Genomic DNA, 72,089 nt, shown 5'->3' with positions numbered 1-72,089 from the left:
CCAGGCATGCCACCCGACAGGGACATTAATTTATGTATTGATCTGGTGTCGGGCACTCAGCCTATATCTATTCCGCCAATCGCATGGAACCAACACAAATTGAAAGAGTTAAAAAGAACAACTTCATGAGTTGCTTGATAAGGGCTTCAACAGGCCCAGTGTGTCGCCTTGGGGTGCACAGTGCTATTTGTGAAGAAGGAGGATGGTACTATGATGATGTGTATTGACTACTAGCAGTTGAACAAAGTTAGAATTAAGAACAAGTACCCACTACCGTGCATTGATGACTTATTTGACTAACTTCAGGATGCTAAAATGTTTTCGAAGATTGATTTGAGGTCAGGTATCATCAGTTGAAGATTTGGGATTCTGATATTCTGAAGACAGCATTCAGGACCCGCTATGGTCACTACGAGTTTCTTGTGATGTCTTTTGGACTGGCCAATGCCCTAGCAGCTTTATGCACCTGACGAACAGTGTATTATAGTCGTATCTTGATTCTTTCGTCATAGTATTCATTGATGATATATTGGTGTAAACATGCATCCAGGAGGATCATGAGCAGCATGTGAGGATCATACTCCACACTTTGAGGGAGAATAAGCTATATGCTAAATTCTTCAAGTGTGAGTTTTGGCTTGATTCGGTGGTGTTCTTGGGCCACGTGGTGTCTAGTAAGGGGATCAAGGTCGATTCGAAGAAGATTGAGGCAGTTCAGAGTTGGCCCAGATCATCTTCAACTACTAAGATTCGAAATTTTCTTGGTTTGGCAAGTTATTATCGACGTTTCGTGGAGGTTTTTTCATCCATTATTGCACCTTTGACTAGATTGACCCAGAAGGGCACTCCTTTCAAATGGTCTGAGGAGTATGAGGAGAGCTTTCAGAAGCTCAAGACTGCATAGACTACATCCCCAGTGTTGGTGTTACCTACATGTTTGGGATCTTACACCGTGTATTGTGATGCATCGCAAATTAGGCTTCGCACGGTGTTGATGCAGGATAGTAGGGTGATAGCTTACGCATCTCGACAGTTGAAGGTTCATGAGAAGAATTACCATGTGCATGACTTAGAGTTGGCAACTATTGTTCACGAATTGAATATTTGGAGGCATATATGTTCGGACATTTTGGGTTGAACAGTGCGTTGGGAAGTTGAAGAATAACATTTTGGAAATATAGGGCATTTTTTGCGGTCCATTCTGCGGTCACATAACTGATCTGCGGACCGCATATCTCCCACAGATCGAGGCAGAAATCTGGGCAAAATTTTTGAACCATTATGCGGCCGCATAACCCCTCGCAGATCCAATACAAAACACTTTTGGAGGAACATTATGCGGCGCATTATGCGACCGTAGAACAGGCCTGCGGACCGCAGACTAGTCACAGATTGAGGCAGGGGTGCCAGTTCCGGAGGGCCATTATGCGGTCTATTGTTGTGGACCGCAGAAGCATTATGCGATAATATATGTGACCGTAGACCTGCGTCGAAGCTTCATTTTTTCTAATTTTTGAACCTGACCCCATTCATATAAAACAGCCTTGGGGATCATTTTAAAAGGGAAAACATATATTCTAGAGAGAGGGTGTGCCAAGGAGTGAGAGGGGAAGTTCCTAGGCTCATCATCCATCAATTCTTGCTCAAAGTTGAAGAAATTGCAAGATGAATTCTCTAGGTCTTCATCCTAGAGGTAAGGTTCTACTCCATAGCCCTCAATTTCGTGATTCTAATTGAAAATAGATAATAAGACAAGCAATTCTTGGGTGTGGGAGTTGTTTATTTTTACATGCATGTACCATCAAGGGTAGTGGGAAGATTGTTGAGCTCTTTTGGGTGAACTTTGGGTAGTGGGGTGAAAGAATCCACCATAGGAGGACCTTGAAACCTTAATGCACACCTAGTGTTTGATAAAATGCTCAAGTGAGCTGGAACTATGAACCCCTTCCTAATTTGTGTTCAATTTTGCTATATCTCTAAATAGATCAAAGTGGCTAAGATTTTCGGAACATTGTAGTAATTTAAAAAGCTCGAGGCAAGGTATGTTGGCTAAACTTCTCTCTTAGAATTGAATTCCCACGTTGTACTTGTAAGTCCCGAGTTGTCCATTATGAATTGACTTTTATGAATAAGTTTGGTGCCGAAAGATGTATTTATATGAATATGTTCAAAATGTGTTCCGGAATATTCTTATCATGTTATGTCGCTCTTTGGGAGCGTGTTCAAAGTATGAGTATGTATTAAAATATTGTGACTTCAAGTCAAGCCCAAATGAAAGTGATCATATCAAATTTTGTAAGAAATCACATGTGCCTAAGACCCTAAATTGCTCAAATGTGTGCCTAAAGTCTTGAATAGAAACGTTTGTTGTTCACAATCCGTGTTAATGTATGAAAGTGGAATAGTGAGCATGAATTATGAAGTACGGCCAATGTGCCAAGAGTGATAAATACTTTTAATAATAAATGCCTTGGGAGTATCGTTTAACCACCGAGGAAGGGTAGGTCAGAACAACCTAACCCCAAAACCACATGTGCCGGTGTAGGAGTGATTGAGGGGTAAATCCCCGTGTTAATGTGATGAAACCGTTTCCTATTATATGGGATGAGATAGGTGTGTTATGATGTTTCCCCTTAAATGGGATGAGATTATTGCTAGCGAGATGTGATGTGATGTCGACCCACACGGCATTGTGGTAAGACGGATTAGTCGATCGGGCTGAGATCGGACGTCATGTCGCGTACATGGTGGTATTGTGAGTGTATGTCTCGGGGTGAGATAGCTTAGCCAGTCAGGCTGAGATCGGACTCCGTGCTAAAACACGGTGGTGTATCGATGCTAAAGATCTCCCAACTTAAATTACCGAAACCTATTTGAAATTTACCTTTCCCCTAACTTGACACCTTGATACTGTTTGAGTCTCTTATTGATTTCATGTTTTATTCTCCGTTTACTGTTTCTCGTTCTATTGAGAGGGTGTTTAGTTTTACATACTAGTACTACTTCATAGTACTAACATCCCTTTTTCCAGGGGCAATGCATCTTTAATGGATGCAGGTGGTTCCATACAAGGTGGTATTGATCAGTGATAGCAGCACACCCTCTCCTCAGCTGATTTGGTGAGCCCCACTTCATTTTGGGGTCCTGTATCTTTTATCCTTTGTACATAGCATTTTGAGGTATAGTTGGGGCCTTCTTGCCGGCACTGTCATAGCACTCTTTTGTTCCTGTTAGAGGCTCTGTAGACACAGTGTGGGTTGTATCTGTTTTGGGGAAGGTTAAACTAAAAATGTTGTAATCGTATCATCTGTTCCACTTTAACTATGATTGTATAATATACTATTTTAGAGACTTGTTAATCTCGTAACTAATGGAAATAAACTAGTATTTTCTCATGACCTCTGACTATCTAATTAATGAAATGTATTCTTCTCTTTATTCATGGGTTAGTTGGGTAGAAGGTATTGTAAAAGCTTGCTTGACCGGGGTATCTCGGTTGAGCGTCGGTCGCGCTCCCTAAGGTCGGGGCGTGACACAGTTGCTTCCGATGCTGTGATCACATGTATTGTTTCAGTATGCCACAGGGATGCTTCAGCATTATTTGATCCTAGTTCCACTTATTCATATGTGCCATCATACTTTGCTCGTTATTTGGATAAACCCCCTGATTCTTTAGTTACGCATGTTCATGTATCTACGCCGGTGGATAATTCTATTGTTGTGGACTGTGTATATCGGTCGTGTGTGGTGACTATTGGGGGTTATGAGATGAGGGTTGATCTTTTACTACTCAGCATGGTTGATTTTGACGTGATATTGGACGTGGATTGGTTGTTGCCATGTCACGATATTTTGGATTGTCACGCTAAGACAGTGACGTTGGCGATGCCGGGGTTACCGAGGTTGAAGTAGAGAGGCTCCCTAGATTATGTTCCTAGTAGAGTGATTTTGTATTTGAAGGCTCAACGGATGGTTGAGAAGGGATGTTTGGCATACTTGGCCTTAGTGAGGGATGTTAGTGTTGATGCTCCTACCGCTGAGTCAATTCCGATAGTGAGAGACTTCCCATATATATTTCATGCAGAACTGCCAGGCATGCCACCCAACAGGGACATTAATTTTCGTATTGATGTGGTGTCGGGCACTCTGCCTATATCTATTCCACCATATCGCATGGCACCAACATAAATTGAAAGAGTTAAAAAGAACAACTTCATGAGTTGGTTGATAAGGGCTTCAACAGGCCCAGTGTGTCGCCTTGGGGTGCACAGTGCTATTTGTGAAGAAGGAGGATGGTACTATGATGATGTGTATTGACTACTAGCAGTTGAACAAAGTTAGAATTAAGAACAAGTACCCACTACCGCGCATTGATAACTTATTTGACTAGCTTCAGGATGCTAAAGTGTTTTTGAAGATTAATTTGAGGTCAGGGTATCATCAGTTGAAGATTTGGGATTCTGATATTCTGAAGACAGCATTCAGGACCCGCTTTGGTCACTACGAGTTTCTTGTGATGTCTTTTGGACTAACCAATGCCCTAGCAGCTTTATGCACCTGATGAACAGTGTGTTATAGTCGTATCTTGATTCTTTCATCATAGTCTTCATTGATGATATATTGGTGTAATCATGCAGCCAGGAGGATCATGAGCAGCATGTGAGGATCATACTCCAAACTTCGAGGGAGAAGAATCTATATGCTAAATTCTTCAAGTGTGAGTTCTCGCTTGATTCGATGGTGTTCTCTGGCCACGTGGTGTCTAGTAAGGGGATCAAGTTAGATTCGAAGAAGATTGAGGCAGTTCAGAGATGGCCCAGATCATCTTCAACTACTAAGATTCGAAGTTTTCTTGGTTTGGAAGGTTATTATCGCCGTTTCATGGAGGTTTTTGCATCCATTGTTGCACCTTAAACTAGATTGACCTAGAAGGGCGCTCCTTTCAAATAATCTGAGGAGTGTGAGGAGAGCTTTTAGAAGCTCATGACTGCATTAACTACAACCCCAGTGTTGGTGTTACCTACATGTTACACCGTGTTATGTGATGCGTCGCGTATTAGGCTTCGCACGGTGTTGATGCAGGATGGTAGGGTGATTTCCTACGTGTCTCGGCAATTGAAGGTTCATGAGAAGAATTACCATGTGCATGACTTAGAGTTGGCAACTAGTATTCACGAATTGAAGATTTGAAGGCAATATCTGTACAGTGTTCATTGTGAGGTCTATACCGACCATCGGAGTCTCCAGCATCTGTTCAAGAGGAAGGATCTTAATTTGCGGCAGCAGAGATGGTTAGAGTTGCTAAAAGACTATGATATCATCATATTATATCACCCGGGGATGTCCAACGTGGTGGTTGATGCATTGAGTAAGAAGGCTGAGAGTATGGGCAGTTTGGCATATTTACTGGTAAAAAAGAGGCCACAAGCCATGGAAGTATAGGCCTTGGCCAATCAGTTTGTGAGATTAGATGTCTCGGAGCCTAGTTAGGTTCTTGCTTGGATTCAGCCATTGTTGTTGGAGTGTATCAAGGCTCACCAGTTTGATGATCCTCACTTGTTAGTGTTAAAGGACACGATGCAGCGGGGTGGTGCTAAGGAGGTTGTGATTAGTGATGATGGTGTTATGCGGCTTAAAGACCGGATTTGTGTTTCAAATGTTGATGGGTTGAGATATTTGATCCTTGAAGAGGCTCACATCTTGCGATATTCCATTCACCTGTAAGGCCCCATAATATTTCGCCCAAACACCCGGGGTTTCGTGGTGTCGAGGTGGGCTAATGCAATTGAGGTTGTAGAAAAACATTGTCGCAGAATGGACTTTTTGGGTTAAACAGAGCGTTGGGGATTTAAAGAAAAAAATTGTTGCAGAACAGGGCATTTCTGCGGTCCATTATGTGACCGCATATCTGATTCACGGACCGCAGATCAGCCGTAGAGTGGAGCAGAGAAGTGGGCAAATTTTGGAGGTTGTTTTGCGGTCAATTATGAGACCGCATAACTGTTTTGTGGGCCGCACATCCGTCGCAGAAGCCAGCATGAGAAATTTCGGGAGGAGGTTCTGCGCTCCTTTATGCGACCATAGAATTGGTCTATGGACCGCGGACCTATTGCATACCTGCACAGAAATGCCCAGTTCCGGAGGGCCATTATGCGGTCCATTTTGCTCAATGCAGAAGTGTTATACGGTCGCATATGCGACCGCAGATGTACATTGGGTCTTCATTTTTCTAATTTCATAACCCGACCCTATTTCGATATATAGTCGTTAGGGACCATTTGTAAAGAGAAAGTCTGATATTTCTATAGAGAGGAAGTGACATAGAGTGAGAGGGGAAGTCCCTAAGCTAATTGCTCATCAATCCTTGCACAAAGGTTGGATAATTCTCAAGGAAAACTCACAAGGTCTTCGTCCAAGAGGTAAGATTCTAACCCTAGCCTTCAATTTCGAAATTTGGGTTGGGAATAGGTAATGAGGGAAGAAGGTTTTGAGGATAAGAGTTGTTATCTATGCATGCATGTGTTAATAAAGGTGGTAGGGAGGTTGTGGAGTAATTGTGGGTGGCCTATTGAAGTGGGTATTGATTGTGGGGTAAAGGAACCCACCATAGGAGGACCTTGAAACCTTAATGCACACCTAGTGCTTGATAAAATGCTCAAATGAGCTGAAATCCCGAGTATCTTCCTAATTATAGTTGAATTTGTTGTGTCTTTAATTAGATTGAAGTCGCTAGGAGTTTTAGAACCTTGTAGTAATTCAAGGAACCTCAAACAAGGTATATTGGCTAAACGCCTCTTGAAAAAATCGATTTCCATGACGTCCTCGTAAGTTGCGATTATGGTTGGCTCAATTTGTTATGTCTCATGTCCCGAGTCCTTCCCAAGAGATTTGATAATTCTAAAATAAGTGTTGTGTTGAAATATGTATGTACCCAAAATGTATCCCAAATATGCCTATCAGATCATGATTCCCTCCGAGGATGTAATCTAGTATGATCAATGTAACAAAGGTGGTGTGCTTTAAAAAATAATGTTTCAATTGCAAGCTAGTATGCCTAATTGTGGAAGAGAAACTCAATGTGCCTAAGACTCTTGTTTGCTCTATATGTGCTTAAAGTCTTGATTTGAAATTCTCTTATTGATGATAATCCATGGTAACGCTTGAAAGTTATAGGGTGCGTATGGAATGCGAAATACGACCGACGTGCTGAGAATGACGTTAAAATTGTGGCCACTAGTGCCAATGAAAATGGAAATATGTGTGAAAGATTATGAAATGAGTTGTAAACCCTTTATATAATAAATGCTTTGGGAGTATTGTTTAGTCACCGAGGAAGGGTAGGTTGAAATAACCTAACTCCAAAACTACACATACCGGTGTAGGAGTGAGTGAGGGGTAAAATCCCCGTATGAGGTGGTGAGAGTTTTTTCCCGAATACGAGATAAGATTGATGTGTTGAGATAATTCCCTTAAATGGGATGAGATGGTTGCTAGCAAAAATGTGAGGTGACGTCGACCCACATGGCATTGTGGTGAGACGGTTTAGCCGATCGGGCTGAGATCGGACGACATGCCACGCATATGGTGGTATTGTGAGTGGACGTCTCGGGGTGAGACGGCTTAGCCGATCGAGCTGAGATCGGACTCCGTGCTAAAAGCACGGTGGCGTATCGGTACTAAAGATCTCCCAACTTAAAATGTTAAAACTTTCTTAAAATTTTCCCTTTCTCCTAATTTGATACTTTAATATTGTTTGAGGCCCTCATTGATTCCATGTTTCTTTCTTATCATACGGTTACTCGTTCTATTGAGGGGGTGTTTAGTATTTCATACTAGTATTATTCCATATGTACTAACGTCCCTTTTATCGGGGGCGCTGCATCTTTAATGGATGCAGGTGGTTCCACAGTAGGCGGCATTGAGCAGTGATAGCAATACACCCTCTCCTCAGCTGACTTGGTGAGACCCACTTCATTCTGGGGTCTTGTATCTCTTGTCCCTTGCGTATAGCATTTTAAGGTATAGCCGGGGCCTTGTTGTCAGTGATGTCATAGCACTCTTTTGTTTTTGTTAGATGCTCTGTAGACATAGTGTGGGTTGTACCTTGTTTGGGGAAAGTTAGACAAAAAGTGTTGTAATTTTATTATATGTTCCACTTCAACTATGATTGTATAGTGTACTATTTTGGAGACTTGCTAATGAATCAACTTATGGAAATGAACTGGTGTTGTTCATATGAACTCTTACTGTCTAATTAATGAAATGTATCTCATCTTTATTCATGGGTGAGTTGGGTAGACACCATTGTGCAGGCTTGCTCGATCGGGGTATCTCGGTTGAGCATTGTTTACGCTCCCCAAGGTTGGGGCGTGACATCACCCAGGTGTCACGAATATGTATCGTGACTTGAAACAAACCTATTGATGGCATAGAGTGAAGAAAGATATTGTTGCTTATGTCTCTCGATGTTTGAATTGTCAACAGGTTAAGTATGAGCATCAGAAACTGGAAGGTTTGACTCAGAGATTGCAGATACCGGAGTGGAAGTAGGAGCGCATCACTATGGATTTTGTGGTAGGCTTGCCACGGACCTTGAAGAAATAAGTCCACACACTTCATTCCGGTGGTGACTTTCTAATCTTTAGAGCGGTTGGCTCAAATTTACAACCAAGAGATTATCCGCTTGCATGGTTTGCCCATTTCCATTATTTCTGACTGAGGCAGGCAGTTCACATTGCAGTTTTGGAGAGTGGTGCAGCGAGAGTTGGGCACACGGGTTGCGTTGAGTACAGCATTCCATCCTCAAACGGACGGACAGTCTGAGCACACTATTTAGATCTTTGAGGATATGTTACATACATGTGTTATGGATTTTGGAAGTTCATGGGATCAGTTTCTTCCGTTAGCAGAATTCGCCTACAACAACAGCTTTCAGTCGAGTATCCAGATGGCTCCTTATAAGGCCTTATATGGGAGGATATGTCGTTCTCCAGTTGGTTGGTTTGAGCCTGGGGAGGCTAGGTTATTGGGCACTGATTTGGTCTGTGATGCTATGGAGAAGGTTAAGGTGATTCAGGAGCGGCTCCGCACAGCACAGTCTAGATAGAAGAGTTATGCTGATAGGAAGATTTGTGATATTGCATATATGGTGGATGAGAAGGTTTTGCTCATAGTTTTGCCCATGAAGGGTGTGATGAGGTTCGGGAAGAAGGGCAAGTTGAGTCCTTGGTATATTGGCCCTTCTGAGGTGCTTGAGAGGATTTGAGGCTCTGAGTAAGTTTGTAACGTGTTTTAGGACTAGTTGGTATATTTGGATGGGGTCCTCGGGGGTGTTTCGGATGGTTGTTAGATCATATTTGGACTTGGGGAAAATGTTGATGGTTTTAGGTATGGTGCAATCTCACCTGCATGGATTTGGCCGCAAGTGTGAGATCGCAAAAGCGGCCCAGTAGTTGTAGAAGCGAGATTGGATGGATCCGGGGAGGAGTGCAAGTTCAGAGATTTTTCTGCATCTAAGAGCGCGTAGGTACTGGCGGGTGAGTGCAGAAGCGAAGAGGAGTGGAGGCATGGGTTTCTGCAGATGCGTACATGAGGGCACAGGTGCGCATACGCAGAAGCGCATATTTGACCGTAGAAGCGGGGGTTGCTGGAAGGCCAAAGACGACAGATGTGGCTGGAGTCCAGAGAAGCGGACTCAAAGATACGGTTCTAGTTCTGCCAATGCGGAAGGTCGGCTTTTGGAGGAAGCCGCATATGTGGACACCTTTTCACAAAAGCGGGATTGCATATGTGGTTAAGTGACCGCAGGTGCGAGAATCATTGGGCGGTCTTTTAAAATGAGGGTTTGAGTCATTTATCTCATTTTGGACTTGAGAAGCTCGGCAAAGGGCGATTTTTGAGAGGGTTTTTGCTATAATTGAAGAAGCAAGTGAAGTTTAATCGCTTTTGTTGTTAGGTATTGATTACACCTAGTTTATGTAAATTTGAAGTGAAATTTGGGGATTTTAGACCATGTGGTTGGAGAGCAAGATTTGGTGATTTGGGGGTCGATTTTTGGATGGAATTGGATGAATTTAGTATGGTTGGACTCGTAATTGGATGGGCGTTCAGAATTTTTGAATTTTGTCGGTTCTAGGGTGACGGGTCGGGGTTGACTTTTTGGGTTGACTTTCTGATTTTGATTAAAGACTTTAGCTTTATCATTTGATATTGTTTCCTATGGCTATTATTGATGGTATTAAATTGTTGTGACTAGATTCGAGTCATTCGGAGGCCGGTTGCGAGGCAAGGGCTTGTTGGAGTATTGAGTTGCGCACTTTGGGGTAAGTAACATTTTTAAACTTGGAATTGAGGGTAATTATCCCAGGAAAACATATTATTTGTGATGTGTTGGGGTGACGCACATGCTAGATGACGGGCGTGTGGGCGTGCACGGGGGTAATCATGATCCAAATTGACTTTTGTACTGTGTTGCTTTCATGTATTGTTTAATCCGTATTTTTCTACTTCTTAGATTAATTGAGCCATAATTCATGTTAGAAATCATATTTAGGCTATGTGGTTATTTGATTAAGACCTGATGAGGCTATCTCTATTGTTTTGGGTTATCTGATTTAACTATAATTATACACTCAGTCATGATTCTTCATTTGCATATCATATCTCAGTCTCTGTTCATCATTCATTGTTACATCGCATGTTATCATTGTTTTTCCAAATTTGGTATTGTTGGACTGAGTGATATGGGATTGTGAGCCCTGGAGACTTAAGAGGTTGATGAGTGAGGTGGGCCTTAGAGCCGTGTTGAAAGTGTTATTGTGGATCAGGCTACACACAGCAACATGCCATATTGGCTTTAATATTATTATTATGTGGATCGGGCTACACGCCGCAGTAGGCCTTATTGGTGTTTTATTAGAGCTTGGGCAGGATCATCCCCTCCGGAGTCTGACATACCAACAGTGAGTGCAGGCATAGTCATATATAGACACGTGCTTTGGTGAGGAGCATTGATGTGAGTCACTCGAACAGTGATGAGTGATTATGTGTGTGTGATGAGGTAGGAATTCGAGACAGACAGCTTGAGAATGTTGATAATGAGAGCATCTGGGATACCACCGTGAAATCATTCATTTGACATGCATACTTGATATGTAAGCAAATATATGTATCATTCCTCATGCTAGTTGTAACTGACATGTTCTTATCAGTGCTGGGCTTTAATTGTTGTACTTGAAAGCATGTCTAAATTCCCGTAATATGAACGAGCTGATTATGATAATTCCTTTGAGTTACTTATTGCTATTGTCATCATTATATATGTGTTGTCATTTATATTGGTATCTGAATGCCTTCTTCTGAGCTCATCACTACTTTCAGCCAAAGGTTAGTTCTGTTATTATTGAGTACAAGGGGTCGGTTATACTCATATTATACTATGCACTTCGTGTGCATATCCAGGTGCATCTGGGCGTGGTGATTACTAGAGTCTTGCTAGTACCAGTACTTGAAGACTTCGAGATAGCTGCTATGACGTCTGCAGACCTTGACTCTCTTTCCTTTATTTTCCCTTATTATTGTTCTATTTCCCAGACAGTTGTAATAAGGATTTGGTTTGTATTTTGATACCCAATAGTGCTCATGTACTCATTGACACCAGATTTTGGGGATGGTTGTAGCATTATTGTTATCGTTTTTAGTAGACCATTATGATATTTCCGCTATTAAGTTTATTAAACCATGTTCATTCAAATGCTTAGTTATTATGTGACTGTTGGCTTATCTGGTAAGTAGTGTTAGGTGTCGTCGCGGCTCCGGTGGGAGTTGGGTCATGACAGGAGACTTGGTGCCATCACAACTCCTGAGGGATTTTGTGTTGTGATAGTGAGATATTGGTTTCTAATTAATAGTTTTCTAAATCGATTTTCAAGTGTAACAAAAAGTATGTTTTTAAAAATTAATTGGTATGACGTGAAATATTTTTCAAAAAATATAAAAATATTATAGTAAAATGGGATGATTTTTTAAAATGTTGTGCAATTTTAGAAATAAAAGGATAAGATATTTCTGAATCTTAACACAGAGTTTTTTGAATTATTATAAAAAAAGTCATATCGTAGATAAAATCAAGTCACTGAAATCTAAGGGAACATTATATAAATATCCAGCTGAATTTACTATTTACTTTTTATAGCGGGTAAAAATGAGATTTTTAAGGCTTAAGAGCGCAAATTCGAGTTCTAAAACATAAGATGACCTTTTGGGTCATCATAGTTGGGTGAGCACCTATTTAGGTTAATTCGATAAAGCCAAAAGAAAAATATGAAATAAGCGGTAATTTTTTTTATACCGTTTCTTTCTCATGTAGACATTTTTAATAAAACTCGTCTTTTTATAGTTGAAATATATTGATTTTTCTATGACAAAAGAAAAAAAGAAATAAAAAATAAGATTAAAAAAATAAATATAGAAAAAATATATGGGAAATCTAAAAGGCAGGGATAAGGGATGGCAACGAATTTATTCTTTTGTTTCGTCTTTATTGAGTATAAATTTGGAAGTTGATCTTATTGATTTCAAATATTTCTTTCAACTCAAATACATAGATTAAGATAAGGATATGCAAAATTCTATCTTTTTAATTTATATTATTATGTGTGTCTTTAAAAAAATACTATTCCTAACAAATTGATATGATATTCGAATTTGAAACTAAACAAAATGTGAGCAGTTTGCGTTGACATTAAGCCAAGTAACATGTCCAGAAAAAGCTACTTGGAAAATTTTAGGATAATATCTACACTGTTATGTAATAACAATTAATGATTTTAACATTATATGAAAAGTATTCAAAATTCAAAACTTGTGGGAAAAGATACAGATAAAATCAAAATAGATCCATAATTAAAATAAAATTTTATCAGCTAAAGAATCATTTAAATTTTTAGATAGTCAATTAAAGTGAATTTTGAATTAAGGATAATATCTTCACCTACATCATTATAAGGATAATCATTATTAAAATATAAAATTTTAAAAACTGGAAATTTAAATTAAAATATTTTTTGAAAGATAACAACATATCAAATAAGAGTTCAAATCTTATCCAAAGAGTCTTTCATATTATCTCAACTTTGGTTTCTTTGCCATAAATATAAGTTCGAAAAAGAGCTAAAAATACCCCTATCGTATTATAAATGGTTTACTATCGCGCTTCGTCCACCTATTGGTCTGAAAAATATATTTAACGTTATCTTGTGGTGTGAAATTACCCCCCCGCAACTAACGGAATCATCTGTGGTCCCATCTTTTAATGTGTTGTCACGATATGATTGGGACACGTGGCTATCTTGTCCATATCAATTATAACCCACCCTATTTTTTCGGACCAACCTGTCACAACCCAAATTAACCCTCTGTAAGGTGTCGTAATGGAACCTAGTCTTTACGACTAGGTAAGCTTAATATTGCAAAAAATATAAAGAAAACACAATATTTTAAAGATAAACTGCATATTATAAATAGCCAAGAGTAGTACCACTCGGCATATACAAAATAATTTTTTCCAAGACCCAGAATATCACTAAATCACAAGTTGCTATAATCTATGTAGCTCTATACAAAAGTCTGAAGGTAATAAAGAAAGTCTCTAGGCGAGGGAGTAGAAGGGGACTCCGAAGATCTGCGGACGCAAGCAGAAGTACCTTGAAGTCTCCTAGAATCAGCAACATGCACTAACCCCAAGGCTGATAGCTCGTACCTAGATCTACACATAAAAACATGTGCAGGAAAGGGCATTAGTACACCACAATGATACTCAGTAAGTGCCAAGCCTAACCTCGAACGAGTAGTGACGAGGTCAGGTCAAGGCCCTACCGGAGTAAATATATAAATTAAACAGTAAAAGATATAAGTAAAATTTACGATAATACAGTTAAGGAAATTCTCGAAACTTTAACAGTTAAGGGAGTCCTCGACTCAGAACAAGGTAACACAGTGGGAAATCTCTCGGGATATCGTCCCGTAGTTTCAAATGAATATGCAGTACAGGGGGATCTCCTGAAATACGTCCGTAGTCCCAAAGTAAATATGCAGTACAAGGGGATCTCCCAGAATACGTCCGTAGTCCCAAAATAAATATGCAGTACAGGGGGATCTCCCGGAATACGTCCATAGTCCCAAAGTAAATATGCAGTGCTGGGGGATCTCCCGGAATACGTCCGTAGTCCCAAAGTAAATATGTAGTACAGGGGGATCTCCCGAAATACGTCCGTAGTCCCAAAGTAAATATGCAACGTAAGATGAAATGACAGGTATGACATCGAGTTATACAGTTTATACTGGACACAGATAAGGCAAATAAGGACTTAGCTAAACATGATGCACAGAATGTCAATTAGGCAGTTAAGACACGTAAACATGTTTTTCTAGTCTAAACTACACAATTAAACATATTGGTACAACTTAATAAGAGAAGCAATTTATGATTTAAAAAGGTTAAATAGGATTTTTGCAATAATAGCATGTGTACGTACTCGTCACCTCACGTACACGGCACCCACACACTAAATAATATCAAGATATCCTAAGGAGGAAGTCCCCAACACAAGGTTAGGCAAGCCACTTACCTCGAACCGCTCAAATCACCTCGATAACACGTTCTTGCCACGAGTATCCGACTCCAAATGCCCCGAATCTATTCAAATAAATTGTATAATGTAATATAACTACGAGTAACTAATTTAGCTAATTAATTCGAAGCTAAAGTGTGAAATTAGGAAAAATGCCCAAAACGTCACCCCGGGCCCACGTCTCGGAATCGGGTAAAAGTCACAAAATACAAACACCCATTCACTCACAAGTTTACTCGTGCCAAAATTGCTCAAATACGATACAAAATCTCGATCAAAACCCCAAAATTTGGCCTAAGAATCTTTCTCAATTTTTCACCCCAAATCCGAAATTAAATGATGAAATCAACCATAGATTAGTGGAATATAACCATAAAGGAGTTAGGAATCATTACCCAAAAACTTCCTCCAAAATTCTCTCCAAATTTCGCCTTCTACCGAGCTCTCAATCAAATTTTTGTGTTATGAACTCAACCCTCGTTTTTGAACCTTAAATTCTGCCCAGGTGCGTTCTTCTTTGTGAACGCGACATCACGATCGCGAACGTGATGAACAATCTTCCACTGGCCCAAAATTCCTCCTTCACGAACGCGAGGGGACTCTCGCGAACGCGTACCTTCCACTGATGGACCCTTCGCGAACGCGGGAACCTCTTCGCGAATGCGTAGGCTTAATGCCCGAAGCTTCCTCTACCCCGTTCCTCTACGCGAACGCGAGGACCATATCGCAAACGCGTAGGCTTAAGGTCCCACACCTTCGCGAATGCGGGAACAACATCACGAACGTGAAGAACAACTTTGTTGCCTTTCCCAGATGCTCTACGTGATCGCGAGGTACCTCTCGCAAACGCGATGAAGGATTTTTCTGCAATAAAACACCAGAAATCTGCCACTTCTCTAGGTCCAAAGATGACTTGTTGAGCATCCGAAACACACCCGAGGCCCCCGGGGCCTCGACCAAACATACCAACCAATCCTAAAATACCATACGAACTTAGTCGAGCTCTCAAATCACATCAAACAACGCTAAAATCACAAATCACCCTCCAATTCAAACTTAAAGAACTTAAAACTTCAAAATTCTACAACCGATACCGAAACCTATCAAATCACATCCGATTGACCTCAACTTTTGTGCAAAAGTCATAATCAACATTACGGACCTACTCCAACTTCCGGAATCGGAAAACGACCCCGATATCAAAATTCCACTACCGGCCCAAAACTCCAAAAATTCGACTTTTGCCATTTCAAGCCTAAATGAGCTACGAACCTCCAAAACACAATTCGGACATGCTCCTAAATCTAAAATCACCTAACAGAGCTAACAAAACCGACAGAATTCCATTCCGGAGTCGTCTTCACATAGTTCTGATTACCGATCCAAATCCTAAGGCTTAAGCTCTCATTTAGGGACTAAGTATCCCAAAACACTCCAAAACTCAAAACCAATCATCCCGGCAAGTCACAATAGCAGAAAATGATTTGGAGAAAGCAGTTAATATGGGATCGGGGCTATTACTCTCAAAACGACTGGTCGGGTCGTTACACAACCCATAGTAACAACACTATATTTCTACCTACCAATTCTTTTTACCCCCGTCTTCTTCATAAAATTAGGGCAATTCCAATTTTGTCCCTCTTCAAAAAACATTTCTCCTTTTAGGTCATAATTGTATTGTTCCATTCCTCTTCTAAACTTGCTTTTGCTTGTAAAAGCTATTCTTTTTTGGTAAAATACAAGCACGCCAGGTCTGAGAGTTCAATTGCTTCTGATTCGTCGCGTCTATATGGTTGCGGGTTGATTTCTAATCATTTTGTGGCTAAGACTCCTACGAATGCTAGACGTAGATTCTACAAATGCCCTTATTTTGATGAAGAATCGTCATGTGGTCTTTGGGAATGGCGCCAACAAAATATGCCACCACATGTGACAATGGTGATAAGCAACTTGAATAACTCATTGAAGTGTGTAGAAGTAAAAAGGGATTATTTGAAGAAGATGGTGGCTGACTTGGAAATGTTGTTTGTCGAGAAAAGCTGAAATTGAAGAATATTATGGAAGAAATGGAGGGCATTAATTCAGCCAATTTAGGGGCAGTGTCTAAGATGGAGGATAAATTACGGAGAATGAAGCTTTTTGTTATTATTTTGTGGGTTGTCTTTATTCTGATTTTAATGCCTAGGATTTAGTGTAGTTTGGTTATTATTGTTGTCCAGAGCAATGTAATGGTCATTTTGCTTCTTTGATGATCTCTATGTTTGTTTCAGTTTCTTGTGTTTTTAATGAATTGAAGTTATTTTGTTCAAGTTGAAATGTACTTGAAATGTGCTTACAAGAAAATATTTTATCGGCTAATAGTAAGATTTATCTTAACAAGAGAAATGACAATAAAGTTGGCACAAAAGAAGGCTCGACTATGGAGCTTAATTAAAGCTACAAACATACATTGTTTCTGGAATATTTACCTAACTAACATAGTTATTAGACAAGTAAATATGTGAGCCAAAAACTTATACCAATCTCACAATATTTACTTGTCTAAAAATATAGAAGTGAGTTACTTGTCTATTACAATCATCACAAAAAATAAATTGTCTATTACAGTCATCCCAATAACTTCTTACTTTACTTCCCCTTGCCCTTTCTAGTTTGAATCTTTCAAATTTTTTTCTCCTTCACACCCAATAACTGAGTTTGGGTCATTGCTTGCTTGCCTTTCCAAGTAGTCCTTGTTGGGGAATATGGCAGATTTGTTAGTTGTGAGCTACTCTGAAGTTTATCTTCATTGTCCCAGTATTTTGCTGTTGATTCTTTAGTTAAAGCCTTGTCATAATCTCAGAGACAACTTTAGGCCTCAATACTAGATTAGGTTTAGTCCCAAAATCTGAATCAAGTAGTCTTCTTGCAGTGTACTTGGTTCTTTTTCGACTTGGCTGTTGAGAAACATCACAAGCTTTCTGAGTGGGAAACTGACTTGACTGAGAAAAATCATATTGTTGTTGAGTGAGAAGCTGACTGGACTGAGAAATATCACAGGCTTGCTAAGTGAGAAGCTGACTAGACTGAGTAGCATTAGTAAATGCTGAGTTGTTTGCTGACTGGACTGATGGGTCTCAGTATATTGCTGAGTTTCCTGCTAACTAGACTGAGTAGTCTGAGTGTATTGCTGAGTTGTCTACGGACTGGATTGAGTAGTCTGAGTGGACTGATGAGTTGTTGACTGAGGTATAAACCTAGGATTAGGGAACACAACAAACTCAGTTGGTTTACTGGTTCTTGCACTGGCTGGGGTATCCCTTGTAGCTCCATGAAGTGAAATAAACTCGTAAGTGTCTTTAAACAAGTAGAAATGATAAAATAACTAGTGTTAGATGTAATTACCTTTATTGGACATTTTATTTGATTGTAGTTTGGTTTGCCACAGTAACCACAATGCATTTGAAGGTCTTTCCTAGAAGTTGTCGACGTGCCTTGCCTATTAATATCCTCATCTATTTCTCTTGTCCTTTTTACTTTTGGTATACCCGGGTGGTGGATCCATGGCATGGTGTGGCTCCACCTTCCAAAATTTCTTACTGTAATGACCCAACCGGTCGTTTTGAGTATTTTAGCCCTCATTCCCTTATTTGATATTTTACATATGTGTATTTATGATTCTGGGACTTGACGGGGTAGTTGATTTGGTTTTGGGAGAGTTTTGGATTGATTTGGAACACTTAGTCCCTTGGTTGAAGACTTAAGTTGTAAGAGTTGATCAGAATTTGACTTTTTTGTAGAAAACTCCAGAATGGTATTTTGATAGTTTCAATAGCTTCGTATGGTGATTTTGGACATCGGCGTATGTCTGGATTTGGATGTGGAGGTTCCTAGGTTGTTTTGGCTTGAATTGGCAAAAGTTGGAAAGTTAAAAATTTGGAAGGTTGGTAGGTTTGATCGAGAGTCGACTTTATTGATATCATGAGGGATTATCATGAGGGATTACCCAATGCTTAGGAGGGGTGCACCTCCACGGATTTCTCAGGCCCCACCTATTCCATAGGGTCCCCAGGCTTCTCAGGCCATGATTAATGCATCAGTTGCCACACCACCTGCATATCCAGCTAGAGGTGGAGGTCGGGCAGGTAGAGGTCGCCCTAGAGGGAGAGGCCAGATATTATGCCCTTCCTGCTAGGACAGATGTTGTTCCATCCGATTCTGTTATCACAGGTATTATTCTGGTCTGTCATAGAGATGCGTCAGTCTTATTTGATCCAAGCTCCACTTATTTTTATGTGTCATCTTATTTTGCCTCGTATTTGGGCGTATCACGTGATTTCTTGAGTTCTTCTATTTATGTATCTACATCTGTGGGTGAATTTATTATTGTGGACCGTGTGCATCGGTCGTGTTTAATTGTTATTAGTGGTTTTGAGACCAGAGCTGATTTATTATTGCTCAGTATGGTAGATTGCGATATTATTTTGGGCATGAACTGGTTGTCGCCCTATCACGCTATTCTTGATTGTTACGCCAAGACGGTGATGTTGGCTATGCCAGGTCTACCGTGGCTAGAGTGGAGAGGTACCTCGGATCATGTTCCTAGCAAGGTTGTTTCATTTCTGAAAGCTCAACGAATGGTTGAGAAGGGGTGTGATGCGTATCTGGCCTATGTGAGAGATATTAGTATTGATACTCTTACTGTAGAGTCAGTTCCTGTAGTAAGGGATTTTCCTGATGTATTTCCAGCGTATCTTCCGGGTATGCCACCCGATAGGGATGTTGACTTTGGCATTGATTTATTACCGGGTACTCAACCCATTTCTATTCTACCATACCGTATGGCCCCAACAGAGTTGAAAGAATTAAAAGAACAGTTACAGGAGTTGCTTGATAAGGGTTTCATTCGGCCTAGTGTATCGCCTTGGGGTGCTCCTGTCTTATTTGTAAAGAAGAAGGATAGTTCTATGCAGATGTGTATTGATTACCGCCAGCTGAACAAGGTTATCATGAAGAACATGTATGGATAAAAGTTTTTAGCAGAATCTTGAGTCACATCCACCAACAACATGCCTTGACATTTTTCCTTTAAAAAGGTACCATCAAGTGCTATAAAAAGTCCTATAAAAAGTCTCAAACTTGCTTTGAAGCCATTCTTGAGGGCCTGAAAGTACACATACATCCTCAAGAATCTCGTTTTACCTTCTTCCAAAGCATCCTTGGATATCTAGATAACCACATCCGAACCAGGATTACCGTCCCTCAATTATTGGGCATATGCCTCCAACTTGTTGTACTCATCTAAGTAGCTACCTTTTAGTTTCTCTAACACTATCTTTTTCACTCTTTTTAACTTTGACTGACTCACATTTAGCTTAAATCTCTCCTCCAGGTCACCCTTCATTTCTTTCACCTTGTACTTGGGAATATTTTAAACATTTCTCTTAAAATAATGAGCTAAGGTAGCAAGAGTAGCTCCTATATTCTCAAATGCTTCCCCACATTTATGTTCAACATGTAAAGTCTTTATCTTGGCTCCTTGGTTATTTTCATCCTTATAAATAAGACATCTAAAGGAACAACCAACAACACACTTAAATCTAAGTCTTTTCTTATCACTCTTAACTACCTCTAAGCCATCTTGTTTGCAACAGAATAAAAATGAGTAACCTCTTTTGCTTCAGCAAGATTCTTAAATGTCATACCCTTTATCAAGATTTTGTACCTATCAAGGTTGTTTGTTACCTCAAGTTTCCTTTGCTACTCAAATGCCCCCAATACAACATCACTATCATAATTATTTTGCATAAGTTCATTATTTGTACCCTCTTCCTCACTATCACTATCAATCCTAGCAGTTATATTTTCATTATTGGTATCAGTACGTTTAGTTATAGTAGGAACAACCATAGTATCATCAATGAGGTCAATAACAAATAAATTAATCACCCTAAAGTTTCATTAATGAGGGACTGGAGCTTCCTAATTCCAAATAACATCTACCACACGGAGCAATAAAAATCAGTTGATGTACCTTAACATGCTCTAGTACATCAGTGTATTATTTACACTAATCAATGTTGGACTAATGATCTGCTTCATACTCTCTCAATAGGCACATCTTTTTTACAATAAGATAAATTAAGTTTCAATTCCCAATCACCATCATGATTAAAACACAAATCTACTTTATCAACCATTCTTCTGACATATCCACATGCAAGAACAAAAATAAAATACAAAAAAGGGACCACATCAGTTAGGCATAAAGTCTAAAAGATATAAAGCAATAAACAAAATAAAGGACCACAGTTATTTTGACTAATACCCACCCAACAATACATATAAAAATAGAACTTTTTCATGCTGGACAAAGACGAATGGGCCCACCCCAAAAAAAATTAAAAACAAATGCATAAAGGAGCAAATAATAATATTATATGATATATTAAACACAAAAAAAGAGACAACATTTACCGATTTCCAAACCCTAAAAGTTTACCCAAAGTAGTAAATACTTACTTTTATCAGTAATTCTTCGGTCAGTAAGGCTAGAAATGAAAGATTCTTCAGTTTTTGTCCACCTAATCGAAGCAGATAGCAAGCCTAATTAAACCGTAAAGCGCCATTACTGAGAGCCCTAATTTGATGGAGAGGAGTAAATAAAATTAAATGGGGGTAAAAGAAATTGGTAGGAAGAAATATAGTATGTTTACTATGGGTTCGTCCGAAAAAATAGGGCGGATCGATATTTGGGGCGGGTTATAATTGATATGGACCAGATTGCCATGTGTCCCAATCACATTGTGACACTACATTAAAAGATGAGACCACAAATGATTATGTTAGTCGCAGGGGTAATTTCAGACCACAAGATAATATTAAATGTATTTTCAGACCAATAGGTGGACGGAGCGCAATAGTAAACCATTTAGAAGGGAGAAAACTCCACAAATTCAAAGACAAGGAACTCCAACAAAAGAAGGAAAAACTCCTACAAAGTCGGAGAAACCTCAAAAAGGAAGAAGAACCTCTGACAATAAGATAAGTTCAAAAGGAAGTCAAAACAAAAGCAAAGAAAAGGACATCGAGGCAAACAAGATCAAGTGCCGAAGCATGATTTAAACAAACGCAGATACAATGCAGTGCTCAAGGAGGGATTCATCACTTTCCTCCCAAATGAATATCCTACACATCCCCAAGCCTACATTACAAGTCGATAACAAGCCTTACATTATCCTATTTCAAGTGTTCTCATATTAGTGGATGCTTACATGAAGGCCAAGCATATGGTATCTCAATCGCGTGCATTGAACATCTTTTTGAGTGTGAATGTGCTTCCCAAAATATCCTACAATATAAATATTTCAAATGTGTGCAAATTAGGACCTTTTTTTTGGTGAGGGCACTTGAAACATGAGGATATGCAAAAGTCAAAATCATTGATTGAAGCAAGATGAACAAATCTTTTCGATACTTAGGTATACATGAGGTATCACTCGAAGCTATAAGATTACCCACAAGCCAATCTCGATTTATCGGATAATATATGATGGAAGTTTTTATGCACAATACTAATTATTGGTACCAACTGAAGTCAAGAAATGATTGATCAATAAATTATAGTCTTTCTTTACTCTTAATTTTTTTTTAACATTCTTTACAAAAATCACAAAGACAACAAAAAATGCAGAAAATAATAAAAAAGAGTCAAGTAGGTCCCCTTTTCATCAATTTTCTTGTGTGGGAAAGATAACTCCTTTCTTTTACAGGCACTCACCTTCTAACGCAGGGATTTCAAAGTCAAATTTTATATGCACCCACATTCTAATGCGGGCATTCCAAAGTCAAATCTACAAGCGTCCACCTTCTAATGCGGGCATTTCAAAGTTAAATTTTACAGGCACACACCTTCTAATTTGGGCAGCTCAAAGTTAAATTTTATAGGCGCCCACCTTATAATGCGGGTATTTTAAAGTCAAATTTTACAGGCCCCCGCCTTCTAATACAGGTAATTCAAATTTTATAGGTATCCACCTTCTAATATGGGTATTTTAAATTTTACAGGCACCCACCTTCTAATGCGGGTATTTTAAATTTTATAGCTCCAATCATTTCGGAACAGTACACAAACCGTCTAACCCTCAAATGCTCCAATCATTTTGGAATGGTACACAACCTGTCTAACCTTCAAATCAAATGCTCGGATCACTTCGGACCGGTACCCAACCTGGATTTATTTCAAATCAAATGCTCCGATCACTTCGTACCAGCACATAACCGGATTTTTTTCAAATTAGAGTGCTCCAACAAACTTGGATCAGTATCCAACCCGGATTTCTTTCAAATTAGAGTTCGCACCAGGGTCTTGGCACACCAACCTGGGACCCCATTTCATTCAATGGATCACATCATCCTTGCATCAAATACACATGCATCATTCAACCCATTACAATCCATCTCTCTCAAGACAAACGGAAGAATAGTCTACACCATATCAACTCTATCAATAGAAAAGACGTGGCATAACATGGAATTATCTTCTAGTAGCAAACTGGATAAATTTTGAGAGCGAACATCAAACTCCTCAATAGAAGCCGACGGTATGCTCCCAAGTATCATGCAATTTATATCCCATTTGTCATGGGGTGTATAGGTAATCTGTGTCCCTTGCATTAAAATAAAAACTCCAGTGTCATTAGAGCTTGATGTTTGGGCAATTTTAAAAATCAAAAATTAAATCCATTCTAATCCTGCTCTATTATGTTATCAACCAATTTATCGAACTACATTCGGCCTGATTCTCGTTACATTCGAGATATGTAGAAAACTCGGCAAGAGTTTGGTGGTACCCACATCAAAGTCCATCAATCTATCCATCATATCCAACAACTACGTCCCAGTGCCACCACATTTTGATACTGGGGCAATCTTAAAGCATTGTCGAGGTCACATGAGTCATTTTCGTCCTCGGACATTTGCGTCCTTTGTCTTTGACTCAATAAGGCTACAACCCACAAGTGGCACTCAATTGCATCCCAGAACTACACACGATCAGATTTTTGTGCAACCCGAGATTTGTAGGCAACTCAAACACTTGAGTTTGGTTACAATATTCAAAATCTCCTCTATTCCCCTACTACACATCATCTGTTTTTACACAATAGAAGTCGGGAAAAAATTAAGTATGGCGTCAATTTCTTTGCCCGAAGACTCTTACACCGTCTCCAGTCAAAGAGGCATAGCTGTTGACACTCAATTTTGGCCCTCGTTATTTAAAAATTAATTTATGTAGGCTTCCTAGCCGTTAATGATAAAATGTAGTCTTTTTGCGCAATTTAAAGTTTAATGCAATTTATTGATAATTATCTTTGTTTTTGCAAAATACGATTTTTTAATCATTTTACTGCAATTAGTTAAATACTACTTTTTTGTGCATTTTTTTTTAAAATTTTAAATAATTTACTGATAATTGTCTTATTTTTCAAATATAAGAATTTTTCTATCAATTTATTATCATCTAAAAATAAAATAATAATTACTACAATATTATTTTAGTCGTTGGCATTTTTCAAAAATACTACAAGCCACACTCTAGATTAAAATAATTATATTTTAATTTTATAGCACAGTCTATTAATTACATAGAAGCTAGTAGAATTTGTTTTTAAACGCGAAATTTTGGGTCGTGTCACTCTCTATATTGTACATGTTATTGAGCTACACATTTTATGAAAATGAGTATCTTTTTGACTTAAAAACACTGTCACTACTTCTCTGAGGTTATTCTAGATACTTACTGAGTACATGAGGTCGGTTATATTCATACTACATTTCTGTACCTTGCGTGCAGATTCTGGAGCTGAGTAGCTATGGAAGGCGAAGCTTTGCATTGAAGACGTACCAACGTTCCAGATTCAAGCTATCTCTTGTTCACGGTAGTATATGATTTCATTTTTGTTTATGTAAACTATAAATAAATATTGTATTTATTCTTCATACCAACCTTGTAAATCTAAATTATAGTGGCTCGTGACTTGTACTACCAGCCCTTGGGATAGTTGTATTGAATTCTTTTGCCGTTTTACTTACCGTAATCAATGATTACTCATTATAGTTGTAACTTATACTGTTTGGCTTACCTAGCAGGTTGAGTTAGGTGCCATCATGACTTGGCGGAGTTTTGGGTCGTAATAACCATATTGATACAGTATAAATAATATTAGAAACATATTCATTGTTAAAGAATATATTTTTTCCGTATAAGAATATTAATTTTTAATCATTAGTTTATATGAAATGTGTTTCTTCTCGAATTTCAACGAGAGAGATATTAGTTTCTAATTGATAGTTTTCTAAATCGATTTTCAAGTGTAACAACAATTATGTTTTTAAAAAATATTTGGTATGGCGTGAAATTTTTTTCAAAAAATATAAAAATATTACATTGAAATGGGGTGATTTTTTAAAATGTTGTTCTATTTTAAAAATAAAAAGGATAAGACATTTATGAATTTTAGTACAGATGTTTTTGAATTACTATAAGAGAAGTCATATCGCATATAAAATTAAGTCACTAAAATTCAAGGGAACTTTATATAAATATCCAGCTAAATTTACTATTTACTTTTTATATCAAATATACATAGATGATACATTGACTACACACGATTAAATACTATATATAAAGTACATATAAATTATACATTATTTAATTTCTTAATTTTTATGTGGTTGGGTAAGCACCTATTTAGGTTAATTCAATAAATCCAAAAGAAAAATACGAAAGAATTTCAACTAAAGATTAAAATATAAATAAATTTCTCATGTAGATATTTTTATTAAAACTCATTTTTTATAGTTGAAATAAATGGATTTTTTGTGACAAAATAAATAAATAAATAAGATAAAACAATAAATATTGAATAAATATATGGGAAATCTAAAAGGCATGGATAAGGGATGGTAACAAATTTATTCTTTTATTTCGTCTTTATTGAGTATAAAAAATTTGGATGCTGATCTTATCGATTTCAAATATTTCTTTCAACTCAAATACGTAGATTAAGATAAGGATATCTAGAATTCTATCTTTTTAATTTACATTATTATGTGTGTTTTTTTACATAAATACTATTCCTAACAAACTGATATGATATTCGAATTTGAAACTAAACAAAATTTGAATAGTTTGCATTGAGGTTAAGCCAAGTAACATGTCCAGAAAAAGCTACTTGGTAAATTTTAGGACAATATCTATACTGTTATGTAATAACAATTAGTGATTTTAACATTATATGAAAAGTATTCAAAATTCAAAATTTGTGGCCAAAGATATAGATAAACTCAAAATGGAGTCATAATTAAATAAAATTTTATCAGCTACAGAATCATTTAAATTTTTAGATAGCCAATTAAAGTGAATTTTGAATTAAGGATAATATCTTCACTTACATCATTATAAAGATAATCATTATTGAAATGTAAGTTTTAAAAACTGAAATTTTAAATTAAAATATTTTTTGAAAGATAACAACATACCAAATAAGAGTTCAAGTCTTATCTAAAGAGTCTTTCATATTGTCTCAACTTTAGTAGCTTTGCTATAAATATAAGTTAATATTTTACTTCCTGATTATTTTTAGGTTCCAATAACACTGTCGAGAATGGTATTGAAAAAGAAAATAGAATTATCCATTACGAGATTTTCAAAATGGTTATAAGTCTTTTCGTGTGTAGTGTTTCTTTATTAATATCTAATGATTATTTATATTTATCTAAAAGGTTTAAATTTTAAAGTTATTTACACATAATCCAAATAATTTAAATTACAATTTGAAATGGTTAGTGTCCGCACGTTTGTGCGGATACTAATACTAATTGTATATTAAATTACAATTAAGTTAAAGCCTCTTTAATAAGAATAAATAAGTTGACAATATAATACTATAGCTCCGTAAAAATCTCAAAAGAAAAGAAAAAACGGAAACCGGAAACCGGAAATATACAAACTTCAGCCAAAATCCAGTTTTAAGATTCCTGAAATAAAACCCTAAACCGGTAACCCAATACATAGTGTAATGTAAGAATAATCTCTCAATCTGAGCCGACCTGTTGATCCAACGGTGCATAGCACCACGGCGCTCGTGCTTATCACACTCCCCGTTTCCTTACTTCACTGTTCAGCGCACTTCCATTCTCTCTAAACCCCGTCTTCTCTTTCTCTCTCTAGAACAGTGACTTCATCCCCCAATGATCAATATTTCTCCTTTTTATCAACTAAATTGATGCTATGGTCGTTCGAAACTAGCTTAAATATTTGAACTGTTAAAAGTTAATTTAAGAAGAAATATCTTTTTTTTTGGGGCTAATTTTGAGTTTGAAATTCGCAGTTTTGGGAGGCGTAATTTAATGTTAGTGTTTTATGTGCAATGATTACTGATAGTTATTCAAAGATGATATCAATGGTAGGAGGAAGCAACGATTTTAATGATCGGGAGAGAGAGCTAAGCATGTTGCGAAGCGGTTCTGCTCCGCCCACTTTTGAAGGATCGCTTAGCGCTTTTGCTGATTTTGGTGGCCTTTCAGAGGAATTAAGGTCTGATCCAGCCTACATTGCCTATTACTACTCCAACGTCAACCTAAACCCTCGCCTGCCGCCGCCTCTTCACTCCAAAGAGGACTGGCTGTTCGTGCAGCGTCTCCAAGGTACTAATGCTGCAGCTAATGGTAGTTCTGTGGCATTAGGGGATATTGGAGATAAGAGGAAGTTGATTCGAGGTGATAAGGGAGCTGATGATAGGTCACTTTTTTCGATGCAGTTGGGATTTTGTCAGGAAGATGGAGATGTTGGAAAGGAGGATGAGAAGGAATGGCGCGGAGATGGACTTATTGGGTTACGTGGGCTTGGATTAGGAAGCCAGCAGAAGAGCATTGCTGAGATGATTCAGGTACAAAGAGAAAATAAAATATTATTATATTGGTTTTGGTTTGTCAGCTCCACGTTTCTAATTGATGGCTGTTGATATTTGTTAACTTGTTTATTGTGCCTGTTTAGTAAATTTTGAAACATTATTCCTGTTTATAGTGTTTGTTGAATGCTTTCTGTTTATATTGCTTTTTGCATCTCAAAGTTGGTTCTTTGACATTGCATTGGCATGCTTATGACTTAGGGGTCGTTTGGCTGTCAGTCATCCATGTATTAAAACTAGCATAACTTTGTACATTGTTTGGCTACAAAAATGGAGGAAAATAATCTCCGCATAGAATCTAGCATAAGTTATACAATGTCTGGTTGGGTTTTTCTTTTTTCCACATAAAACATAGCATTGCTAATACAATATTTGGTTCATGTTTTCCTTTTCCGCATAACTAATACATGTATAAGTTGTGAGGGAATCTATGTATTATTTATGCAGAGTAGAAGGTGGAATAACTAATGCAGGTTAGTAATACACGGATTAAAACACAAAATGACAAGAATACCCTCTATTCAAAGTTGTATTTAAAAAAAAAAACATATTTAAAATATACTTCCAATTTTAGTAGAATAAATTAAACAAATTATTACTAATACTCACATTACATTTTTATATTACTAATCCCTACATAATTAATTTTCGTATAACTAATCCCTGCATACCTAATTCTCGTGTTACTAAATCTTGCATAACTAATCTCTGTATAACTGGTCCCTGCATAACTAAACCCTGCATAAATTATCCCTACTAATACATTATTAATCCATGCATAACTCGTGTTCGAACCAAACAGCCCTTTAAGGTTGTAGCTCTCTGCATTTTTGGATATTGCTTGTCTGTAGCATTACTGTTTGTATTCATGTATTAGTGTGATTTGCACGATTGCCACTTCTTTAACCAGATGCCATTATTGCTGGTTGTCGTTTTCCTGATTGTCGAAGTTTGATAATTAGTATTTTGTGATACGTGTTAAGTTTTTCCACCTGTGCCTTTTGGGTTACCTTGGACAAAAAAGGAAAAAGGAAAGGAAAAAGGAAAAAGTAGCTTAACATAGTTAAAACTTAAAACGTATACGCTTGGCTTTTATATGGTAAATCAGCTCAAAAGCTGGTGGTCGGTGGATCAAGCTCGTGTCCTTTAATTGTTGTGGTTGGAAAAAATATGTGAATTGTCTATTGTGCGTGCTTGTTTTGTTCTGAAATCTTTTGAAGTTTGACTGTTTAATTTTTTATGTCTGCCAGATTTCCTGTTATTGAGTCTCTGCAGTTCTCATTTCTTACAATAATTGTTCTTCATTAAGTTGGAGTCACACATTTGTGGTTTGAGTCATCTTGGATTCTTTCAGGGACAGTTATGTTGGTGAGATACAGTAGATTTTTTTTTTCTCGAGGAAATTGGTAAAAAGTTGCTTATGCAATTTGTAGACCTTGTGGGCATTATAATTTAAACCCTTACAATTATTTGGTTGCTCCAGCTTGTTCAACTGGAACAGCATGTACTTGGGTTTGACAATTAATGCATCAAGATGTTTTTCAAGTTGGAAATAGTGTGTCAGACACGTGTTTGGAAGAGAGACCAGACTCTTTTGGTCGTTCTATCCAGTTTCCTAATACACAAATGGCTCCTCATACCGATGTCAATAGATGTCTTTTACCTTTTTTCACCACCGGCTGCCTAATGTCATGGTACACCTGTAAAAGGTTGTTTTATCATTTGTTTTGGTGGCTTCCATCTGACTCAGTTGAGTTATTCACATTCATGTCATTGTTACTAACCTTTCTGATGTACCTTCAAAAACCTGGAATTACTTTGAATCACTGGTAATCGCTACCAGGACAGACTTGCATTCTTTGATCAATAATATCTGTAATCCATTCTCTTATCTTTATATTGAGCGATTTGTAAAGGTGTATAAATTTTTTACTGAAGATGGCATTTTGTCTAGTTCATATGATAATTGTTTTCAGGGTGCTGCAAGTTGCATTATTATTCTTCCTCTATTCAGCTTGACTTGCTAAGCGAGTTCTTTTTCTTTTCTGGTGACTTTGATTTAAACGGCTGTGGATTTATTGTTCTAAGACTCCTTTGGAAATATAGGATGGTACAAGTCAAGCAACATCTACTGCGAGGCATCCATCTTGTCTACCTAGCCGTGCATTCGATGATGTTGTTGATCCTTCTGGATCCCAATTTGCTCATCTCCATCACGAGTTGGCATCTTTGGATGCATTACATTCTCAGGCAAAGATTCAAGGCACAACTGCACTCCAAAGTGTCACCACATCAGTCTGTCAATCTTATGCTTCTGCTTTGGGCGCATCATTGTCACGAAGTACCACCCCTGACCCTCAGCTTGTAGCTAGAGCTCCTAGTCCTCGTATTTCTTCTGCTGGAGGAGGGAGGAGAAGCTCAATAGATAAAAGAAACGTAAATGTCCCTAACACATCGGAGAACGTTCCATCTAATATGGGGGAGCATGCTGATCTGGTAACTGCATTGTCTGGCATGGGTCTGTCAGTGCATGGTATGGGAGATGTACGAAAGCATCAAAATACTCAAAATCATAATGAGATTGATAATCATCAGAACCTCTTTCATCTGCAGAGGGATCAAAATCCTATGAAGCAGCATTCCTATGCGAACAAGTCTGAATCAGTTCAGTTTCGTAAATCTGCATGTTCATCTGCTGCTTCATACTTGAAAGGGCCTTCTACCCCAACTCTCACTAGTGGAGGAAGTTCACCATCTCAATATCCAACTACTGATAATCCTAATTCAATGTTTTCTCCATATGGTTTAGGAGGTTATGATATGAACCCTTCATCACCATCGATGTTGGAAAACCAACTTGGGGGTGGTAATTTTCCTTCATTATTTGAAAATATTTCTGCTGGGGTAACAATGGGTGCCTGTGGAATTGATCCTCGAGCAATGGCAGGAGGCTTGAATTTTTGTCCTAATCTATTGGCTGCTGCAGCTGAATTACAGAACATTAATAGACTTGATGGTCAGACCTTGGGTAGATCACTGCAAATACCTCAGGTGGATCCCATGTACCTTCAGTACTTGAGATCAACTGAGTATCTTTCTGCTCAGCTATCAGCTGTTAATGACCCAACTGTTAACAGGGAATCTCTAGGCAGTTCATACATGGATTTGCTTGAGCTTCAGAAAGCATATTTTGGGGTACTGCTTGCATCTCAAAAATCAGAGTATGGTCTTTCGTGTCTTGGAAAATCTGGTGGCTTAAATAATGGTTACTATGGGAATATAGCACTTGGCGTTAATATGTCATATCCTGGGAGCCCTTTGGCTGGTGCAGCTCTTCACAATTCTCCCTTTTGGCCTGGTAGTCCTGTAAGGTATGGCGAAAGGAACATGCATTTTCCTTCAGGGATGAGGAACTTATCTGGTGTAATGGGAGCTTGGCATTCCGAGTCTGGTTCTAACTTGGGAGAAAGCTTTGCTTCGACATTATTGGATGAGTGTAAGAGCAACAAAAGTAAGTGTTTTGAGTTGTTGGAGATTGAAGGCCATGTTGTTGAGTTCAGGTAAACTTTATTGGCTAATACTTCTTTCCTTCCATTTCATCTAGACTTCTATAAGCCTGTAAGTTGATCAAAAGTCTTGTGTGATTAGTGCGGACCAGTATGGAAGCAGGTTCATTCAACAGAAGTTGGAGACTGCTACAACAGGGGAGAAGAACATGGTCTTCTGTGAAATTATGAAACAAGCTCTTTCATTGGTGACTGATGTGTTCGGTAATTATGTGATCCAGAAGGTGTGTTCATGCAGATATATGTTTTTCGGCAAACATTTTTGGATGTTGTTGTTAGCTTAAGTTAATATCTGGCATATCTTGTGTTCACTGTCCCTTGATGTACTGTCAAGGTTTTGCACCTCGCTAAAGTTTTTCACAAAACTAGCGAAAGCGTTCTTCAAACTCACGGTAGAAGAATGTAAGATGAAAAGAAACCTCACTCACACGTTCTTCAATCTCGCAAGATTGTAAGAAGCGTTGAATAAAGTAAGAACAATGAAATAAAAAGTAAATCACGTTTTTGAAGCAAGAGCTTAACTTTGACAGGGGAGATGAAAAAGAATTCCTGTCTTTAGAAGTAAATCCCACTAAACTAGACTTGTACGCTTGACATGAAAAGTAGAGGCAAGCGGAGTCAAAGGCCGAGCCTCAACCCTTACACTCAGCTTAGAGCATTCAATCTCGCTTTCACCCCTTTGAAGGACAGAAAGCACTAGGGATTCAGGCAAAAGTAGTAGCCATCTTGCGGTCCTTCCCATTACGTTAAGGCGGGTTTCTCGAACAAATACTTTTTTTATAGGTCCATGGAAGCTATTATATGTAAAAAAAAACTAATCACCCATGTTTATTTTCAGCATATTGAGCCCTTTAAATAGGCCTTACAATGAGCAAAATTGATAAGATTAAGGAAAATTAATCCTAATTAAACTAGAATAAGAATAAGACTATGAAAACCTATCCTAACTAAAATAGGAAAAAGAATTCTAGTAGGAATGAGATACCAACTAACAATCTTAGTGTGACTAGAACTACAAATATAATCCTACTAAAACAAGAATTAAATTACTAGGAAACAAGAAGTAAAAAATCCTAATCTTTAAGGAAAAGAAATCCTAATCTTGAATGGATTCTTGGCGTCTTGAATTTCTCACTTTCTTGGCCTTCTTGATCTTGCATCATTCTCCTCTAGTTGAAAAGATTCGTCCTCGGGTCTAACAACTTCCATAGATGGTGCAAGATTTGCTATAGTAAGAATGGAGACCCAAGGTGGGAAAAAAGAAAAAAATGGGGTCGCAATGCTCACCAGGTTTTAAGTTACATTTTGCTAGTTTATCATAGAGCTTCTTCATGTTGTAAGCAAACTTAGCATGTGGTCGAACTAAATCCCACTTTCTAAGTTTCAACTTTCTACCAAGTCTTCTCCATGTAATCTTTCTATGTTGACTCTCAACCTTCAACTTATGATTTGAAGTTATTGGTGTTAGAACTTTATGAAACTTAGCCAACTCCATGTCTAGCTTTGACATAAGCCATGGAGATCAACGCTCTTCTTGGGAATGCATCAATTGCATCGCTTATACACCAACATTCACGTTGATGATAACCATATATATATATTTATGACGTGAAGAACTGGGGGTGGAGTGGGGATTTGGGGGAGTGTACGGGCCGGTAGGGGAAGGGTCCAAGGTGTCTTTCTGGGAGGAACTGGCCAATATTATGGGGGAATGGGACATTCCATGGGTTCTAGGGGGAGACTTTAACACTATTAGATTCCCGGAGGAGAGATTAGGGTGTAGTCTGATTTCGAGGGCCATGGAGGAGTTTTATGACTTCATCAATGATCACTTTCTCATTGATCTTCCTCTGTCAGGGGAAAGGTTTACTTGGGCCAGGGCGGAGGATTCCAACTCAAGGTCTAGACCTGATAGATTTCTGATATCGCCCTCCTGGGATGAGCTGATGCCGAATGTACTGCAGATTCCTTTACGTAGGCTGACTTCGGATCATTTGCCTATCTTGCCAGGGGTGCGTGCTCCCTTCCAATTCGAGAACATGTGGTTGAAAGTGCTAGGATTTGGTGACAAAGTGAAAGAATGGTGGACAACTTACGGGGTATTAGGGTCACCTTCATTCCGTCTGTCGAAGAAACTCAAATTGCTCAAGGAAGATATTATTAGGTGGAATAAGGAGGTCTTTGGGAGGGTAGAGGTCAAAATGAGGGAGCTTATGCATGAATTGGGGGAATTAGAGAGTGGAAGGGGCGAGGGAGCTAGATGAATCTGAGAAAGCGAGATTGAGGGAGGTTAAGAGGGAAATAATCGAGTTAGAAATAGCTCAGGAGACGGCAAAAAGCGAGGGCGCTCTGGTTAAAGGAGGGGGATTCGAATACCAAGTTTTTCCACAGGGTTTCAGTCGCAAGTTTCATAGAGTCCTTAATTGTAGATGGGGTGAGGATTGAGGTAGACAAAGAGGTAAAAAGGGCGATAGTGGGGTTTTATGAGAACTTATACAAAGAGGAAGTTAGTTGGAGGCCTACTTTGGGGGAATAGAGTTCAATCACATAGGGGAGGGAGACAGTGAGGGGCTAGAAAGGGCTTTCGAGGAGGAGGTGCACGAGGCTGTGTCGAGTTGTGCTGGTGATAAGGCCCCCGGGCCTGATGGTTTCTCCTTGGCCTTCTTCCAGCTCTGTTGGGATACAATTAAGGGGGAGTTGATGGAAGCCATTGAATACTTCCACGTGAATGGTGCTTTCGAGAGAAGTATCAATGCTTCTTTTATTATTATTGTGCCTAAGAAAGAAGGCGCATCTTGTATCAGAGACTACATGCCTATCAGTCTCGTGGGGAGCATTTACAAGATTATTTCTAAAGTGCTCTCTAACAGACTCAAGAAGGTTCTTGACGTGTCTGTTTCGTCCTCCCATAATACGTTTGTGGAAGGTAGGCAGATCCTGGATGCTGCCCTGGTGGCAAATGAACTTGTAGACTCCAGAAGGAAAAATAGAGAACCCGGCTTACTGTGCAAGTTGGACCTTGAGAAGGCTTTCGACCATGTCAATTGGGAGTTCCTGGACTTCATTATGATGCGGATGGGGTTTAGGGAAAGATGGAGGGGATGGATCAAGTTCTGCATTTCCTTAGTCAGATTCTCTGTCCTGGTTAATGGTAGCCCGTGTGGTTTCTTTGGCAGCTCCCGAGGTCTCAGGCAAGGTGACCCCCTATCTCCCATGCTATTCATTTTGGTGATGGATGCTCTAAGTAAAATGATGGATCGTGCGGCGGGTGGAGGCTTCTTGAGAGGATTTCAGCTCCGATCGGGGTGCTCAGTGCCCGAAGAGTCTCTCATTTGCTTTTTGCGTACGACACCCTGGTTTTCTGTGATGCCGATATGGATCGGTTGACATGCCTGAAGCAGGTACTGCAGTGGTTTCAGATAGTATCAGGACTCAAAATCAACCTCGGCAAGTGTGAGATTTTCCCAGTGGGTGAGGTTGCTAATATTGATGCTTTGTCTCATGTTCTCGGATGCAAGTTGGGCTCTCTTCCCACTACTTACCTGGGTCTACCATTGAGCGCTTTGCATAAGGATACTACGGTTTGGAATCCAGTCATTGAAAGGGTTGAAAAAAGAATAGCAGGCTGGCAGAAACGGTACTTGTCAAAAGGCGGTAAGAAAGTGCTTATCAAAAGCACTTTGTCGAGTATCCCTACCTATTACTTGTCCCTGTTGCAAGCTCCTGTGAGCATCACAGAAAAACTGGAGCGGCTTCAAAGGAATTTTCTTTGGGATGCGGCGGATGGAACTAGAAAGTTTCATCTAGTGAATTGGCAGACAGTCACTTCCCCAAAGAAGTGGGGTGGACTTGGAGTAAAAGATCTTAGGGTATTCAACAGAGCTTTGCTGGGGAAATGGCTGTGGAGATTTGGGGTACAAGAGCATGCTCTATGGAGGGAGGTCATAGTAGAAAAGTACGATTCCACGGGAAGGGGGTTGGAGGACCAAGGCAATCACAACACCGTTCGGGTGTGGCATGTGGAGGAACATCATGAAGAACTGGGAAGCTTTCTATGGCAACATCACTTACAGGGTGGGAGATGGAAGTAGAATCAGCTTTTGGAATCACAGGTGGTGTGTAGAGGATACTCTGAGGGTCTCTTTCCCCCACGTCTTCAGAGTTTCAAACCAGAAGGAATTGATGGTCCAACAGATTCGCAAGGAGCATGAAGGGGGGGTAGTACGGGACCTCTCATTTCTCTCTTTTAGAAGGAACATACAAGATTGGGAGATTTCGGAGCTCCAAAATTTGTTGGCTCTGCTATACGGGCAAGAAAGACCCCATCCATCTTGCGATTCTTGGAGATGAGGGTTGCGTGGCGATGGTTTGTTCACCGTAAAGTCCTTTTACCAGAGTATGTTGGTGAGAGAGGAGGCTACTTTTCCATACTCCTTGATCTGGATTCCTAAGGCGCCCACGAAGGTGTGCTTTTTTGCATGGCTAGCAGCGAGATGAGTGATCTTGATAGCTGAAAATCTGCGAAAGAGAGGAATTACACTTGTTAGTTGGTACTACATGTGTAAAAGCTCAGGGGAAGAAGTTGATCATCTTCTGCTGCATTGTCCTGTGTCCTGGGATTTGTGGAGGGCAATCCTGAATCTTTTTGGTGTTCAATGGGTGATGCCAAACACTGTAAAGGAAATGCTATATAGCTGGGCCGGTTTCCGTAGAAGAAGCAAGCAAAAGGCGTGGAAGTTCGCCCCGTTAGCTCTAATGTGGATAGTTTGGGGAGAGAGAAATAGGAGAGTTTTTGAGGGGATTGAGTCTCCGTTTTCACATTTTAAGAATAGTCTTTTATCTTTGATCGCTTTTTGGTGCACACATATAGCCCCTAGTTGTGTAGAAGATTGGACGTCTTTTGTAGAGAATCATGTTCTGATGTAAATTCTCTACTTTTTGGTATACTTCTTGTATGCGGGAGTTTTTTCTCCCTTTTGATTAATACAAGCTAAGAAGACCTATCCTAACTAAAATAGGAAAAAGAATTCTAGTAGGAATGAGATACCAACTAACAATCCTAGTTTGACTAGAATTACAAATATAATCCCACTAAAACAAGAATTAAATTACTAGAAAACAAAAAATAAGAAATCATAATCTTTAAGGAAAAGAAATCCTAATCTTGAATGGATTCTTGGCTTCTTGAATTTCCCACTTTCTTGGCCTTCTTGATCTTGCATCACTTGAGCCGATGGTTTATTGGAAACAATCTCTCTACCTTCACAAGGTAGGGATAAGGTCTGCGTACATATTACCCTCCCCACCAGACACCGCTTGTGGAATTACACTGTGTTTGTTGTTGTACTTTTTGAGCAAAATGCTATTAATCTTTTATGGAATCAGAAACCTGATCTTCTTTGTTATCTTTTTCCTTTCTTTCACTTTTTTCAGTTTTTTGAACATGGAAGTGCATCTCAGATTAGAGAACTAGCTGACCAGCTCAATGGGCATGTTCTAACACTTTCTCTTCAAATGTATGGTTGCCGAGTGATCCAGAAGGTATTGATTGTGTTTCTAATTATATCTGTTCAAAATCTGATCTCTATTCTGTTTTCAGTGCTCTTCAAATTTTGGATTTGTTATACTTTCTGAATCACTATTAATTGGGATAATAGTTTAATTGGTTTGGAGAGAATCATGTCACTGAATTGGCTATGTATTGCTAAAGCTGCGGACAAATTGATACCTTTGCGACTTGGCTATTTTCTTGTTATGTAAAGTGAAACTTCATTTCTTTATAAGCTGATTTAATGGGGCTATCTTATTCCTACGGTAGACCTTCTCCCCTGAAAGCCACATTAGCTGCTTCTTGTCCTTGTTAATATGCGTATACTATCCTTGATAAAAAAAATAAAAATACAAAATGCGTATACTATGTGATAAGGAACTGAACATCCAATTTTTTGCTTTGTTTCCTATGAGAGAGTATTATGATGTCACAACTTCCCTTCTCAAATACTATACAATGTTCTTGTCTTGGTATGCCAAATTTCACTCTCCCAAGTAAAATGGAAACCATCTAAGCTGTATATCCGTATTCCTCATCATAAGCTTTTGTGATATCTGCTGGTTTTCCGGGTTGGTAGCATTTGGCAGAACCATGACCTTTGGCCCGACGGGTCCGGCGGGTGGGGTGGGGTTGGGTTGGGTGGGGGGGTTTGGGATACACATGCATATTCTTAAATAGAAAAATTAGATAGAATAATCTTTACTCATGCTTTCACTCTCTGGTGGTGGAATGACGTAGTCCAAGGTAAAGTGGAGGCGAAGAAGGTAGCGTACGCGAAGTTGGCAGGATTTCAACATATTAAATGAGTTCTTAAAGTTCAAAGCCATATTAGTTATTCTATGCAAACAAATGTTAAGCAGGTGAAAACATATGTTACCTTGTTGATTTTAATCCAATTATATCGACAAGCTGTAAAACGCATTGAAACTATCTCTTCTGTTTGTCTCTGATATGCATTTTGTAGGAGCTCCTTATTATTACGTTTTATGCAATTTCAACCCATGTTTCTATGTTCGGGCTTTCCCTTGAAAGGCTAGTCAATAAAGTAACTACTAGAAACAAATAGCGTTTTGTTGATTAGCATGATTAAGGAGACTTGATTTAGGAGTGTTGATTAGCAAGATTTCAAGAGATTTGATTATATTTAGGAGATCTGATTTTATTCTGATTTGATTTGATAGATGGATTGATTGTATAGATTTATTTTATTTCCTTAATTAGCATTAGGAGCTTTGTATAAATTTCCTTGCTCATGGGATGTAAAAACACACAGAAATACAAGTAGCCTTTTCTTCTTCTCAAAATCTACATGGTATCAGAGCCATTGCTGCCTTTTTGAGGTGAGTTATCTCCCTCGCAGCACTAGGGTTCCGTCTTTTTCAAAAAGATCGATTTTTCTCTCTCGGTGGCTGTCCGCAACACAAACCCCTTCTGGTTCCGTTGAGACAGATTTGGTTTCCGGCGAGGCAGACTATTTTTGAGCAATTTTCTTTAGATTTTCTTCTGATTGGGCTGAAATATGAAAATATTCAAGGAGACGGTTTCTGGAGAAATCTTTTCTTCGGATGAAATTCAGCTTCTCCGTCGCCTCCTAGCCAAACTTGACTCTGCTAATGTTGCCACATCTAATCATGTGCAATCAGGTACTGCGTTTGCTGCTTGCCTTAATTCTTGGATTGTTGATTCTAGTGCAAATAGACACATGACAGGCTCTTCTAAAGGCATTCAAACCTATTCTCCGTGTCACAAAGGAAATAATGTTAAAATAGCCAATGGTTCTTTAACACCTATCTCTGGAACAAGTTCTGTCGTTTGTACTCCTAATATTAAACTATCATCCGTGCTCCATGTCCCTGAGTTCCCCGTCAATCTCTGTTAGTGCCATCACCAAAGCTCTAAATTGTAAAATCGAGCTCTTTCCTGATCATTGTATTTTTTAGGATCTTCAAATAGGGAAAAGGATTGGCATGGTAGATTGCATGATGACTTGTATATATTAGATGGGATTCAAAACTCTGGTCAAGCCTTTTTTGGTAAAAGTAAGGATGTCAACATCCGGTTAGAAGCCTTTACAGACGCGGATTGGACTGGATCTCTAGATGACAGAAGATCAACATCCGGTTATTGTACGCTCATAGGAGGAAACTTGATTACTTGGAGAAGCAAGAAGCAAAGTGTAGTTGCTAGATCAAGTGCGGAGGCAGAATATAGAGCTATGACCCAGGGTGTTTGCGAACTGCTTTGGCTACAAAAGCTACTACAGGAATTGGGATTGTCTGAAAAAGGAAAGCTTTCCTTGTACTGTGACAATAAGGCTGCCGTCAGTATAGCTCATAATCCAGTCCAGCATGACCGAACAAAGCATGTGGAAATTGATCGACACTTTATCAAAGAAAAAGTTACAACTGGTGTCTTGAGTTTGTTTTATGTGCCATCGGAAAAACAACTAGATAATGTGTTTACCAAAGGTCTCAACAAGCGAACTCTCCATACTTTGAGTTGCAAGTTGGGCATGTGCGACATCTTTGCACCAACTTGAGGGGAGTGTTGATTAACATGATTTCAGGAGATTTAATTATATTTAGGAGATCTGATTTTATTCTGATTTGATTTGATAGATGGATTGATTGTATAGATTTATTTTATTTCCTTTATTAGCATTAGGAGTTTTGTATAAATTCCCTTGTTCATGGGATGTAAAAATACACAGAAATACAAGAAGCCTTTTTTCTTCTTCTCAAAATCTACACGTTTCTATATATACATCGTCTAAAACAATGATTTTTATATGGCTGTAGCAAAGAAAGAAACTTAATAGAACAAAGTAGGAAAAGAAATGCCTAGCAACTTTTTTTAATGGAAGTAATGCTTTAATTGATAGAATTAATGGAAGCAGCGTAAAGATCTACTAGTGATCTAGACCTTTTTATGTTTTTTGCATATAAATTTTGTGAATTATGAAGTAAAGCCATCCACTTCGAGGGTACAATGTTGTTTCATCTAAACCCATCCACTTCGAGGGTACAATGTTGTTTCATCCTTATTACACTTTCGTCTCGTCACTTTTCTATTTCTTTGGTCTTGCCCCCGTTATTTGTTTTTGTTTTTTTGTTGGGGGGGGGGGAGGGCTTTGATAAATTCTTTTTTATATGCGGCTTTGTATAAGGTTCTAAAAGTTTTAAAGGGGAATTGCCACTGTCAAGTATATGTGATTCCAATTAAAGGTTGAAATCACCGGGGTTATTTGAACTTCTGCATAGTTCGTAATTAAAGGATAACAGATATTAACAACTAGTATAAGTGTTAGTTACAGAATTTGAGGATGTTGGAGTAAATAAAAGTTTGCCCAGCCTTGAAACTTTCAGCTGAAGATAACTTAAACATGTCCTGCACACTTGTGTTAGTCCTTCTGGCACATGAAAATTTGAAAATCACATTGTTTAGTAATACTTGAGCAATTTTAGTCAGTGTAGATGGCCAACTAAACTATCCATGTTTCATCACTTATTTTGATTTATTTAATATTAAAAATATCAATTTTCTAAGTTGGAGCAAAGTTATCTGAAGTTGCTGACAGTGAAAGTTTTCTAAAACATGAAAAATTAATTATAAGAGTATCTCCAGCATATAGGAGATTGACTGATTCATGATTCCCATAAAATGTGAGATATGCATACTGCTTCAATACATGGAGAAGTTTGAATCTTTCCATATTAGAAAGTCGTGAAATCAAAGATTAAATCAATTAGGTTCCACTTTTTTGTCACTTGTTAACTAGGTTAGAGTTTTCATGCGAGTGAAGACGACGTCCAACAAGTTAATAGACTGGGTGGTAATCCAGATTGAGTGTTCAAACCTAAGTTGCTAGGACACGGGTGCGGGTGTTCGATACGGGGGTGAATCTAGAGGTCAGATCCTTCGAGATGTAAATTCTTAGATTCGGGGATACGGATCCTAGTACGGATATGGGTGCAGGGATCCGGCTAAAAATAATTCAAAAAAAGAAAATATCTCTAAATTATGAGAAATTTTGTGAAATACTTACATATAGCTTGTGAAGTCTGGATTTCTTTTTTATTCTCAAGTTGTAGATGTGAGAAGGCACGGGAGAAAATATGTTATTGATATTAGATGAACAATACAATATAAGAGGTCCTTATTTATAGCTATACTATACAAGGACATACTACTCCTCTACCAATGTGGGACAATACTACACTATATACATGCTGTAAACTAACACTCCCCCTCAAGCCGGTGCATACAAATCATATGTACCGAGCTTGTTACATATATAACCAATACGATGACCAATGAGAGACTTGGTGAAAATATCTGCAAGTTGATTATTCGACCTCACAAACTTTGTAGCAATCTCTCCTGAAAGTATCTTTTCTCTGACGAAGTGACAATCAATCTCAATGTGTTTAGTTCTCTCATGGAACATCGGATTTGATGCAATATGAAGGGCAGCTTGATTATCGCACACAAGTTCCATCCGACTGATTTCACCAAATTTCAACTCCTTGAGCAATTGTTTGGTCCAGACTAGCTCACATGTTGCCAGAGCCATTGTTCGATATTTTGCTTCTGCACTAGACCGAGCAACTACATTCTGTTTCTTGCTCTTCCAGGACACCAAATTTCCTCCTACTAAAACACAATATCCAGACGTAGAACGTCTATCAGAAGGTGATCCTGCCCAATCTGCATCCGAGTATCCAATGATCTGCTCATGACCTCGATCCTCAAAGAGTAACCCTTTGCCTGGAGCCGATTTTATATATCGAATAATGCGGACAACTGCATCCCAATGACTATCACAGGGAGAATTCATAAACTGACTTACAACACTCACAGGATAAGAAATGTCGGGTCTAGTCACTGTGAGATAATTTAATTTTCCAACCAGCCGCATATAGCTTGCAGGATCGCTAAGCGTCTCCCCGTGTCCTGGCATAAGTTTAGAATTCGGATCCATCGAAGTGTCAACAGGTCTGCAACCTATCATCCCAGTCTCCTCAAGAATGTCTAAAGCATATTTTCTTTGAGAAATAACAATACCTGAGTTAGACTGGGCAACCTCAATACCTAGAAAGTACTTCAATCTGTCTAGATTCTTAGTTTGGAAGTGCTGGAAGAGATGCTGCTTCAGATTGGTAATACCATCCTGATCATTGCCAGTAATAACAATATTATCAACATAGACTACCCGATAAATACAGAGACTTGAAGCAGAGTGCCGATAAAACACAGAGTGATCAGCTTCACTACGAGTCATGCCAAACTCCTGGATAACCATGCTGAACTTACCAAATCAGGCTCGAGGAGACTGCTTTAGACCATAAATTGACCGACGCAAGCGACATACAAGGCCACGAGACTCCCCCTGAGCAACAAAACCAGGTGGTTGCTCCATATAAACCTCATCCTCAAGATCACCGTGAAGAAAGGCATTTTTAATGTCCAGCTGATAGAGGGGCCAATGACGAACCGCAACCATGGATAGAAAAAGGCGGACTGAAGCCACTTTAGCCACGGGAGAGAAGGTATCACTGTAATCGAGCCCAAATATCTGAGTATATACTTTAGCAATAAGACAGGCCTTAAGTCGATCAATCTGTCCATCGGGACCAACTTTGACTGCATAAACCCAACGACAACCAACAGTAGATTTACCTGAGGGAAGAGGAACAAGCTCCCAAGTACCACTTGTATGTAAAGCAGACATCTTGTCACTCATAGCCTGTCGCCATCCTGGATAAGACAACACTTCACCTGTAGACTTAGGGATGGAAACTGAGGACAAAGAAGATATAAAAGCATAATGGGGAGATGACAGACGATGATAGCTCAAACCGACATAATGAGGATTAGGGTTAAGTGTGGTCCGTATACCTTTCCGAAGTGCAATCGGTTTACTAGGAGTAGGGTTCGCAGCAGGAGCAGGGTCAGGTGCAGGACGAGAACCAGTTGGGCCTGATGGAGGACGCAAACGACGATGATAAGTCAAGAGTGGTGTTCCTGTGGCTGGGAAACTAGGGGGAACAACACTAGACTCCTCAACGGTTGGTATGGATGAAACCTCTGTGGTCGAAGGTGGAGGAGGAGCTATAGTAAACTCCTCAAAGGTCGGTATAGCTAAGACCTCAGATATATCATGGTGGTCAGCAGAAGTAAAGAAAGGTTTAGACTCAAAAAATGTGACGTCAGCTGACATAAGGTACCTACGAAGATCTGGAGAATAACAACGATATCCCTTCTGAACACGAGAATAACCAAGGAAGACACACTTGAGAGCACGAGGAGCTAACTTATCTTTCCCAGGGGCTAAGTTATGAACAAAACACGTGCTCCCAAAAACATGAGGTGGAAGAGAGTATAAGGGTGACTAGGGATACAATACTGAATGCGGAATCTGATTCTTGATGGGAGATGAAGGCATCCGATTAATCAAATAACAAGCTGTGAGAACTGCATCGCCCCAAAAACGCAACGGAACACGAGATTTAATTAGAAGTGTGCGAGCAGTCTCAATAAGATGCTTATTCTTTCTCTCAGCAACCCTATTTTGCTGAGGGGTATAAGGACAAGATGTCTGATGAATAATTCCTTGAGAAGTCATAAACTGCTGAAATTGAGAAGATAAATATTCTCAGGCATTATCACAGCGAAAAATGCGAATAGAAACACCAAATTGGTTTTTGATTTCAGCACAGAAACTCTGGAATATAGAAAATAACTCAGAACGATCTTTCATTAAGAAAAGCCAAGTACATCTTGAATAATCATCAATGAAACTAACAAAATAACGAAATTCCAAGGATGGACTGACTCTACTAGGACCCCATATATCAGAATGAACTAAGGAGAAGACATTCTCCGCATGACTCTCAACACTAAGCGAAAAGGAGGCTCGGGTATGTTTCCCAAGTTGACACGACTCACAATCTAATGTAGACAAACTAGATAAACTAGGCACCATCTTCTGAAGTTTGGATAAACTCGGATGTCCTAAACGTCTATGGATTAGATCTGGAGGATCTGTAACTAGACATGTTGTGGAAGGACTGAGTGAGTTAAGGTAGTAAAGGCCTTCTGATTCACGTTCTGTACCAATTGTCTGTCCCGTACTGCGGTACTGCATAATAAAAGAATCGTCAATAAAATATATACCACAATGGAGGGCACGAGTCAAACGACTAACAGATGCAAGACTAAAAGGACAGCCAGGGACATAAAGAACGGAATTTAGGGTGATAGAAGACAAGGGATTAGCTTGTCCAACTCCTTTTGCCTTAGTTTGACATCCATTGGCTAAAGTAACAGTGGGAAGAGACTGTGAATATACAATATTTGACAAAAGTGATATATTACCAGAGATGTGATCAGAAGCGCCTGAGTCCATGACCCATGGGCCAAGAGTGCTAGACTGGGAAACACAAGCAAAAGAATTACCAGTAACAGAAGTATCAGTCTCAGCAACTGAGGCTACTTGTGGAGATGTCTGCTTACTTGCTGGATACTGAAGGAGCTCATTATATTCTTCTTTAGATAAAGAAAATCCCTGGTTACCTGGAGTCTCGGTCTGAGCAATGTAAGCATTTTTGGGTGGACGACCATGTAAGGAATAGCACATTTCACGAGTGTGTCCAAGTTTGTGACAATAAGAACACTTGGGTCTAGATCTTCCAAAACGACCTCCTCCTCGTCTATGCTCCATAGTTTGAGATGCCCGAACATCTATTGTCTGGGATGCAAGAACAGAGGAATCAAGTATCTGTGATGAGATCACTGGTGGACTTGATGCTGTAGCAAGGCGGAGTAATCGAGAGAATAATTCATCAACTGTCGGGACAGTCGGACTAGCCAAAATCTGGTCGCGTACTGAATCAAGATCATTAGGAAGTCCAGCGAGGGTAAGAACGAGAAACATCTTCTGTCTCTGCTCTTGTTGTTTTTCCACACTAGCAGAAACTGACATCAACTTGTCAAATTCCTCCATGACTGTCTGTACTTGACCAAGTAAGTAGACATATCTAATTCCTGCTTCTTTAAGTTGTCATCCGTGATATCACATCATAGAAGCGAGATATGTCATTAGTGTATAAGGTGTGTGCCTTTGCCCAAACCAAATAACATGTCTGGAATGGACGAAACAAGGGCATCAACTTGGAATCAATAGATCGCCACAAGATACTACTTAACTGAGCATCGATTTTTGCCCAAAGTGCTATTGCCTTTTTATCTCCATCGCTAGACTGTTTGATTAGATGATCTTGAACACCTCGACCTTTACACCCCAACTCGACAGATGAAGCCCAAGCTAAGTAGTTTGAACCTCCCATTAAAGGTTTCGAGGTAATAATAGCACTAGAGCTTCCAGAACTCATGTTTCTAGACCCAAAAGCATCAAATCCCAAAGACATTGTTGCAAATTATTACCAAATAAGAGAAAGAATCAACTGTAATCCACTGAAACAGAGTACGGAAACACAGAAACAGAATACTGAAATTCTGTAGCTGCCGGAATCTTCTGTAGCTGTCGGAATAGTACTGTAGCTGTCGGAAAAAACTCAAAAGTTGTCAGAATGAAATGAAAACAGTAGGGGTAGGATCGGAATTACCAGGCGACCCAACTGTTCTGAAGGAAGATTTTCAAAAAATGGCCGGAAGTGGTCGTACGCGCCGGCGCGTGAGCTCATGCGCGTGAGCTTCTGGTGGCGCATGAGGTGGCTTCTGCCGGAGCTTTTCACTGGGGTTTGGTCGCCGGACAGTGACGACTCTTGTGGTAGTGTTGGATTTTGCACAACACTGACAAAGATGAAGCAGATAGAAAACAACCTTAAAAAAAGTACTGATTTCTCTTTCCCGGAATCGCTTGAATTTATGCACAGCGATAAGTCTTTCACAATTGCTCTGATACCATGTGAGAAGGCACGGGAGAAAATATGTTATTGATATTAGATGAACAATACAATACAAGAGGTCCTTATTTATATCTATACTACACAAGGACATACTACTACTCTACCAATGTGGGACAATACATGCTGTAAACTAACAGTAGATAAGTAAATGATTGATTTCCTAGATAAGGTATGCTATTTTCTTCAAATTTACCCTAGTTTTGGTTCTAATTTCAGGAATCAAATTGTATCTCGTCTCGATTTTTTCCATCCTTCGTGGTCAAAGTACCCAAAATTGTTTGACCAGATCCGGTGCAGATCCCATACCCACACCCATACTAGTGTCGTGTCGACACGGGTGCGACACCTAAGCTGCCGTGTCAGAGTAACTTAGGTTTAAACTGTAGAAGCAGGGTTTAGTGGGAACATTGAATCCCATGTTGTCTTCTGTCAGATTGTATCTTTAGTGGTAAGTGGTAACGATAAAACTTTCTTTTTTTATAGATGTTGGATGGATTTTTTTTGATATTTAGTTATGGCATACCCTTAGTAAGGTTGCAAAGTTGATACCCTCTTGGTGTAATACTGAAGGAAATTATTGAATTATTATATGAAGTGTTGCATGTTGCAAAGTTGACTCTTAGGGTTCACTGGGATCAAAAGGCTTTCAATAGGCTGGCCTTGTTTCCTGTCTCCGATCGCATTGTTATTGAACTATTGATTATGTAGTTATGGATTGATTGACTGGGCTTCGGTCTGGATTCTGTACCTAGTGCCTCACAGAATGGACATTGGCATTTTTGTAATCCAAAATACCTATATCTTCTATGCATCATGCTGCTGTAAGGATTTTTTCTGGGTGATAGCTACTAGTCTAGTTTGACTTAGGCTTTGTGTCAATCATTTCTGTGTGATACTTCACTGCTAGTATTTGAGGTTATCTTTTTTTGTACCGTCGTGAATATTTCAGGCCATAGAGGTTGTTGATCTGGACCAGCAAGCCAAAATGGTCACAGAGCTTGATGGTCATGTTATGCGCTGTGTTAGAGATCAGAATGGGAATCATGTTATCCAGAAGTGTATTGAATGCGTTCCAGAGGATGCCATCCAGTTCATTATTTCCACATTTTATGATCAAGTTGTGACATTGTCCACCCATCCATATGGATGTCGGGTCATACAGGTCAACGCTTAATTGCATGTAAATTCTATTTTGGTATTCTGAGTCCATGGGATGAGCTTTGTTTCTATTTTTACTTTGGCAGAGAGTCTTGGAACACTGCCATAATCCTGAAACACTGAGCATTGTCATGAAGGAGATTTTGCAATCTGTTTGCATGCTGGCGCAAGATCAATATGGGAATTATGTTGTTCAGGTCTGCTGCATATCTCAGCTTCCATAGCACATTACCAATAAGATGTTGTCAAGAGAATGCTAATTTACCAGAATATGTGAACTGTTCTATTAAAGCTTAAAACCAATCATCTCCTTTTCTATACTGGTTCCTATTTTTTTTAGTAAAGGATCGGTACTTCATCTGTTGGTGTTTAATTTATTCATCTGTTAGATAGCGCATTGTGGGGAACGGAGAAGACCTCCTTTGAAACACCACCATTGTTTATATTTAAGGGACTTTTCAGTTGTCTACCACTGAGCCAAATAAATGAAAATTGATTTAACACAACAACTATGCCTCCGTCCTAAACAAGTTAGAGCCGGGAATATGAATCCTCACTAAACACGTTACTCCATTTAGAATCATCTCATGCCAATATTCTGCACATACAAATAAAAAGTATTAAAAGTGATGTATATTTTCTAAACGTAAAAAATCTCTGAAAGGCTAAACCATTGTCACGACCCAAAAATCCCCACCTTTGGCCGTGATGGCGCCTAGCCGTACTTGCTAAGCAAGCCAACTCACAATCTACAAAATTAAAGTCGAATTCCTTTAACTAACAGAGTCATATTATAAATAAAGATAGAAATACTCTCAAAGCAGTAAAATATCATATACAGTCATAATATGGCCTAGACTCGGCATTAGAGTACAACCCCCAAGACTAGGTGGCACAAGTACACGAGCCACTACTACAAATCTCAATACATGAACAAAGCTGTCCGAAATAGTAAAATAGACAGGGAATGGTAAAAGGACAAGGACTCGGGAACTACGAAATGAATCCATGGAGTGCAGCTCACCCTAAGTCTTCGTGCGGTCACCCAAGCTCAATCAAGAGGCTCCGCTAGCACCTAGATGTGCAGAAGCGTAGTATGAGTACACCACAATCGGTACCCAGTAAGATCAAGTCTAACCTCGAAGAAGTAGTGGCAAGGCTATAGGCATCATGATACTTACAACACATATAAATAACAGAGCTTTGAACTGAAATAGCTTACTAGTTATTGCCTTCGCTTCGGTTTTCTAATTGCACTACCTAGTGTTAGTTTTGTGTTTTAGCTTGTTTATTTGATAGGTTTGCTTGTCATTGCCCTTTCCTTTATCTTTCTTGAGCCGAGGGTCTACCTGAAACAGCCTCTCTGCCTTCTTAAAGGTAAGAGTAAAGTCCGTGTACACACTACCCTTCCCAAACCCCTTGTAGGAATACACTGGGTTTATTGTTGTTGTTGTTGAACTGAAATAGCAAGTAATCTCATGAATAACAAGAATCGAAGATATTAGCAGTTGGAAGGTATAAAGCATGCTTTTTCAATTCAAGAAATAATCATAATGCTGCTCATATATAATATTTAAAGATGGCATGCTTCAATCAACGGAGTCGAAGCTCCTAACTAGCATAAATAGATGGCATGTAACGATTAGCATCTAAATAAATGCATCTAAATTAGTCTAGGAGATTTATGCATGCTTAAAACCGGTACAAGATCCATGTACTACGATACAAAATTCATGTATCACCATAACCCGATACAAAATCCATGTGTCGACCAGATACAAATTCTATGTATCGACCATGCTCACAGGGCCCAAAGTCTTGTACTTTTTAGGTTTTGCACCTCTCAAGTACAAAGAAGAGAGAAAAACAAAAGCACCCCGCTAAAGGTTTTCACAAAACTAGCGAAAGCGTTCTTCAAACTCACGTTAGAAGAATGTAAGATGAAAAGAAACCTCACTCACGTTCTTCAATCCCGCAAGATTGCAAGAAGAGTTGAATGAAGGAAGAACAATGAAATAAAAAGTAAATCACGTTTTTGAAGCAAGAGCTTAGAAAAACTAATCACTCCTCTTTATTTTCAGCATATTATGCCCTTAAAATGGGCCTTACAATGAGTAAAATTGATAAGGTTAAGGAAAACAATCCTAATTAAACTAGAATAAGAGTAAGGCTAAGAAAACCTATCCTAACTAAAATAGGATAAAGAATTCTAGTAAGAATGAGATACCAACTAACAGTTCTTGTTTGACTAGAACTACAAATATTATTCTACTAAAACAAGAATTAAATTACTAGGAAGCAAGAAATACGAAATCCTAATCTTTAAGGAAAAAAAATCCTAATCTTGATTGGATTCTTGGACTTCTTGAATTTTTAGCTTTCTTGATCTTGCATCATTCTCCCCTGGTTGAAAAAGACTCGTCCTCGAGTCTATTACATCTTGCTAGTTTATCATAGAGCTTCTTCACGTTGTAAGAAAACTTAGAACGTGGTCAAACTAAATCCCACTTTCTAAGTTTCAATTTTCTACCAAGCCTTCTCCATGTAATCTTTCTATGTTGACTCTCAAACTTCAACTTACAATATGAAGTTATTGATGTTAGAACTACATGAAACTTAGCCAACTCCATGTCTAGCTTTGAATTAAACATAGATATCAACGCTCTTCTTGAGACTGCATCAATTGCTATGCTTGTAAACCAACAATCACTTTGACGATGGCCATATATATTTATGAGGTGAAGATATCTTGTTTCTCCAATATACCTCAAACTCTCCATTATCCACTCCTTTCTAGGTAATCCTTCTTCTTGTTCATGCATATTTTTATGGACTTTAGGATTAACGCAATATGCCGACTTGTTTGGAATGATAAAGTCAACAATCAAGTCAATATTGTGTTAAGCATCTCTTAAAGGCGGAAAGTCAGTGACACACATGGCTGGATACTCCAATGGATCATCATAAAACTTTGGTGGTAAATCCTCAACTTGTGGATCCAATGCATGTTCCTTGTCTCTTTGATATTGGTCTTCATCAGTTTTGTCCTCTTCACTCCCTAGATTATCTGAATATTTATCATATTGGGCATGGTGCATTGGTGCTCTCATGTCTTGGTCACCTTCAACCTCTTCAACTTGCTCAATATATCTTGCTCTATGCGGTTGAATTGGTGGATAACGAAGTGGTAGACGTGGCAGTTGCACTGGTATGTTATGTGGTGATTGAAGCACCAAACCTTCAACCAATTCAGTCAGATGCTTTATTGATTCCGTCAAGCTATTTAGCTGCAATTTAATTTCTTCATTGTCTCGTTCAAGGACTGTAGTTCTTAATTTCTGAATTTTTAATTGAAGATCCATTGAAGAGGATCATGAACTTGCTATTTTCTTGTTTGGTGACACGATGAATAAGATAGCAAGTCAAGAATTCGAACCTGGAACCTGTGCTCTGATATCAAATTGATGTACTTTTGAGGTTTTGCACCTCTCAAGTACAAAGAAGAGAGAAAAACAAAAGCACCCCCGCTAAAGTTTTTCACAAAACTAGTGGAAGCGTTCTTCAAACTCATGTTAGAAGAATGTAAGATGAAAAGAAACCTCACTCACACGTTCTTCAATCCCGCAAGATTGCAAGAATCGTTGAATAAAGGAAGAACAATGAAATAAAAAGTAAATCACGTTTTTGAAGCAAGAGCTTAGAAAAACTAATCACCCTCGTTATTTTCAGCATATTAAGCCCTTTAGATAGGCCTTACCATGAGTAAAATTGATAAGGTTAAGGAAAACTAATCCTAATTAAACTAGAATAAGAATAAAGCTAAGAAAACCTATCCTAACTAAAATAGGAATAAGAATTCTAGTAAGAATGAGATACCAACTAACAATCCTTGTTTGACTAGTATTACAAATATAATCCTACTAAAACAAGAATTAAATTACTAGGAAGCAAGAAATGCGAAATCTTAATCTGTAAGGAAAAGAAATCCTAATCTTGATTGGATTCTTGAACTTCTTGGATTTTTAGCTTCTTGATCTTGCATCACAAAGTAACATGGGTAATCATTTGACTTTAGAGGGACGAATCCTTATCCAGGCACAAAAAGGAGCTTAATAGCTCACATATAATCAAATATCGGGTGATTATGTCCTGTGTGCCATAACAGTATTTCATCTGATGCCTTACCTTTCGTGCCAGAATTCACAGTCCAAATCAAGTATCCATATACAAAATATATGCATTTGCTCAAGAATTATAGACAAAAAATGCACAAGGACTTGATAAAATCATACGGATATGTGCTCATGGAATTTCTATATAGCAACGGATAATTTAAGCAATTCAACATATCAAGAATAAGTTCCCATGCCTTCCTAAATAATCATGAACCTAGGCATGATCTTTAACATGACTAAGGGAGTGAATGTAGTCATAAAAGCCAAACAAATCATGAGTCAAATGAACACATAATTAAAACAAGGCATAAAGTATCCAAAATCTACCCCGGGCATATGTAAACTTGGAAAGTGTATATACTCTCGCCACTCCGTATATACACCACCCCGAATACCTTAAACACATAGCAATCAAGTCAAATCCTAGGGGTTTCCCTCTTAACAAGGTTAGCTAAGAGACGTACCTCCACCCGGTAGTCTTCAGTCTTCCAAAATAGCCTTTCCTCTCAAATCCACCTCCGAATGAGTCGAATCTAGTCAAATACAACTCAATAATGTCAAACAAAGCCATAGGAATCAATTCCAGACAATAAAGTTCGAATCTTTAATCAGATCCCCAAAAGTCAACAAAAGTCAACCCGTACCTACACGGTCAAAACCCAAGTCAAGGGGTAGATCTCGACTACCCATAATCCAATGAGTCCAAATATGTGATTAGATTCTAAAACCAACTCCAAATCGACCTTCAAATTCCCAAAATACACCCTCTTAAGTTGTAGACACAACACCCAAAATTTCCTTTAAAATCTATGCTTTTAGGTGTAGAATTCCATGGAAAAATAAGATATAAAGTCAAATCCAAGTGAAAATTGCTTACCTTTAATGATGTAGTGAATTTGCTCCTCAAAATCTCTCACTCTTGAAGTCTAGGGCTCAAAATATGAAAAAGTAGATAAAAGATCCGAAATCACAACTTAAATATTCTGCCCATTGATATGCATCGGGATCGCGACACATCCCTCACTATCACGAAGGTAAAAAATCTGCCCTGCTGAAACTCCACTTCGCGAACGCAAAGTACCTTATGCGAACTCGATGGCTACTCCGGCATAGGATCTACGGTAAAAGTGCTAACATCTAAAACATATTCTCAACTAGTATGTATCCCCTATGTAGATCTTCCATTGTGCCCTATCTTCACTAAGTCTGCATGGATCACCAGAAATTGTAGGTCCTTCGAAACAATTTCCTTCTCTGTGATTTTGGGTCTAGCTTGTCCTCTTTTAACACCTTCACTACCATGGTTTCACACCTACGGACCGGTGCATTTGGAGTTCGAGGCAGACATGACTAAACCATCTCAAGTCCTCGATGTGTGCTACTTGAACCTTCTTGTGAATGTGATCATTTCTTATCTTGTATGAACATACATCGCATCCACATCTCTGCGACATTCATCCTACTGTCATCAAACTCCCGTTACATGGTTGGAATATTTGGCCCCTTGCCAGCGGCACCCCAAGTCCTCTTAAAATGGCTGTTAACACTTACTTAAATTCCATGTTTATTGGGTGTAGAATTTTTAAGGCTTAAAATTTATGCATCTCATTATTGGCGAATGTGCCAACTGTTTCTAGTTGCACCCATAGTAGAATGCATTCTCGTGTCTCAGTGTTGTGCCGTTGATAAGAATCAGACATAGGTCATCAGCTCTCCCATTTTGAGGGGTTTGGTAAAGGGATTTGTTCTCACAATGTGTTCGACAACTCCTCAAGTACTGATGTGTTTTGTAACAGCATGTATTGGAACATGGAAACCCAGAGGAGCGCACTTCTATAATTAACAAACTGATGGGGCAGATAGTTCAGATGAGCCAGCAGAAATTTGCCTCGAATGTTGTGGAGAAGTGTTTATCCTTTGGAACTCCTGAAGAACGCCAGACCTTGGTAAATGAGATTCTTGGCTCTGAAGATGAAAATGATCCTCTTCAGGTTTGTTAATTTTCAGATCCTTCCATTTTTAGTGGTATGCTCAAGCTTACTTAGAGTTCTCTGTACCATTTGGCTGTCTAATTTAAACAAGATCTATTTCGATGTAATTGCTCTATTTAGGTGATTGAGCTTTATACTGTAGATGGATTTCTGAGAACAAATAATCATTGTTCACAAGCATTTGGCTTCTTAACAACATTTTATAAATCTTTAATTATAAAAATTAAATAGTACTTTGTATATAGTTTCTAAGTATGTGATTTTTTCTTTAATAAAAGGGATTGATGTCTAAATTGTAAATTCATGGTGAAAATTACATACTTTCACCTCGTACTCCAAACCCCGTCATTATCTTTCACCTTGTCTAAATTCATGAAAATTTGGGTATTTATGAGCAATTGTCTTTCAACTTCACGCACTAGGAAATATTTCGCTGGTGTTCATAAGTGCTCTTTTTTATTTATTTTTAAATGATTTAATGTGCAGGTGATGATGAAAGATCAGTTCGCAAACTATGTTGTACAGAAAGTGCTGGAGACGTGTGATGACCAGCAACTTGAACTGATTCTCAACCGAATAAAGGTTCATCTAAATGCTCTGAAGAAATATACCTACGGAAAGCACATAGTTGCCCGTGCGGAGAAACTAGTTGCTGCTGGAGGTATTCTTTCTTTTACCTCCACTCTTCTCACCTACAAAGTCATGTTTTTATTGATTTCAAGTGATATGGTAGTGAATCCCTTACAATTTTGTGAAACAAAATTGAAATTAGCAGTATTCCAACTTTTCACCTGTCAATTATTATTATTATTATTATTATTATTATTTTGCTGCAAAATTGTCTATAATTAGACTGATTAATATGATCACGATGGGCTAACAACTAAGTTACTCGGACTCTTCACTTTCCACGCCACACCCGTGTCGACACGACGTGGGTGTGGGTTTGGGATTCGTACCGGATCTGGTCAACCCATTTTGGGTATTTTGACCAAAATCAGCGGAGAAATTCGGGATAAATACAATGATTTCTGAAGTCAAAACAAAGGCTAGGGTGAAACCGAAGAAAATGGAGTACCTTGTATATAAAAATTTCTATGCCAGTCCTTTCCTTTTATCTCCTTCGCAGATTCTCCTGTTAATTGATATTTTCTCCTTCTCTGAATGCCTTGTAAGTTTTTCACACAATATCTCATAATTTAGATATATTTTATAACTCTATTTTTAGATATTTAAATTATTTTTAGTCGAATCCCCACACCCGTATCCCTACCTGGATCCGTATCCCCGAATTTTAAAATTTAAATCATGAACGATGCGACTTCTAAATCCGCACCCGTATCGGACACCCGCATCTGAGTCCGAGCAACTTAGGTTAACAATATATACACCTTGCTTACTAGGTATCTCTTTCTTCTCTAATTATAGTTTTGCCAAACTCTAGTCTCTTGATTGAGATGCGCCCCCACCCAGACACCTCAATTCCAGAACTTTGTAGGTAAATGTAAGACTTGTTTATGACTGCCTGCCAATAAATGCTATGGTTGCAAAGTGGTGCTCTTGTACAGTGTGGACGTGCATTTTTAACTAGGTGTTGCATTGTTTGCAGAGAGGAGGATCAGTGATCTGGCTTCTTATTCTGCTTAGATAGCATAGGAAGGAAACTGTACAGCTAATTGAGGCTAGGATGAGTGTCCTCGCCTTTGTTCTGTTGTAGCTTTGGCTCTACCTGTTATCATGGAGCACGTTAAAAAATAAGAATGTTTGTAGTACATGAGTTGTACATTATTAGTTTGAGGTATACCTAGAGTCGGGTTAGCCGTTAGGTGAGGCTCAGATGGTAAACATACCTGATGCCACTGGCGAGGAGATAAAAGTAACTGTACAAGGGTGTATAAAAGAAACTGTAGAAGTCTGGTCGTGACTATACAAACGTTGCCTTGTGCAAAGCCTGTGTTTTTTAGGTTAGCATGAGGTTTTCCTAATGTATGGATGATTATTTTCCTTTCGAAAAACAAACTTTTGCTCCTTTAATCTGTTGCAATTACTGTCCCTCGTTTCTCTGCTTAGGAATTGCATCAGAATTATTACTGTGCCTCGTTTCTCTGCTATAGAATTTCATCGGAATATGTTGCCTGTAACCATAGCACCACACGGCTGATCATGGTAGCAGGTGAATGCAGAGTTGCTACTTGGCTTTTTTATCTCCAATTATTGTTAGTCATAAAATATTGAATTTGGAAAACAGGATTTCATAAATCTCCTGCTGTCTTTTTGCAATGTTCACATTTTCTTTTCAGGATCCAATGTTGCAATTGTTAAATCTAGGTCACTGCACTCCCAGAATTATTCATCTGCGCTTTCCAAGTTGCCAACGAGAAGAAATAACCCTATTTCTTGCATTTTTATCCTCTCTATGAGTTGTCATTGAGAAAGACAGCTTTTATAGTTTCATAGTTAGTAAAGATAAACAATTAGGAACTAGAGAACGTGACAAGAGAAAACATTACGCATATTCGTGCTCCACTTGAGCATCTAGCATGAATCAATTACATTAGTTGCTCTGCTTTGTATGTCAAACTTTCAAATATTATACAGTGACCAAAAAAATAATAATAGAAAATCAGGATGACACGACTGAAAAAGAGAGGTGGGGCATAAGAAATGACTGATTGCAAGGTGGGTTTGACAAACATTAGCTCATCTACATGTGGTGACACATAGGCTTAACATTATTGGGCTGACAGTCTTTCGTGATGTCTCTTGATTTACTCAATATTTTCAATTGAATCATTATCAAATTAGAAAAAGGCAAATGGTTTAATAGTCCCAAAACTTGCACCGGATTTTAAATCGTTATATAAACTTTCTTTTTTATTTTAATACTTCTATTTAATAAATAGTATACTAGAAAAACATCTGATTTTGCCGATTGTATTGTTGATATGCAAAACTGTGTGCTAATCACCATTTTCTCCATTTTTACACTACCAAAAACTTCAAACAACGAAACCACCACCTTCATCCATCGAATCCGCCAGCCTGCCAACGGAGGATTTTTTCTAATGATCAGTCCGGTGAAATAATTTTAGTGGTAGCCGTTGGTATTGACAGTGAAGAAGAAGAGAAAAAAGGGCAAAAATGGGTTAAACATATGTTAAACAAAAGAAAATAAAAGGTTAAACAAAACAAAAGTGGGACCCATATGTCACATAATAAAATGTTAAACATTGACGTGTCATTCATGTAAGAGCGATTAAGGGGCACACTCAACCGAGAGTGTTTATTAGTTGTGCTTTTATCAAGTAGAAGTGTTAAAATAAAAATGGAATTTTATTTTAAAATTCGGTGTAAGTTTAGGGAGCTATTAGGCTAGTATGCCTTAGAAAAAACCTATCTTTTGCTAACAAAGCATGTCTTAAAACAATAACTAATTACTAATTATATAAATCTTCATTATTTATGTGACACTGTTTAAGTCTAATATTTCTTGTAGCAAGTTTTATGTTGGCTGTTAATTTAATATTTTTACTACTACTCCTATTTTAGTTTAGCATGATGATAATATGAGTTGAGCTTAAACAAAGAAGTGAAAATTTATATCGCCCACACCAACTTTGTTTAGGACTAAGGCATAGTTGTTGTAATTGGTATTATTATTTAAGTCTAATATTTTTTTCAAAAAAATTAGTTTAACTAGCATTATTAGTTCTTTATATACCAAGACTTCTACCAAACATTAAAGACTTCAAGTAAATTTAATATTATTGTTCAAATTTAATCCCAATTAACTAATATCACGTATATAAATTTTTTTGTTCCTATTATATTTTTTCGCAAGGTTTGTTTGAATTTTAAGAGATTGTAGTCTTTCAGAGATGATTTTCTTTTATTTAATTTAAATTTATCTCATCCTTTTTTAACATCTCCATCGTTATGGTTTCACGCTTAGAGAAAAAGTGAATTTAGAGGTCGATTAGGACGTCACCAAATATCTCAAGCAATCTTTTCTTATTTTATCCTCGGTATGTGCTACTTACACCTTCTGCCAAATGTAGTCATATTTATCTTGTATATGTGTTACACCCCATGTTTTCGTACGTGAAAGTACGTCATAAATAAATTGATGGAAGCTCGGAGCTAAAATACGATCCGAGCTAAAATACCCCGTATTTATGGACTAGTACCATACAAGGTACCACATGGTCATGATAGTAAGGTGTATAAAGTGTATTGAAAGTGAGTAGTATTTTAAGTAAATTGAGATAATTTCTAATTATGTAGATAATGGAATAATTATTGATTTTAATGGGAAGCTTAGCAATTAATTAAAATGTTGGTGGTTAATTGGTTGGGAATGGATAGCCAAAAACGTGGCAGCAACTAAATCACTCTTACTTCGTGAAGCAAGATGGCACATTAAAAGAGTCTTGGGGATTAGTCATCACCTAAGTGGGGCCCACACCCACTAAGGTAAAAAATATCTCAAAAATTTACAAAGAGAGTCATGTCTAATCTTCATAGTAATGTGAATTGCTCCAGCAAAATCATACAAAAATAATAGTAATGTGGGTTACTTCAATGATTCATACGAGATTGCATTTTACTAAGAATATACAATAGACGGTGCAATCTTTCAATGATTCATACGATATTACATCTTAGCAAGAATATACAATTGACAGTGCAATATTTCAATGATTCATACGGATTTTTCCCTACTTTGATCCGCCGTTACGTATTTTCGCAAAAGAGAATTGGCTCAAGTATGTTAAGGCTATCCCTTCTTTCCTTTTGGCATGATCTATACGACACGAACGAAACAAACAAATGCACAATTTTCATAAATGACTCTATTCATAGAAATACTAGGGGTGTCTATATTCTTGATTCCCCATGTGAATTATTATTATATATTCTGTTCATGGGTCTCGAAAAAATACGTATTTGATAAAATTTATCCGACATGCATATTATTTTTATAACATTCCGAGAAAATCTTATTAACGTATTTCTTATGCATTTCATGCATTTATACATGTACATTGACCCATGACCAGATGGCGTTATATACGCGTATATTATATGTATATGAGATATGGGAAAAGGTTATGGCGTTATATACGCACCACCAACTGATCAGCTAGTATACGTTGATGAATTGTCCACAGTGGCCGAAATGATATGATGGGATGCCCTTAGAGGCTTGATGATGTTATGAACACATATACATATGCATAGTATGGCATTTATATGCATATGCATGATATTATAAAAATAAAATGATTCACAGAGCTATGCAGACGTACATGTCGAGTCTTTTACTCCATGTTTCTCTCATGTCTATTATTTACTGATTTTCATTCCTTACATACTCGATACATTATTTGTACTGATGTTCCTTTTTGCCTGGAGACGCTGTGTTTCATGCCCGCAGGTCCCGATAGACAAGTCGAGAGCCCTCCAAGTAGGCTATCAGCTCAGCGAAAGATGTTGGTGCGCTCCATTTGCTCCAGAGTTGCTTATTTAGTCAGTATGATTTAGACGTGTATTGTTTGGTATGGCAGGACTCTATCCCGACCTTTATGACAATTTTGTATCCTTAGAGATTTGTAGACAAATGTCATATACGTAAAAGATTGTATAGCCTTGTCGGCCTATGTTTAGTGTACGAGTAGTTATTTTGGTCTTATAGACCCGTATGTCTTATGTATAAGTTGGTTTTACATGTTATATTCTACTTATCTCACGGCAGCATTTTCGGCTCAGTTATCTATGATAGTATGATATGAAAAGACACGTTATGTTGGTACTCGGTTGAGTAAGGTACCGGGTGGCCGTCACGACTCATCGGTTTGGGTCGTGACAAAAGTGGTATCAGAGCAGTTCTATGCTAGGGAGTCTACAAGCCGTGTCTAGTAGAGTCTTGTTTATGGGTGTGTCGTGCACCACACTTATAAGCAGGAGTCTACAGGGCATTTTGGACTGTCACTCTTTCTTCTCACTTTAGATCGTATGATAGAGCTCAGTTGTAAGAATTCGAACTCCTAAATTCTGTTTTATTCGTAATACAACGATACCTACATCCAGAAAGACAATTGCTAAGAGGTTATATGTGGCTGTGGAAGAGTTGAGTCAGAGGAACTTGATTTTTCATGATGCTTATGATGAGTAAATGTAAGGTCTTCAGCAGAACATGTGGGGTACTAAGACGCGTAAGCTTCTTGATAAGCAGCCTTAAGGCAAGAATATCTATCCATCCATATGGTGAAAAGTAATGAGAGATTCAGAAGATAGATACAAGTTTCAACAATAACAGAGGTATGTACAATTGGCCACACCCATCTCATTTATGCCTTACGGGGGCTAACAAAAATAGTATAAGAGAAGGACGGATATTAGGATCCGGCTGGGTTTAGAGTGACCAAAATAGTGGATGGATTATTTGCGTTAGCTGACATTTTCGAAGGATATTGCAAATGTGCTAATACATCTCCTTGTAAGACACCCAGATGGTGCACACTAAAATCGTACAACTAGATATGAGTATTAAAAAGATAGGCACTAGAAGCCTCGAAGGGATAGATATTACCTTAGTGTGGCTCCCGTCCGTAGTAGAGAAAGAATGTTAGGCAACCCGAGGAGCCTGTGGATAGAGCAAGGGGAACTAAAAGCAAAGGGAGTATCTTGCTTAAGTTCTCAGAATAAAGTGATAGACAGAAATGCTAGCAGGGAAATAAGAATAGAGTTAATGAACCATTATGAGTAAGATATGATACATGGATAACAACAGTAGATAAAAAAATAACAGTATTACTGAGTCTATAATCAAGTGAAGGAAAAGACGAGAGGTGACAGGCTTTGAGACAACAAAAGAGTATAGGCCATGAAGTCATATCCTCTTTTCGAGAAATAAGTTCATGACTCTAACGTGATTACCAGAAGAAAGAGTTAGACCCTAAAATAATAGAAATCAGTATGGACTGGTGAACAAGATAAACTAAACGTGAGTAAAGGATTGAGTGATTGGATAATAGTCAGCATCATGAGAATTTTAGATTATGTTCCGGCGATAATAGAATGGACAACGGAAGAAGATTCATGAGAAATTCAGAGAATGGTTATTCAGGAAGACACTTCCTTAAAGCAAGCAATATGAGCAAAGTTAAGCTTAAGGGACTGTATGTTCCAGTTATACTAAGTGTCACCAAGAATGCGATAAAAATGAGAAAGGGATGAGATTACACTCATTCAAATCCTATAGATATGCTATGATTCCAGAACATTATGCAAGCACAACGTCATGGAGAGGAAGTAAGGGTTCCTACCCAAGATGTTATTGATAGATAAGGAACCAGTGCGAGACGTAAGTTAAGACAAAGGAAATAACCCAAGGAAGATTACGCGGAATATTGATATGAGAATGGGCCAACGAGTAGTTAGTAGTTGATTCAGGAAGAGCCTAGTTATGGCTAAACAAGAGGACACAAACAAATCAACAGATTGTGCAAGACGAACATAGTGAACCCCAACATGGGGAATTCAGTCTCGCAGATATAACATCGTGATCCTTGAGATATATTCAGATAGGAGTTGGGGTAGTTAAAGGTAAATGAAATAGAATGACACTGGGAAGATAGTCAAAATATTAGTTTAAAAGCAACCCTATGAGCACAAGGGCGTAGAAATAAGTAACTACGGATAAATATAGGCGGGGAAGAACATCAAAAAAAAATTCCGTCAAGTATACGACGTGATAAGTTTGTAACTTTACAAGAGCCAGAAGGTCTCCCTAAATACTACAACGAAAGACTAGTCGAGGAAATAAGGAAGAATGCTTCAACCTAAGCATAGTGACCAAAAGAGGAAATGGTCTTGTAACAACAGTCTCACAACAACATTGTATACACTCCATAAGGAAGTGGCACCTGGCGTGGCTAATGAGCGGGAAATGAAAACAAAAATAATATTCGAGACCATATGAATTTCACAAAATTCTAACATGCATGGGAATTAAAATAAGCTAAGTATGCATGCAACAAGGGGGCAGAAAGACCAGGAAAAGTAATTGCTTACGTTTAAAGAAAGCTAAGATGGAACAAAAGAAATTATTCGATCAATGATCCAGAGTTAGTTACGTTATGAACGCACTCAAGATTTCGGAGCATTATCCATACAGCATGTATGTTGACACTCATACAGTTGTAGAAGACTCTGGTATAAGTTAAAAGAAAGAATTGAATTCAGGTCATAGACAAGGGATTGAATTGTTAGATGATGGTATCACGGATATTCCATAGCGTCTATGAAAGGCTAAAGTAATAACTCATACCATGAGCCGCAGATCGGAAAATAGCTTAAGCCTACATAAAGGCTGATCAGAAGGAGGAGGACACTAAAGAGTTACATCAACAAAGTAAATTAGGGATCTGATTATTGGACCAAAAAAAATTATTATAGACCTCGTGATTGAGAACATTACAGGATTACTCTTAGATATCAGAGGTACAAGAGAGATAGTACAGTAGCCATATCCTATAATGGCTCTACGATAAAGCCAGTTAGAAAAAGTACTAGCCTCATAAGAAGTCAGTATGAAGCTCCCACCGGGTTGTGTATGCACTAGAGTTGCAAGTATTATAATAGATCTTTAAGTTATGGATGTGAATTATACCTATGTGGAAGGGAGGTCATAAAAGAGATAGAAGATACGATGCAAGATTTTGAAGTAGTAAGGTAAAGGTGAACAACGTACGAGATACTCAAATGCAGAAGGTTGTGAATAGTCCATACCTCGGATAGAGGGCTAGAAGCGCTGGGATTCAGTATCCAGGAATGATAGAGATGTCATTGGTGGCATATCTTCCAGCCTATGGGTTCTAGGTATCGAGAGGCCTAGTCAAGAGAGAAAAGAAGAGTTAGAGATGATGTGATGTCTCACTTGATGTTCCAAAATAACATAAGGAGATTTATGGTGCAAGCAAGTTGAAGGAAGGTTGAAAGTAGTATAAATAAATATGTGTAGTAGGTCGCAAGCTAAAGTATGGTAAAGTAACAAGGTTTTAGGAAGTCAGGAGTACGGATAAGAAAGGGCGAGTAAGAAAGTGACGAGAATGGATAGGTCCTTAGGATTAAGCCCATGAAAACAAAACGAGCTGATGGTTTCTCTAAGTTATACCAAGCTCAGTATAGCCTGAATGAACTCAAAGGAGTCTAAGACTAATGGCATTTAGAAAAGATGGAATGCCGCCCTGATAGTACAATGAGGGTATAATTGTGACAGATAAAGGATGACGATTTGGCCTTCGATTGAGTAATGATTTGAAGAGGATTTCCTGAATTGTACGGGATTAAAATACCCACATAAGTAAATCACATTGGGATGCTATAAAATACAGTTATTGAAGTACAATATCGCCGCTAAGTGGATCAGGAAAATAACTTCAAATATTCCTCGATGCAACGTAAGCCCTAGTGGCAAGGTATTACGTAAGAAGTTTCAAGTTATCAGTGGTATATTGTAAATCAATATTGAGGTGAATCAACAATGGATGGACAAAAGTCACAAAGTATGAGATGAGATTAGGCCGTCATTCTTAAGATGAACAGTAACGAGAAAGCATTAAAGAATTTAGATTTATACATATGGGATAAGCAACGAAAGTGACCTGGAGTTTGGTAGCAGACCTCAGTAACGATAAATCAAAGTAAGAGTTATGATATAGTATGACCTACCTAGATGCAGTAAAGTCATACAAATGGATAACCGGGTCTATGAAATAAGATATAACAATATTCGTAAGTTCAATAAATTATCGAGCGAAGAACTTTATTGTACTTATAAATGCCCAAAGAGATATATTTTCAAGCTCTGTATATGCTTACAAAGTGACGCCTAGGGATTGGCTAAAAGCTGGAGGAAAAAGGAGAGAAGAGTCGCATAGGCGCACTTACAAAGTCAGAGTCGTACATGCTGCATGATAAAAGATAGCAACAATTACAAGATTGGAATGATTCCGACCACGAGTCGTGGTGTGAGAAAGAGGCCTAAAGGGGGAATGCCCTGGTGTTTGGGATTCATTCACAGAATAGTTGCCTAAATGGAAAGAAGAGTATTAAAGTATTCGCAAGAGCTACAGGTTATGAGAATGATAAGTACATCAGTCAACATTCGAGGACGAATATTTCAAAGGGGGGAATGATGTTACACTCTATATTTTCATACGTGAAAGTACGCCATAAATAAATTGATGGAAGCTCGAAAATAAGATGTTACATCCCGCATTTTCGTACGTTAAAGTTTCGTCGTAAGTTAATCATTGTAAGTTCGAGAATGAGATTATTTTGAGATTATAAGCATTATGCTATTTCAAACAAGTAATGAGTAAATTCGTGAAGATGAGAGGGTAAGCAAATCGAAAAAAATAAATTTTTGTCGAAGTTTGACATTTTGAGATAAAATACGGTCCGAGCTAAAATACCCGGTATTTATTGACTAGTACCATACAAGGTACCATATGGCCATGATAGTAAGGTGTATAAAGTGTATTAAAGGTGAGTAATATTTTAAGTAAATTGAGATAATTTCTAATTATATGGATAATCGGATAATTATTAATTTTAATGGGAGATTAACAATTAATTAAGATGTTGGTGGTTAATTGGTTGGGAATGGATAGCCAAAAACGTGGCAGCAACTAAATCACTCTTACTTCATGAAGCAAGATGGCACATTAAGAGAGTCTTGGGGATTAGTCATCACCTAAGTGGGGCCTACACCCACTAAGGTAAAAGATATCTCAAAAATTTACAAAGAGAGTCTTGTCTAATCTCCGTAGCAACGTGAATTGCTCCAGCAAAATCATACAAAATAATAGTAACGTGGGTTACTTCAATCATTCATACGAGATTGCATTTTACCAAGAATATACAATAGACGGTGCAATATTTCAATGATTCATACGAGATTGCATCTTAGCAAGAATATAAAATTGACAGTGCAATATTTCAATGATTCATACGAATTTTTCCCTACTTCGATCCGCCGTTACGTGTTTTCGCAAAAGAGAATTAGCTCAGGTATGTTAAGGCTATCCCTTCTTTCTTTTTGGCATGATCTATACGACCCGAACAAAACGAGCAAAAGCACAATTTTCATAAATGACTCTATTCATAGAAATACAAGGGGTGTCTATATTCTTGATTCCTCATGTGAATTACTATTATATCTTCTGTTCATGGGTCTCGAAAAATTATGTATTTGATAAAATTTATCCGATAGGCATATTATTTTTATGACATTTCGAGAAAGTCTTATTAACGTATTTCTTATGCATTTCATGAATTTATACACGTACATTGATCCATGACCAGATGGCGTTATATACGCGTATATTATATGTATATGGGATATGGGAAAAGGTTATGGCGTTATATACGCACCACCACCTGATCAGCTAATATACGTTGATGAATTGCCCATAGTGGATGAAATGATATGATGGGATACCCTCAGAGGCTTGATGATGTTATGAACACATATACATATGCATGGTATGACATTTATATGCATATGCATGACATTATAAAAATAAAATAATTCACAGAGATATGCAGACGTACATGTCGAGTCTTTTACTCCATGTTTCTCTCATGTCTATTATTTACTGATTTTTATTCCTTTCATACTCAGTACATTATTTGTACTGACGTCCCTTTTTACCCGGGGACGCTGCGTTTCATGCCCGCAGGTCCCGATAGACAGGTCGAGAGCCCTCCAAGTATTCTATTAGCTCAATGGAAGATATTGGTGCACTCTATTTGCTCCGGAGTTACTTATTTGGTCAGTATGATTTAGACGTGTATTGTTTAGTATGGCAGGACTCTGTCCCGACCTTTATGATAATTATGTATTCTTAGAGGCTTGTAGACTGATGTCATGTACATAAAAGATTGTATGGATTTGTCGGCCTATGTTCAGTGTCCGAGTGGTTATTTTGGTCTTATAGGCCCATATGTCTTATGTATAAGTTGGTATTACATGTTGTATTCTACTTATCTCATGGCAGCCTTTTCGGCTCAGTTATCTATGATAATATGATATGAAAAGACACGTTATGTTGGTACTCGATTGAGTAAGGTACCGAATGGCCTTCGCGGCCCATCGGCTTGGGTCACGACAATATGGCCACACATTCATTTTAGCCTCTATATTAATGAGACACTCATATGACGGATATGCTAGACTTTAGCGATCCAACATTCATCTCATATATTATTGCTGGCCTTACAGTTTGCCGTTCTATTTAGCTTACCTGTAACTTTGATAGGAATCCTTTTATCAAATAATACTTCTCCATTTTAATCATCCTTTCTGATTTTATGTATAACATCTCCTTATTACTATTTTTCTAGTACATCAAGTCTAAATATTTGAATAATTTACATATAAGCACCGTAATTCTATCTAATTAATATCAACTTTACTCTTCTTATTGTTGGTTAAGCTTATAGTGTGTATACTCTATCTTACTTCTAGTTATCCTAAACCCTTGCTCCCTAGAATGCTTTCCCATAGTTCAGTATGATTGCTTTAACTTAAGTTTACGCATTATCATTTTATTTACACCGATCAATGTGAATTAATCTATATCTTTAAGACCAACATACTGGATATTTAAGTTGTCGGACTGCAAAAGAGGTACTGCAACAACAACATCAGTGAAATCCCACAAGTGAGATCTGAGGAGGGTAAAATGTACGCAGACCTTACCCCTACCTTGTGACAGAGACTGCAAAAGAGGTATTTCATAAAATTTGGAGTTGACAATGTAACGACCCGACCGGTCGTTTTGAGCTCTAGCGCATCGTTCGACGGTTTGAGGCCTTGAGTAGTTTCACTTCATATTTTATGACTTGTACGCATAGTCGGAATCTAATTTCGGGAAGTTCAGAGTTGATTCGGATGGAAAATTCTCAATTCGGAAGCTTTAAGTTGGAAGCGTTGACCAAGGTTTGACTTTTGAATAAACGACCTTAGAATCAGGATTTGAAGGTTCCAATAGGTTCGTATGATGATTTTGGACTTGGGCGTATGTTCGGGTTGAGTATCGGGTGGTCCGGAAGTATTTCAGCGCTTATTGTGGAAAGTTGGCATTTTGAAGATTTTAAAATTTCATAAGATTGATTTGAAGATAACTTTGATTTTATTGATGTCCATTTGGGATATTGAGCCTTGGAATAGGTTCGTATCGTGATTTGTGACTTGCACGTAAAGTTTGGCGTCATTCCGAAATGTTTAAGTGTAATTCAGACATGTTAGGCGAAGTATGAAAGTTTGAAAGTTGAAAGAAGGGTTTTGATCGTCGATTCGTAGTTTGGATTTTGTTTGGTGTGATTTGAGGCTTCGAGCAAGTTTGCATCATGTTTTAGGAATGGTTGGTATGATTGGACAAGGTCCCGGGGACCTCGGTTGTATTTCGGATGGCCTACGGGTCATTTCGCCATGTTTGAGCTGCTGTTACTGAGATCTAGTGCATCCTTCTTCGCGATCGCGAAGAGAAAAGTGCTGTTGCAGGCCTTGTGAACCGTGATCGCGGTAGAAAATTTGCGATCGCGTAGAAGGAATTTCTGCTGTCAGTGGTCTCACTTCGGGAGCTTATATCTTGGAATTTATAAGAAATTTGGAGATAATCCAAAAATGAAACTTGTAGCCCTTTGAATCTAGGTTTCCGAAAATTAAACCGTTTGTAATTTGTAATTTTCTATAAAAGGTTATGGCCATTATATCGAAGGGTGCCTGTGAAGAGGAAATAAAATTTGTACATCGCGATCGCGAGGTTTTGGCCGCGATCGCGATGAAAGAAACGATGCTGGAACTTTTGTTAATCACGATCGCATGGATAATGACCTCGATTGTGAAGAAGGAGGCATGACAGGTGTATTAAACATCTAATTTCGGAATTTTGAGCTCATTTCATCACTTTTAAGTTCTTGGAGCTCATGTGGGGCGATTTGGGGTGATTCTTGAAGATCGTTTTCACCATATATAATAAGGTAAGTTATTCCTACTTGTTTCGAGTTAAATACATCGGTTATATATTGATTTTAATATAGAAATTTGATAGAACTTATGGAATTTTTGAAAGAAAACCTAGAAATGGTATTTTTAGATTTTGACACAAAATTGAACATGGAATTAGGAATAACTTATATATTTGAGTTCATGTTTTTATGGGTAATGTTTATCTTCAAAATTCTTTGGAATCCAAGCACGTGAGCCTGAGGGTTGACTTGGTTGACTTTTTGATTGGAGTTGAAAATTATTATAAATTTATTAATTATGAGTATGAGAGTATATTTTTATTGGTTTGCACGTTGTTTGACTAGTTTCGAATCGATGGGCATTGGTTTGAGGTATTAGAGAGGCGTTAGAGCCATTATGGAACTTCGTTGCGAGGTAAGTCTCTTGTCTAACTTTGTGAGGGGGAATCTACCCCATAGGTATTAAAATTATTATGTGCTACTAGTTGTGGGTGCTACGTACGCACGGGGTAACAAAAGTCTGTACGTAGCTAAAAACATGTTTAAGTCCGGGTAGACTTAGGACTTTATCATATAATATTTGAATTATTTGAACTCATTTGCTAGCTTAATTAAGTGAATTTATAATTGAAATTGATTTGGGAATATTTTAGGCCTAGCTTTATCACCTTGAGTTGTTTGGCGAGATATTTCATAAACGGTAAAAGTCATATTTACTTTATACTCCTGCACCTATGTTGTAAGCACGTGACTCGTAATTCTATAAGTTTCTTTTTTTTCTGTGGATCGGGCCGAACGCCTCGGCAGAATATTGAGATGCATCTCTGGTTCGCCCCGGTCGACCCTCGACAGTGTACACACCACTCTGGATCGGACCGTACGACCTCGGCATAATCGAGCGTTATACCGCTAGCAGTCCGGATATTCACGAGATCCCCCTTCTATTGAGGCAAGGCATTTTATATGGTATTCCTTATCCGTTTGATATTGCACTTGATATTTCAGATCTGTTGAGATGTCACATGAGATTTGAGAGATTTATATCGTTAAAAGAAATTTTTGGAGGATTATGTTAGTTACAGTTTTTATCTCACTACTACTGTTGTGCTTCATATCTATTATGAGTTATCATGTTAATTGATTGGACTACTAGTAAGTGTCGATGTTAACCCCTCGTCACTACTTCTCTGGGGTTAGGCTAGATACTTACTGGGTACGCGTTAATTTACATACTCATACTACACTTATGTACTAAATGTGCAGGATCTGACAGGTTCATTTGGTGGCCATCTTGGCACGTAGGCGCAACTGCTGAGGGGACTTTATGGTGAGTTGCTTTCTATGCTACGCACCGCAGCCCACAGAGTCTCCATCTTATTTATTTACTTTATCCTGTCTATTTTATATTCCGGACATATATTGTATTGTTATTGCACTCTTTAGTAGATGCTCATGCACTTGTAACACCGGATTTTGGGATGTTTTAGAAGTTGTTTATGATTTTGCTTAGCATTTACACACTTTTTTATCTATTCTATTTAAATTGTAAGTTTCCATGATTTTAATGCGTTGATTTCTTTATCTAATAAAATTTACGATTTCAAAAATAATAAAATGCATAATTAAGTTGGTAGTTCACCGTTGGCTTGCCTAACATTGACGTTGGGCTCCATCACGATCTATAGTGGGTTTTGGGTCATGAGTTGACAAAGCATGAAGGTTGGATTTTGTTTAAATTGAAATTTTTAGTAATTAAAATATATGTATACTGGTAGCATCTTTTGGGTGAATTTCAAGGCCACCATAATTTATTTTGTTTTGGAGACTTAAATGTTTTTGTTTTTGAAGAACAGTAAACTTGAATATATATATATATATATATATATATATTGAAGCTAGATGTCTAAAGTGACCTCTCTTGTGGAAGTTTATTTATTTTAAAATATAAAAAAAGTTGTGTGCATATAACCTGTGTAAATATTGATAGGCCCAAAAGGAAGGTCAATGTTTAACATAATTACATGTGCATGTTATGGTTATAACACGTGATGATTATTTAGTTTTGCGCGTGAATAATAAATTGGCCCAAAGAAAAATTTACTATTCAACATGTTCTTTATTGTCAGTGTTTGATTACTATACCAAGATACTACTTACAAATTAATATTTTGTCCAAAGATAAAATATTAATAAAGTAACCGGCACCTTGAGATAAGGTCTACCTTAATTCAAATTTATTTTTATCTTGGTTTTAAGTATTATATGAGCTTATTTTATTATTTATGATTCTCTGATTCAACTGAAATTACTCTTGCAAGCATTACTGTCAAGATCAACTCAATTCCTATGTTAAATGGCACTAACTTCAAGTTATGACTAGAGAATCTAAACATAGTGGGAGTCATGGATCTCGACCTTGTGTTAAGGGTTGATTCTACACCACCTCTTACTAATAAGAGTAACTCTAACGAAAAGAGGAAGATAGAAAAGTGGATGAGATCAAATTACATGTATATGATGATCATGAAGAAAGTGATTTCTAAAACATTCAGGGGCACTATATTTGAAAAGATTATGGCGGCTAAGGAATCCATGACCAAAATTATAAAGAAATTTGTCAATAATGAAAAAGCAAAACATCATACACTCGTGACAAATTTAGTTTCAATGTGTTACAAAAAGAATAAGGAAGCCGCGATTATAGCAACACAGAAGAAAAAACATAAGGAATTAACAAAGGATAGTTGTTTCTTCAGTGAAGTTACAAGTCATGAGCAGAAGGTATTCTTCTTATTTTTGTTTGTTTTGAGGTTAATTGATGTCGATACCAAGACACACATGGTGGATGGATTCTGGTACAATAACTCACATCAGTATGTCTATGCATGGTTACCTGAATTACAGTAAGCCTAATGATGGTGAAAGATACGCTGGTGATAAAAAGACAACTGAAACTTTTAAATTATTGTTAAAAACTGATTTTATTTGGATTTGAATGAGAATTTTGTTTCACCATCTTTTAAATGAAATTTGATTTTTCGTTTTTGTATTGGATAAGTCTAGATTTTTGTTAAATTAGAAATGAGAAAGTTAGTCTCCTTTATAATTCGAAATTGGTTGGTTTCAATTCTTTATATGATTATGATAATCTATATTTACTTGATATAATTACTTCGTTCAATGAATCCTTGTATGTTAACTTAACTGGGAATAAGTGCAAATTAACCGATCAGAATTCAACTTTATTGTGGCACATGAGATCAGGCCATATCACCAAAAGGAGAGTTGAGAGAATTGTGTCCGGTGGCATTCTTAGTCCCATTGATTTTTCAAATTTTGTTGTCTGTGTGGATTATATTAAGGTAAAACAAACAAATATTAAGAGATTTGGAGCTAACAAAAAATAGACGTCTTAGATGTGGACCATTCTCAATAGCTTCTTGGAATGGTCAACAATATCTTATAACATTCTAGACGACTTCTCAAGATATGATTAACTTTATCTCATTCATGAAAAATCACAATTATTGGATGTGTTAAAAAATTGTAAGGCTGAAATTGAGAACCAACTTGGCAAAATGATTAAAAGCGTTAGATCTGACCGTTGGGGTGAATACTACTGTAAATATGACAGATCAGGTGACAATATCCAAGACCATTTGTACAATTCCTAAAGGAATACAGTATCGTCACACAGTACACTATGCCGGATTCGCCCACTATCAATGGTATTGCTAAAAGATGAAACATAACGCTTAAGGATATAGTGAGGCGTATGATCAGTCATTCTACCTTGCGTAAATCACTATGCGGAGAAGCATTAAAAACTGCAGCAAATATACTTAATAGAGTTCTAACTAAAGCGACTGCTAAGACCTCTTATGAGCTTTAGACAATCAATAAACCTAGTTTAAAGTATTTGAACACTTAGGGATATCCATTTGAGGCAAGGCCTTATAGGTCAAACATAAAGAAACTGTACTCTAGGACTATACGTTGCTATTTATTGGATACTTGGAAAGGTCCAGGCATTATAAGTTTTATGATCCCACTACTAAGGCTATTTTTGATACGAATAATGCAAGGTTCTTTGAGAATATTGAGTTTGCGGGGTGAGGAGAGGGAATTAAGGACTTTGTATTTGAAGAGGAACATATGAATATTCCTCTAATTGCTATTGACAGTGCTCATGAATAACTTCCTATACCTGACATTATTCAAGAAGTAAATTCGGATACAGTAATGTCATTCATCCTCCCATTCAAGAAGTTGTTCCAGAAACAAACTCTACAGTCTCAAGAACCAATGTCATTAAGAAAATCCACTAGAGAGAATAGAAATGCAAGTCCAGATGATTACATTGTGTTTCTTCAAGAACATAAAGTTGCCTTGGAATGATGGAAGATAATCCAATCAACTTCCATCAAACCATGGAAAGTTATAGCTCTCAAATGTGGACTGATGCCATGAATAAATAGATGAAGTCCATGAAAGACCAATAACATATGGGACCTTCCCTAATTTTGTGAAGGTGTGAAGCCCATTGGTTGTAAATGGATATATAAAACCAAGAGGGATTCAATAGGCAACGTGGAGAGATATAAGGCACGTCTTGTTACTAAAGGCGTTACCCATAAATAAAGCATCGATTATAAAGAGACTTTTTCTCCAGCTTCATCGAAAGACTTTTTAGGACTATAATGACATTAGTTGCATATTTTGGTCTTGAGCTACATCAAATGGATGTCAAGATATTGTTTCTCAATGGTGACATTAATAAGAGAATTTATATGGTACAACCAAAAAACTTTGTATCCGGTGATGCAAAGTCAATGATTTGCATATTAAAATTTTTTATCTATGAGCTTAAGCAAGCATCTCCTTAATGTATTAAAATTTCATCAAGGTGTTATCTCATTTGGTTTTGAGTTGAATCTTGTTGATGATTATGTATACCACAAGTTTAGTGGGAGTAAATATATTTTTCTAGTTTTATATGTCGATGACATATTGCTTGCCACATACGATATAGGCTTATTGCATGAAACTAAGAAATATCTGACAAACAAATTTGAGATGAAAGATCTTGGTAATA

General features: G+C 37.9%; 1 protein-coding gene and 1 long non-coding RNA gene across 6 annotated transcripts; both read left to right on the top strand.

Annotated features, from left to right (window-relative positions):
* The first annotated feature begins 21,697 nt into the window (after nt 1-21,697).
* LOC107789258 (uncharacterized) lies at nt 21,698-24,696 on the top strand. Its single transcript, XR_001648813.1, has 2 exons — nt 21,698-22,101; nt 24,463-24,696. It is a non-coding gene; the product is annotated as an uncharacterized LOC107789258 (long non-coding RNA).
* A 1,951-nt stretch (nt 24,697-26,647) lies between these two features.
* LOC107789259 (pumilio homolog 1) lies at nt 26,648-55,445 on the top strand. 5 transcript variants are annotated; one of them, XM_075228014.1, is made up of 10 exons: nt 26,794-27,207; nt 27,431-27,559; nt 29,687-31,140; nt 31,229-31,370; nt 36,580-36,687; nt 46,577-46,789; nt 46,872-46,982; nt 52,757-52,951; nt 53,438-53,612; nt 55,252-55,441. In XM_075228014.1, the coding sequence occupies exons 2-10, from the start codon at nt 27,551-27,553 to the stop codon at nt 55,380-55,382; spliced, it is 2,538 nt and encodes an 845-aa protein (XP_075084115.1). In that variant the 5' UTR covers nt 26,794-27,207; nt 27,431-27,550; the 3' UTR covers nt 55,383-55,441. The 5 variants fall into 5 exon arrangements, with proteins under 5 accessions (XP_075084112.1, XP_016466518.2, XP_075084115.1 ...); XM_075228013.1 differs by having other exon boundaries at nt 26,794-27,317; XM_016611034.2 differs by lacking the exon at nt 55,252-55,441 and adding an exon at nt 54,561-54,985.
* The last annotated feature ends 16,644 nt before the right edge of the window (nt 55,446-72,089 follow it).

Source organism: Nicotiana tabacum, chromosome 13, assembly GCF_000715075.1.
Source record: "Nicotiana tabacum cultivar K326 chromosome 13, ASM71507v2, whole genome shotgun sequence".
In the NCBI taxonomy this organism is placed as follows: Eukaryota; Viridiplantae; Streptophyta; class Magnoliopsida; order Solanales; family Solanaceae; genus Nicotiana; species Nicotiana tabacum.
Note: the sequence above shows the minus strand (reverse complement) of the source record. Positions and strands in the feature narration are given on the sequence as shown.

What these genes read in the sequence shown, in the direction of transcription:
- LOC107789259 (XM_075228011.1), top strand. Translation starts at nt 27,041, where the DNA reads ATGATTACTGATAGTTATTCAAAGATGATATCAATGGTAGGAGGAAGC. An exon ending in GTAATTATGTGATCCAGAAG is followed by an intron (nt 31,371 to 36,579) that starts GTGTGTTCATGC and finishes CACTTTTTTCAG; the next exon opens with TTTTTTGAACATGGAAGTGC. An exon ending in GTTGCCGAGTGATCCAGAAG is followed by an intron (nt 36,688 to 46,576) that starts GTATTGATTGTG and finishes TGAATATTTCAG; the next exon opens with GCCATAGAGGTTGTTGATCT.